The sequence below is a fragment of the Xylocopa sonorina genome, unplaced genomic scaffold, assembly GCF_050948175.1.
Source record: "Xylocopa sonorina isolate GNS202 unplaced genomic scaffold, iyXylSono1_principal scaffold0014, whole genome shotgun sequence".
In the NCBI taxonomy this organism is placed as follows: Eukaryota; Metazoa; Arthropoda; class Insecta; order Hymenoptera; family Apidae; genus Xylocopa; species Xylocopa sonorina.
The window spans coordinates 5177424-5249512 of NW_027490090.1; the positions used below are offsets into that span (position 1 = coordinate 5177424).

At 42.9% G+C, this 72089-nt stretch overlaps 1 protein-coding gene across 1 annotated transcript; it reads left to right on the plus strand.

The window, feature by feature from the left end:
• Window positions 1-24515: 24515 nt before the first annotated feature.
• On the plus strand, window positions 24516-28441 carry LOC143431789 (uncharacterized). The gene is made up of 6 exons (XM_076908725.1): window positions 24516-24955; window positions 25134-25264; window positions 25316-25812; window positions 26364-26743; window positions 26990-27248; window positions 27587-28441. The coding sequence occupies exons 1-6, from the start codon at window positions 24516-24518 to the stop codon at window positions 28439-28441; spliced, it is 2562 nt and encodes an 853-aa protein (XP_076764840.1).
• Window positions 28442-72089: the final 43648 nt, after the last annotated feature.

The window sequence follows — 72089 nt, forward strand, 5'->3', positions numbered from 1 at the left end:
CCTCGGCGCTGCCGGGAGGGGAAGGGGAACTCTCCCGCGCTCCCTTCCAGTCACCACGGATGACCCCCTTTCCGGAGGGGAGTGCAGTCGACGAGACACACTCCCCCGTCCAAGGAACGAGCGATGGCTAGGTCACTCAGCCACCGCTCTCGTCTCGGGGGACATGTGCAATGGTCGGCACATTTCCCCAAATGTACCGACCGCACCTCCCGGACGACACTCCTGCAAAGACGTGGGGCACGACCACGTAAGTGGTTCACCCCGCACGAGCGTCGTCGACGCCTCGGGCCAGGCTTTCCCGGACTGACTGGGTGCCCCGAGTGCGTCGGACCCGATACCACGACCCGACAAATGCCGAGTCGTGGCCCCTGAGGCGTAGTGATCACCATCGTAACCTGCAGGCGGGCGTTCCCCGTTAGGCGGAACAGGGCAAACGTCTACGACGTCGATCCCGCAGGCGACGTCGAGCGGGCAGGGATTGCTCCCTAACCCGCTCGGCGGCCTCCTTCGCGACTGGCATTAACACCTGCCATGCGAAATCCCGACTGGGACTTAGATGTCGGGGAACTAGCGGCGGTCTGTCGCCGGCCGGCCTTTTCGCTCTTCAGGGTATATGCGTATTTATGACCTGGTTCCTACTTCGCTAAGGGTTTCGATAAAGGGGTTTCGAACGAGTCAAACGGCCGTGAAATAAATCTTCCAGGCGGTTAACCTCGCAGTTGACCGTCGCAAGGGCTATAATAGACCCATCAAATATTTTTAAATATTTTCAATATTCTAACGGACGACAAGTGAACATCCGAGTGTTCGAATACGAGACCCCGATTTCTATCCATGGACGACCAGCTTTTAAAACTTTCGATAACTTGTTCCGAGATACTATCGAAAGGAGGAATCAACCACGTGTACCCTCTGCTGTGTTCACAATAGGAACGAGGACCATGAAACACACATTTACACACGAACGCAAACATATACGTAAAGAGACCCCTGCGTGTGTCCTGACTCATACAGGACCGCGGCCTCAATCGGTGACTTCTGCAGGCGTCTTGACATGGACTAAACCGCGGCTTTCCGCGGAGGCGCGGACTTATGCATGACCGTACCGTGTCGTTTCGGAGGTAACTTCTGCACGAGTCTTCGAATCACGGCAGGAAAGGGATCACGATTCTCTCGGAAGGGCCCTGGCGTGAGTCCTGTTATGTGTTGGTCTACGGCTGCCAAAGAATGTTCCTGCGAATGTCAAGACAAAACTTCCGCGGGATCACAAAGGACCGCAGTCTCAGACGAGGCTCTCGCGTGAGTTCTGCCAAACAGAACCACAGTCTCAAAAATAGAAATATACCAGTCCCAAAGATTTAAAGTAAAACGTAAACATTCAGGCGAATGGCACAAAGCTAATCACCGCAAGGGCTCCAGCTACCTACCGAAGGCCATAAAAGGCGCCGAGTAAGGAATACCTTAGTTCGGCGTTGGGATTCGAAAATCCTCGGCGTGCGATCCTTAATATACACTAATATATTGCACACGTATATCTTCTGCAGCGCCCTCTGCAGAAAAGATATACATCATGCACACAAATAGAAAAACAAAAGTAGTAGCGGCTCTAGCGTGCGTCCCTTTGCGTTAGTAACTGGAGATCATGGCACGGGCAGGGCAGAGCCGGTGCGCGCTGATGGGAAACGGCGACCCCACCCCCCAGAAACGTAAGAAAGCACCAAGAAACAGAGCAGTATCCCATGCGCGCCGATGGAAATCGATGACACCACCTTTTCTCACAGTACAAAGCATTAACACCCTTTTTTTGAAAAATATCATGATGGTCAATCAATTAAGTATTCTGAATGCTTCATCTGACGACCATTCCAACAAACAATACGAAGCCGAGAACACGCCTGCAACGACTAAGTTGCTTTTTAGACTATATAAATTCAAAATTCTTGGATTATTTTATACCGGGCGAACAAATATGTGTGGACGAGTCTACTGTGAAATTCAAGGGTCGAATTTCATTTATTACTTATAATCTCAAAAAACCGATAAAATGGGGTATCAGAATTTATACTCTAGCTGATTCAAATACTGGCTATGTTTGTTGCATTCTACCATATTGTGGATCACTCACAACCGAGGTGCTGGTCAAACCTGATTTACCTGTTTCCTCAAGAATTCCGATACATCTATTTAAAATGTTATTGGACAAAATTCCTGGTGCTCAGGGGCACCATATGTACACCGACCACTACAACATTAGTTATGTCTTGGCTCAAGAACTAGCCAGACTGAAATTTCATGTTACCGGACCGATTCTAACAAACAGAAAATAATTGCCCAATGGAATAATAAAGCCAGTTTGGAAAAAAATCCACGGTATCTTACCGACGAAAGAACACCTTACTTTTAGCGTGAAAGGACAAAAGGCCCGTCATTTGTTTAACTACTAGAGGTGATACAGGAATGGAGACCGTCAGAAGGATTATACGGGGTGGTGTGGAAATGGTGATCAAGACACCAAATATTATATCAAACTATATAAAATATATGGGTGGCGTTGATCGGGCAGACCAATATGCATCGACATATTTTTTCCGAAAATCGGTAAAATGGTAGCGGAACCTTTTTTTCTAGTGCATGGAAATTTGCCTAATTAATTCCTAAATACTGTATAAGTTAAAAAAGAAGAAAATCATTTGCATCTTCTAAAAACGCTTGTGGGGCAATTGAGAGAAACGTATCGCCAGCACCGTAAGCAAGCATCGACGTCGGCGTCGATCGATGAACCCTGGCTAAACGGAAAGCTCCATATTGCGTTAAAAGGAGTAAAAAGGGACTGCAAGGTTCTCTCTGACCGTAACAAGCCTGGCGGTAGACGAGAAACCTCGTATTAATGTGATACGTGTCCTTACAAACCAAGGATACATTTTGGGGATTGTTTTACTAAATATCACACAAAAACTAATTACAGAGTGTAATATTTAACAGATTTTGTTGTATTCAATGTAAAAATAACAAAATTGTCAAAATTTTATTATTTGTACACGTTTGTTTGAGTATAAAATGATTTCAAAGTGCCTGCAAGACGCTTCTCTAATATAGCCGAAATCGTTTCGAGTTGCTGGTTCGCCCGAGCGAAAAAGACCTGGAGGGCAATAGTTTAAATATTAGCTTCACGAAATGTAACCGCGACCCAACACAACCCCATTGCAACTGTATCGATGTCGACGCCGACGTCCGCGTCCGCAATTGCATCCACGCGAATTAGGATCTTACAGCAGAATATGCAATATTCAGCTGCGGTATCAGAAGAGGGGCACCAGCTTGTAGCACAAAAGCGATTAGACATCCTGTTAATGCAGGAACCATACGTTAGAACGCCGGGCCCGAGCCACACCGTGAACGGTTTAGGAATCGGAACGGGGATGACAGCTGTCGGCTCACAATTCCCGTGGGCGGCGGTTATCCTTTGTAACCTTCGATTCGAAATGGCCTTTCTCCCGCAGCTTAGCACTCCGCATTGTGTTTGTGCGGAGGAACTGGCGACCGGCTTCTCGGTATATATCGTGCCGAGCTACTTCCAGTACAGCGACGATATCGAGGGACACCTCAGGCACCTCGAAATGGTGTTTCGTTCCCTTAGGAGAAAGAAGCTCTTAGTTTCGTTGAATGCGAACGATCGGTCCTCACTCTGGGAATCACAAAGCATAGACGAAAAAGGAGCTTAATTCGAGGAGCTGATACAGATGTTTGGCATGGAGGTTGTGAATGATATTAGTCAGCCACCTACCTACTGATCAACCAGAGGCTCGTCTTACGTAGACGTTACTCTGGCATTGCCAACCATGCTCCCATTCATCGGGGACTGGAGGGTAAGGAGTGACTGGGTGACCAGTGATCATAACACCATAGACATCCGGCTGAGGGTCCCGAGAACCAAAACGACGGAGCAGGGAGGATCGAGCACTCAGTTTAACACCAATCGAGCCGATTGGGAGCCTTTCACTGAAACTCTTGCCGATCAATCTAGGTCGACACCACTGACTCATGTGCCCCGTCGATACCGTATAAAAGGAAACTTAGAATGTCCAATCCGTGGTGGACAAAAGAACTTTCAAAGATGAAGAGGGCCGTGCACTATCAACGACGTGCCGCTTAGATGGAAAGAGATGAAACCGCTCGTCTAGAAAAATGGTTAAAGTACCGCTCCTCTTTGCGGGAATACCACAAAAAGGTAAAGCGTACAAAACTCGAAAGCTGGCAACGGTTTGTAACGTCGGACGGGAATTCGGGGCCGTGGAGTCTCGTTTATCCTCCAGGCGCATGAACTCCAGGCGAATAAACTCCAAGAGAAACCTTAGTACTCTCCGGCGTGGTAGCGAAGACATGTATGAAACATATGCCGCGAAACCGCCAGCTTAATCCTGGGGACGCATGTTTCTGATGACCGGGACGGTGGACACACGCCGGACCAGCGTGAGATTAGTGAAAACGCACATTTCGCGCCTGTTTGTTACCTAAGAGAGAGAAAATTGCTCTTACTCAGGAGATATTATGATAAAATTTGTAATAGTACAACCATGTGCCATCAGTAGCCGCCATCTTGTCAGACATGAATTATGACTAGATAGATAGCAAACAACGGATATAAGAACACAAGACATAAACTACATAAAATATAGACGGGTAACCAATTAATACTTTGGTACATGCAGGAAATTATCACGTAAAGTCAATTAAATTAGGAATATTTGTTAATAAACTTAAAATAGGAACAAAAAATAAAAATTTTTTCCACTCTTATTAGTGTTCTTTTGTTTTCTTTTTATTTCTAAATATAGAGTTAGTTATTTGGAAGCGCATAAAAGTATCTGTCAGGAAATAGGGGGACAAGGCTATAAATGAGCATATAAATAATTGAATAATGTAAATAATTAAGCAAATACAAAATAATGTAGATAATAAGATACACAGAAAGTTTAAATTAAAGCAAGACATAATTAGGAAGTGTTTAAAGTCAAAACACATATGAAAAGCGAGAAAAAGAATATATATATGCAGAAGTATATAAATTGAAGTAATCATAAAAGAGGAATTGGTATGCAGTGACGGTAAGCATAAGATTCCATTTTTTCACCCTCCACTATCCTCGCAACGGGGGGCTGAAACCAGCAATTACCATAACGTCAGCACTCCCGCCCTGGTTTCTCATCCCCAGGGAAACTACGCAAGCGCTCCTTTAAGTTAGATTGGATGTTATTACGATTTAATCCTTTCAAATAGATGAAAAAAAGGTTAAGTTAGGCTGGGGCAGTGAAGATCTATAATCAGAATTCACCACTCTGTGAAGAAAGCGTCAAAGGATTTTTCCAAGCGGGTTTTTAGCGTTCATCACATATTGAGACACATTCATTGGTACTTGACTTCTGCAAGCCTAGTGGAAAGATAGTACTGTTGAGTAGTAGGCTATTGGCGTCGAAGAGCACTCCGGAGCGCAGGCGTTCAGTTAAGGAGTGAGATTAACTAGCATTCTTTAGTCTATTGTATGCATCTTATTTACACCAAATCAGAGATGACCCTGATAGGATGATGGACGTTCTAGAGACCGGGGGGCTTAACAGGAAGTGAGCGGCCGCTGTGGCCCAAGCCCTCAAGAAGCGGGGGATAGGAGAGAAAACCGGGAGGGGATGGGAGGCCCAGTCACACGGGATAGATAGGTTGACCCCTAAAGAAGAAGCGTCCGTAGTTCGCAATTGCATCGATCTATGGGTCAACAATAATTCTTTACCTTTGGCTGAAGAGGAATTAAACGATCTTGAGAAGCGAATAGAGCAGGGAGCTAAACGGGATGGCAACCAAGATCCCGTCTTGTTAGCACAAAAAGAAGCCACTGTAAAGATGACCAAATTATCACCTAAGGACGAAGAACGTGCAGCGTACGCGTTTCCATACATCGTGTCTATGCGCGGAGGGGGCGGGTCTATCCGGGGGAAGAGAGTGTGCCCCCTCTGTGTTTTCTTTGATTTATTAGGCATCCCGTGACGTGATGTACCTCCACGCGGTCTAGCATGGAAGAACGGGCGCATTCGGAGCATGAGTCTACTAGAAATGGGTCGAGCTGAGTTAATGCAGCAACAGCAGCACACAACGCGGATATGCACGCAATAAACGGCAACATAGATTGTGTTTAGGGAAACAACAGTGAGATGGGGCCCAAAGTCGCGAGTAACAGAACCGTGTCCTGGGACGTAACGACCGTCCAAACGATATGTGACGAGAGAACCCGGAGGGCAGCACATCACGCTTTGTTGCACAACTCCGTCGTGTATTGGGCTCGGGACCCTGACATATCCCACCAAACGTATACAACGCCGTTAGCAGCTGTAATTGAACCAGCAGTAACAGGCGGTGGCGTCGACTATAGGAGAGTGGCGATGAAAGTGGACTTATATGATGATCTACGCGAGAGTCGCATCACTCTGCCTGCTGGCGTTGATTGCGCGTGGGCGGAGCCGGAGCTGTCAGGCAGACGTGTAGTCTCCAGCAGAGTGTCGGGTGACTGGCACTATACGAACATTTTTGTGACAGCCGACGTATCCCCCTCGCAGATAACAATTGTCCTGATAAAGTAGGCCATGACACGTGGGTGGGACATCTCACGGACCCTTTGTCCCACGTAGTGGAAACATTTAAGAGGAACATTGTAGGCAGGGGGAATGGCGGGCTGATGTTGGAAGGCGAGAAGTGTTTGTCAGGAATCAAGGACTTCAGGAGATCGTCAAGACCTCAAGCCTAGTCGACATCAGTGACACCATAAACGCCATAGTTTTCGTGCTACCATTGAAAACCACAGGCACGGTAGACATGGGGCGTTTCGAATGATATGGTTATTCTGGAACATAATTTCGATCCTGAGATAGATACGGTCGTCGCCAACTCCTCGTTCCTTAGACGAGGCACTCAGTGAGTACACAAATCAATACTTCCCGAAAGGGATCAATTGGCTTGAAATTAACTCCGTTACCACGGCGTTGACTGTGAGATGGCACCAGAAGATCGAGGGGTTCATGGTAGGTACAAACGAGGGGTAAGGGCGAATTGAGTATTATGGTGCTCCTGCGTCCGTCCTGGATGAAATGGATCTTACCCTAGGACCTGGCATTAATGATAACAGCTACTCATCATCTGGGGGCAGTAAGGCGCACAGGTACACCATAATACGCGTGGAGGAATGGAGTAATCTGACGTCGCTGGCCGTGGCGAGAAGGTTTGCCTATTTCGACACCTTCAACGTAAAGATTACTTTCAAGTAATGGCTCGATGTCGAGCGAGCGGATTGAACAGATTGGAGCGTGGGCGCCACTTAAGACGTGGTTTCGAGAATTGGAAACGGCTGACTGCGCAACAGGACCGCATAGCATCTCCAAAAGAAGATCCAGTCACCCTGAAATACTGGGCCTATCTTATAGTAGACAGTGTGGTCGGTGAGGGCACATCGACGACGTGGTTCGCGGGAATGTTTATCACGAAACAGGTCAACTGGTTGTGGTCGATCAACACCCACGCAGGGAGCAGCGGCGGCACCTTTACCAGAATAAAAACACCTAGTTCATTCTGGAAGACGTCCATAAATACCGAATGGAGGTCCGTCTACATCCAGGGCAGTGGGAGACCGGGGGCAGAGCCTCATGTATATGATATAATACAGGCTAGTTGAGCGAACCGCTACTACGCACAATTTGGTCAGGGCGAGGACGATTCCACCCTCGATATGGCAGTAATGCGAATAGATATGACGGTAGACGAGGATCACAACTGGAGACTTCGCAACAAGAGCCACCCCCACAACACATGTATTGACAGAGTGAGTTGGGTAGTCAACTACTCCTACGGAAAAAGATTAGCGCGAGCCAGAGGATATGACGACCATGGCAGTACTGAACCCCCACCTGACAAATGGGGGTGGAGAGTTGCCATCCGTGTTAAGGATTATCGAACGGAAAGTTTTAAAACGCTGGCTATACCTGGCGGAACTGCGAAAGTGGTCACTAGTAGTCAATTCTCAAATGGAACTGTACTACTGAGGAGCGACAGATATAAGAAGGCTACCGGTCTTTAGCTATACTACATTAACCGATCAGTCGGGCTTAACCCGTCACTCTTCAGGGAACGCGGGAAGAAAGGAAACGAAAACGTGGGTCGGCTAGCGCCCGGCGCGGTCTTCCAGGCCGAGATTGCCATATTAAGCTGGGAAATAGAGGAGTTGAAGGCTGCACGTACAGCGGACTTCAGGTTCACCAGGAACTACGAGGACGCCGGGCCCTTAGGATGGGAGATGGAACCACCTTCGGCAGAGGGTAACAACAGAAACGGGACCCGTTTCATTTGGAGAGGAAAGAAGAGGCTCGCGCTGTCACAGCGATAGTGGAGATCACGCAGGTGCCAACCCGACCAGAAGTACTAAAGGAGCATGGCGTGAGGAACTTAGGAGATGCACTTGCGGCATTTCAGCACTAGAGGCGATAGATCCTAAAGAGTGGAGTGGAACGGGGCGGATAGTACCAGAAGGACAATGGTCTTCCGCCTTGTTCGAGTTGATGAGGGAGGAAGCGAAAGAAAAATTACGGGAGGAATTCGGACCAGAGTTAGATTGTGGATGTGGTCTTCAAGAGTGGGGCCTGGAGTATAATGAGTTTCTCCTCCAGCTGCGAAAGTCAACCATCACTTACAATGCCTCGGGTGCTCGTTAGGCCCAGGGGTGACAGAAGACCACATTCACCTCATATACGGCGCTTTCCCATGAGTGGGAGAAGCGATTTTGGACAGAATCAGACGTACGAAGTGAGAAATTCCGAACCCATGCCGCCACAGGGTTCAAGTCCTTCTGAAGAAAGAAACAGGATTGTACAAGATAGAGGGGACTGAACATCAGCCCCTATTGGCGTAAATTCTATTATTGGGGACTGGGGTACGGCTTCCCACCGTATGAGGATTCTGATGACATGTTTTCCAAAGCGTACACCTAGCTCGGAGAAGAGCTTATACTTGGAGGGCTCCAGGAAGAACAAGAATACATGTCCCTGTTGGCGGAGGAAGGTCAAAGATTCATGGACAAAGAATGGAAAATACCGAAGCGGATTCCGTCTATACATGAATGGGTGAAAACCTGCAAATGGAGAGCAAGTCCGGGACGGGTCAAACCTTAAAGGTAGAAGTAGAAGGAAGGAAGATAGCGAGTTAGAGGTAAATGAGTTGACAGCTACTATAAGACAGATGATCAAATAGAAATCGAGCTTATCACACCTTGCCCGGAGTCCTTCTACGTCATGTGGAAGAGTGAGGGTTGTAAAATTCAGCTCATAGTTAAGACTGGAAACGAAGTAAATTGAAAGATAAATTACCTCTCCAGTTATCTAGATGTAGGTCTATAGGGATCGGGTTCCAAAGTTGTTGCAGTTTGCGACAACATGTGCCATCCCCACCTCCTCGTGGTGGAACCTGGTAACATCGGAATTTTCCGGTGGCTAACGGGGCTCTGGCTTTTCGGGGACCGTGGATACTTAGTAGCCTCGGTGATGCTCTGGGGCGATGCCGGTGGGATCTTCAGATCCTGGCAGGGCCTCCCTTGCCGGTAAGGCCCAGAATTGAGGGGTGAAACCGATTGAAGCGGTCCCCTCCCAGGGGCCACGGCTAGTTCTGGTCGTGGTACGGGGGGTTGCGTCCCCGGGATCTCATAGTTCGGCAGGGGTGGTGTTGCCCCTATCGTAATACCATAAACCGGTGGTCATGTCTCTCCGGAGCGGGGGGCTTGCCTTCATTGGCCGGCCCGCGAGGGGATAAACCTCTATAACAAGTCCCTAGCCTCAAGCTGGGGTACGGGGCGATGGGGCACGCTTAGTCCTCGCGGCTGGCCGTGGCCGGTGGGTGCATCGGTCTCTAGCGACCAACTCCGGGAATACTGGCGCCCCCCGGTGTATTAGTTTTTCCCTGGCATGGCGGCTCTGCCAGGGGTGACATCCCTTCCGACCAAACTAGTGGGATTAATATGGATCATTGTTCTTTTTTCAAAAAACCGGGGATTAGGGGGGGATAACGAGGTGAAGACGGGATCCAGTAGGGTCCGACGGGTCTCTGGTCCGGGACAAGTTGTCTCGAGCAACGTTCTCACTGCACGTGGGAGTGGAGTCAATGAGGAGTCAGGAGACGCCTCATATGACTGGCACACGTCCGTTGGGTCGGTACGATCTACTGTACCGTTCCAGCGGCCGTGTCCCAAATCGAAGAAGAGAGGGAGACCCCCAATAACTGAGGACTATGTGGGCTTAGCCGAGGCCAAGAGAGCCTATGTGGAGGCCCAAAAAGAGGCCAAGCTAGTGGATCTCGAGCTCGAGATCCACAGCAGCACAGGGATCCCACCGACACCACGGAAGTCGGTGAACCCTGTGCCGGAAAAGGATGAATTCGTCCAGCTGGCAAAGAATAAGCCACTGGCGGATTTGGGAGCTGGGTACTCGAGGAGGCCGACAGGATTGAGCTGGCTCCAGCGAAGTCCAAGAATTTAAAGGGCACCATCCAGCGTGACCTGAGGATGGGTGCTAGAAGCCTCAGGGCGGCGACGCTTGAGCTAGCACAACGAGTGGAACGTCTGACAAGACCATCGCCGGACAGTGAAATGTTGGCGCTAAAGGCGCAACTGGAGGCTGTGCAGGCCGAGAACAAACGCCTGCAAGACAGGTTAATTCCGTTGGAGAGGAAATCTCCAGCTCCGCCAGCAATAGCAACTGCTGACGAGGAGATTGGAAGCCGCGCGAGGCCAGCACCGACCTCGCACATGAAGAACGTGGAGAACTTATCTCCACAGAAAGGTGCCCCGGCACCTATGGACGAGTTTGGGTCTACCACATTACAGAAGATGGCAGAAATTATTAATAAGAAGATGGAGGAACTCCGTTTGGAGCTCCAGCCAGAATTAAGGAAGCAGAGTTTGCCCCCGAATGGCCCCACTACCAAGGCCATCGGGGGAAAGAAGGAGATGAAGAAGAAGAAGGGGGAAGGTAATGGCCCGGTGACGGTCAAGGTCACCAAACCAAATCCTCCATCATCGTCAATGGCCAAAAAGGCCTCAACTGGGTCGGTCAGGAGGAACCAATTGGCGCGTCAGGAGGTGCAAAAGTGCGCAGCAGCGGCACCAGTGCCATGAACCTCAGCGTCGGGTTCCGCAAAAGAGGATACCTGGGCCCAGGTGGTGGGCAGGAAGGCGGCTAGGGCAGCCAAAAAGGAGGACAGGCAGAAGCTAGGGCGGCTACCACGCACGGCGGCAGTCGCATTGACCCTTCTACCTGGCAGCAAAGCCACCTATCGAGATATTATGGTAGCTGCCAGCCAGAGGGTAAAGTTGGCGGATGTCGGGGTGGAATCTGTCCGTCCCAAGAAGTCCAGGACTGGCGGTCTCCTGTTGGAGATTGCCGGTCCTGAGAAGGAAGCCAAGGCTGCAGCCTTGGCTAAAAAATTGAAGGTGGCGTTAGCCGGCGACGGTGTAACGGTGGCCAGGCCGGTCAAGAAGCAAGACCTGCAGGTAATCGGCCTGGACGACTCGGTCACCTCATCCGAGGTTATAGCCGGCACCGGAGGGTGTCGGGTAGAAGAGGTGAAGACCGGGCTGATCTGGTCTTCACCAGGAGGGCTCGGCACCTTTTGGGTGCAGTGCCCCTTGGCAGCGGCCACAAAAGTGGTCGCTGTCGGCCGTATGCGGGTGGGGTGGGCTGATGCCCGAGTTATGGTGTTGAAACCCCGCCCGGAGTAGTGCTACCGCTGTTGGGAGCTGGAACATGTCTAGTAGCGGTGCACTGCGAAGGAGGACCGGTCGCACCTGTGTTACAGTTGCGGCGAGATCGACCACCTGGCGAGTCTGTGTACCGCGGCCGCCCCTGTTTGGCTCCTTTGCAAAGAAGCAGGGCGGCCCGCGAACCATAGAACGGGGAGTAAGGCTTGCTCCCCACCTAAGGGCCGCCGAAGCGGCAAGGGGGCACAGCCGTTATCGGCTGCGCAGAAGGGGGCAAGAATCTGGAGTTGAAGAAGAAGATCCCCAGTGTCCATAAAGGGGGTGGTGAGGCTGTACCACCTTGCAACGTGGGATGTTTCGGAATGGGTGGTGCGTCCGCATCACCCTCCAACGTGGGAGGATCCAGCGGGGGTGGTGCGTCCGCATCACACTCCAACGGGGGAGGTTCCAGTATAATGGACACTGGGGATGAGGTTGAGTGGGTCGATAAACTCGCTCACACGGATGATGTTAGCCGCGGGGAGGACAGGAACACGGCCTAGCGTTCACGCCTCCTCACGGTCATATCATCCAGATCAACCTCAACTATGCCATCGCAGCTCAAGACCTAATGGTTCAGGGTCTCTGCGGAGCCATGGTTGAGCTGGTCGTCGCCGCGGAGCCGTATCGGGTTCTCTAGGGCCCGTTCTGGGCTGGGAACCTGGACGACTCCATGATGGTTGCCCATTCGGTCCCGTCACGGATCCGGCCGATAGCGCTGGTTGCGCGCGGCCACGCGATCGTGGCGGTCGACTGGGTCGATTTTCTGGTGGTGGGCGTGTACGCGCCACCGAGATGACCCCTCAGTCGTTTCGACATCTTTTTGGACAAGCTGCAGAGCTTAATCTCTTCGCACACAGCTCGTCCAGTGTTCGTCCTCGGGGACTTTAATGCTCACGCATCTGCCTGGCACTCCCCGAGGACGGACCAGACGGGTCATTCGGTGTTGGACTGGGCGGCTGGCCTGGGTCTCCGGTTATTAAACCGGGGCTCGGCCAGCACGTGCTTGCGGTTCCAGGGCGAAAGCATCGTCGATCTTTCTTTCGACAATGTCCTGGCCGCGAGTCGTGTGTCGGGGTAGAGGGTCGACGACGTGGAGACTCTCTCTGATCACAAGTACATACGCATAGAGGTCTCCACGCTTCCCTCGACCCGCCCGTCAGCCCACCACCAGAAGAGGTGGGACCTGAGGGGCATGGATGAGGACGCCCTGATGGTGGTCGTTCTCGCAGTGGCCTGGCCGGGCGTTCCGGCTGGGCCAGTGGATGTAAACGCGGAGGCGGATTGGTTCGCGGACATCATGTCATCTGTTTGCGACGTGGCGATGCCACGTGTCCGCGCCAATCCGCGTCGCCATCCGGTGTACTGGCGAAGTGACGCAATACAGCGTCTCCGCACTGATTGCGGGGTCTCTCGCCGCCAGCACACCCGGGCGAGGCGTCGATGCACAACTGACGCGGCGAGAAGGGCACAGCTGTACGCTGACTATCGTACGCTTACGAAACAGCTGCAGCTGGCCATCAGGACGGACTCCTCTCGAAGCTCCGTGAAGATCCATGGGGGCGCCCGTATAAACTTGTGATGGACAAGTTACGTCCATGGGCGCCTCCACTCACGGAGACGATGGACCTTCCGCTCCTGGAGCGGGTGGTCGGCACCCTGTTCCCTTCTGGGGAGGTGTCGGCCCCCGCTCACACCAGAGACCATGCCTTATGGTCACAGGAACTGGAGGTGTCCGGGAAGGAGTTGGCCTGTGCCGTCAGACGCATAGTGGAGCGTAACATCGCCCCCGGCCCTGACGGCATACCTAGCCGCACCTGTGTCATGGCACTCAGCCTCCTCGGTCCCCGTCTGTGCAGGTTGTTTAACGCCTGCCTCCAGACGGGTACGATTCCGCTTCGGCGGAAGTGTGGACGGATGGTTCTCCTCAAGAAGGACAACAGGCCCGCGGAGTGGCCCTCCGCCTACAGGCCCATCGTGTTGCTGGACGAGGTCGGTAAGCTCTTTGAGCGTATCGTTCAGCGTCGCCTCGTTCGGTACCTGTCTCGTGTAGGACCCTACCTGGCCAAGTGCCAGTTCAGCTTCCGGGAGGGTCGGTCGACCATAGAGGCGATCACACGCGTCAAGTCCCTCTCGGACTCGGCTACGTCCAGCGGGGGAGTTGCTTTGACAGTATCATTAGATATCAAGAATGCTTTTAACTCCCTCTCGTGGGCGTCCATCCGCGGGGCCCTCGAACGCCACGAGGTGCCCCTTTACCTGCGGATGGTGGTCGCTGATTACCTTCAGGACAGGGCCATCGTTTACGGTGGCCGCGATGGGTTTGTCAGGCGTGAGATAAGCCGTAGAGTACCCCAGGGATCCGTCTTGGGTCCGTCATTGTTGAATCTGGGGTAGGACGTGGCTCTGCGGGTCTCCCTGCCGGCCGGCGTACACTTGACGTGTTACGCCGACAACACGATGGTCTTTGCCACCGGCAGGGACTTGGGGAGGACCATCCGTCGAGCGGAGGTCGCTGTTGCGGCCATCGCCTCGCGGATTCGGGGCATGGGGTTGGAGTTGTTCCCTCAGAAGACGGAAATAGTCTGTCTCCGTCGTCGTAAGAGGGGCACTCCGGCTCTATGTCTGGTGAGGATCGGGTCGTCCGACGTCCAGGCGGCCCAGGATATTAACTATCTTGGTGTCTACCTGGACGGCTCCTGGAGTTTCGTCCCGCACTTCGCTCGTCTGGCCGTCAGGTTGGGCAAACTCATGACTCATTTGAGTCGCATCATGCCCAACCTTGGCGGTCCGGACGAGCGGGTACGCCGCATCTATTGTGGTGTTTTGAAGAGCGTAGTACTGTACGGTACCCCTGTATGTGCCGACGCATTGTTTGCGAGACGGAGGAGTCGCACTCTCCTCCGACGGATGTGGATACGCGTCGTAAGGGGGTGCCGTACAGTGTCCTATGAGGCGGCCACCACTCTAGCAGGTTTACCATCCTTGGAGTACCTGGCGCTCTAAGACGCCTACGTTTACGGGCGTCTTCGCATCGAGCGTAAGGTCTCCAGCCCGCCAGGGGAGACGTTAAGTCGGGACGAGCTTAAACTCCAGGCCCGGCGGTCCATCATTTTAAAGTAGCGAGACGATTTGTCTAGTCACAGCGACCATTGGACCGTCGGGGAGGTCCTGCCCATCCTAGATAGATGGGTAGGCCGTAGCAACGGACGGCTGACTTTCCGAGCCACACAGGTGCAGTCCGGCCATGGTTGTTTTGGTCAGTACCTGTGCCGAATCTGACGCGAGGCGACCGCGCGGTGCCACCATTGTGACGCCGGGGAGGACTCGGCGCGGCACACTCTTCAGGAGTGTCCAACCTGGGAGGTGCCGCGTCGGGTGTTAGATGCGGAGGTGTGTCCGGATCTCTCGTTGCCGAGCATCCTTTCGAGGATGCTTGGCCGCGGGAGCGTCTGGCAGGCCATGATCTCCTATTGCGAGGAGGTTATGGTCGCGAAGGAGGCCGCCGAGCGGGTTAGGGAGCAATCCCTGCCAGCTCGACGTCACCTGCGGGGTCGGCGTCGTAGACGTTTGCCCCGTTCCGCCTCACGGGGGGTGGGCTTTCACCTTCGGGTGCAAGTCACTCCTAAGAACCCTTCGGGGGACGGGACTTCACCACCTTCGCCGCGCCTGCGGGCCACAATGGTGGCTGTTACGCCTCAGGGGCCACGACTCGGCATTTGTCGGGTCGTGCTATCGGGTCTGACGCACCCGGGGCACCCAGTCACTCCGGGCCAAGCCTGGCCCGAGGCGTCGACGACGCCCGTGTGAGGTTGACCATTTGGTCGTGCCCCACGTCTTTGCATGTGCGTCGCTTGGGGGGCGCGGTCGGTACGATTGGGAGATCATACCGATCATTGCACGCGTTCCCCGGGGCGGGAGCGGTGGCTGCGTGACCCAGCCATCGCTCAGTACCTCGGACAGGGCAGTGCGTCTCGTCGATCACACTCCCCTCCGGGAAGGGGGTCCTCCCAGTCACCATGGAGGACCCCGGCGCGGGAGGGGACCGGACGTGTTCAACCAAAGTTCCCGGTTCCCTCCCAGCAGCGCCGAGGAAGGTCACCGTGGGGTTTTAGCCGGTAAGAGTCCAGCATGCCCCTGGAGTTCCACAGCTCAGAGGGATCCATGAGGATTTCCCACGTTTAAAAAAAAAAAAAGAAAGGACTTCTGCTAGCTGCCTGCCCTTCTTTAAAAGGCACAGCAGCGGCAAGAACACCCCCCCCCCCCCCTGACGTGTATGGGGAGGAGAAGACCACGGAGGGTCTATCGACGCGTATCTCCGCCTTAAAAGGCGGAGAATAACGCGCTAACAGCGCGCATCTCAGAATTGGAAAGGATGCCAATTCCGGTACTGGGTATGCCTCCATCACGATTAGTGGTGATGCGCGGGGACCCGGGAGCCCCAACATGGAGAGAATATGCTCCATGTTGGAGGGGTTGATCGAGGTAAAGGTAATGACATTGCGTCAGGAGTTACAGCCCCTTGGGGGGTCTGCTCCTCATCCACCTCCTCCCTACTCACAAGACCCTTCGGTGACAGAGCGGGTGGGAAAAAGAGGAAGAAGAAAGATTAAACTGACAAGGAGGGGAGTTGCCTCCTCCCCCTCCGAAGCAGTCACTTCCTCCTACGAGAAGTCGTCCCCGGCCGATAAAGGCCGAGCGGTCGTACGAGGCGCACTATTCCCGCGGTGTGATCCTCTCGCGAAGGTAGGAGCGAAGGAGGGGCCGTGGGCCCAGGTGGTCAAGCGTAAGGCCTGCCAGGTGGCTAAACAGCCGCAACCTACGACCCGGACAATTTTGCCCCCTACCCAGGCGGCTCGAGGCCCTGGTAACAAGGTCCTCGGCCGTCCGTGAGACAGCAACTGGGGCGTGCTCCCCGTGCTGCAGCGGTGGTGCTGACACTGCTTCCTAGTAGTGTCAGCATGTATCAAGAGGTACTGCGCGCTGCTAGGCAACGCATTAACCTACAGGAATTGGGGATAGCCTCGGTGAGGTCAAGACGCGCCGAAACCGGAAGACTCCTATTGCAAATCTTCGGGGCGGATAAGGTTGGTAAGGCCGAATTATTGGCGGGCAAGCTGGCAGGGGCCTTGACAGACTTTTCTGTCAAGGCCACCTGCCCGCAGAAGCGAGCTGACCGTAGGGTCAGTGGACTGGATGAGTCGGTCACCACTTTGGAGATGGTTGAAGCTTAGGCGGTGGCAGGAAGGTGTCGGGTCGGCGTGGTGAGAACGGGTGTTATACGTTCTTCACCGTTTGGACTCGGCACCCTGTGGGTGCAATGCCCTGTCACCGCCGCACGCAAAGTTGCGGCGGCAGGGCGATTGGGGGTCAGGTGGTCCGAAGTGAGGATTATGACCCTCTCGGCCCGTCCAGAGCAGACCTATCGCTGCCTCAAAAGAGGGCATGTACGGCAGCGATGCACTGCTGCGGTGTACCAGGGGGACCGCTGCTATAAATGCGGTGCCTTCCACCACCAGGCGTGACAATGTTCGGTGACCGCACCTCACTGCATCGTATGCCAGATGCGGGGAAGCCGGCCAACCATCGGTTGGGACGGTCGCAGTGAAGGCCGCCCACCCAGAGGACAAGACAGGTCGCCGTCAAATCTCCTTCAAGCAGGGAAACCACCACCTCAAAGGAGGTGACTGTGGTGGAAATGGAGAAGGAGGGACATCAGCCCCCCCCCCTAGGCATATAGAAGGAAGCTCCGCGTTGTTTGCGACGGCGCTGATGGGAAGGGGGGGGGGCGAGCCAGGGAGAGGCTACGGTGATGGACTTGCCCTCACCCGTGCTCGAGTCCTATAATCGAACATCAATCACGACCGCCGTGCCCACAACCTATTAGTCGAGGCACTGACGGCGGGCGTGGTTGATGTAGCCGTGGTTGCCGAGCCATATGTTGTGCCCTACCACCCGCCCTGGGTCGGAAACAACAGTGATGCCCTCTACCCCAGTAGCTTCGGGGTCGGGATACGTGGCCGTCAGCTGGGCAGAGTTTTTGTTAGTGGAGGTATATGCACCGCCTCGTTGGCCCCTCGCGGCCTTTGAGTAGGTTCTGGACGGGCTGCAGACCATCTAGGCCTCCGCCTTGGCGGCCTGCGTACTGGTGGTAGGCTGCAATCGCAGAATTGCGGAAAAACGGCGCTGCAAACCGACGCCAGTACGTGAGGTCTCGTCGGCACTGCAGTGTGCTGAATATTGCCATTTGACGGGTTCAACTGCAGCAGGCCATCAGGAGAGCCAAAGCTGACGCTTGGGACGAACTTCTCCGTTCCCTGCATCGGGATCCCGGCCACCTTTCCAGGGTAGGTGGACCAGCGTGACTGGTCCACCGAGCTGGAGGTGTCCGAGGAGGAGTTGGCCGGGGCAGTGCAACACCTCAGAGCCTGGAATACGGCACCGGGCCTTGATGGCGAATTTTTACAGCCGTCTTGAGGACGGAAGCTTCCCGCTTCGGTGGCGTGTTGGACGCCTGGTCCTCCTTAGGAAGGAGGGCCGGGACGCAGAGTCTCCCTCCGCATACCGGCCTATTGTGCTCCTGAATGAGGTGGGGAAACTCTTCGAGCGCATCGTAGCTTCCCGCCTCTCCAGGCATCTATCGCATGATTGGCCCCGATCTGGTCGAGTGCCAATTCGGCTTCAAGGGGGGGAGGCGGTCCACGATCGGCGCAATCGATCGTGTCCGCTCCATCGCGGACTCGGCCACTTCCAGGAGAGCGTTAGCATTAGCTATTTCCTTGGCTATTAATAATGCTTTTAATACCCTCTCCTGGGAGGCCATCCGCGGTGGACTCGAATCTTATCGAGTCCCCATGTACCTGCGGGTGGCGATTGGGTCGTACTTGCGTGGCAGGTGTGTTGAGTACATGGATCGGTATGTTGTTTACCATCGGAGGAATATTAGTCGCGGCATACCTCATGAGTCCGTTTTAGGAACATGGTTATGGAACCTGGGATATGACGAGGCTCTGCGTATACTCCTTCTGACAGGTGTCAGCATCGTCTGTTACGCGGACGATCGATGCTCATAGCCTGTAGGAACACACCGGGGAGTATCGTCCGATGCGTCGAGGTGGGATTGGCCCTCGTGGCCTCCAGGGTCCGGAGTCTGGGCCTAGAATTGGCCCCTCGTAAGACGGAGGCTATGTGGTTCCTCGATCACAGCCACCGCCTCCGTTCTTGTGAGGGACAACTACTGGCCCGAACTCTGGTCCGGATAGGTAATGTCGGCATCCAAGTGGCAGACGGGATCTCGGTCTCCACTTGGACGACTCTCGGAGTTTTGAGCGCTATTTCTCGCTTCTGGGCCCCCAGTTGGAACGTATGGCGGCCAATCTTGGACGTCTTTTGTCCAACTTAGGGGGTCCAGACGGGAGGGTTCGCCGCCTCTACGCGGGCATCCTACGGAGTATGGCCATGACCAACTACCACCGTTAGAGCTCCTGGCGACTGCTGATGCCTATGTTTATAGGCAGTTACGCGGTTGCAAGGATGACTCTGACTCGCCAGAGTTGCTGAGAGAGGCGCTCAGGTTTCAACTTCGGCGTTCTGTTTTCAATACGTGGCGGGAACTATTCAACTCCCACCACGGAAGTCATAGGACCGTCAGGGCGGCTTTGACTGTCTTGTCAAGATGGGTAGACCGTAACCATGGCCGACTTACCTTCCGGACCACGCAGGTGCTCACCGGGCATGGATGTTTCGGTGAGTACCTGCATCGAATCAGCAGGGAGGTCACGGGGATTTGTCACCATTATGACGGTCTCGGAGACATGGCGCAGCACACGCCGGAATGGTGTCCAGCGTGAGAAATGTTGTGTCGTGATTTTCAGGCAGTTATATGCGATGATCTGCCACTGCCATCCGTCATTAGGCGGATGGCAGAGGATCAGAGATCCAGGCGGCCAATGACGGCCTATTGTGAGGCCGTCATCAAGATTAAGGAGAACGCCGAGAGGGTACGCGAACGTCTCAACCCCTCTCGGCGTCGACAGCACAATCCCCGTCCACCTTAATGGTCGGAGGGGCCACCATAAGCCCCTCCAACACGCTTTGTCACCTTGTGACAAGGGGTGATGAATGATCTACCATCACGATGTTGCGATGGTAGTAGTATGGAGGATATTGCAGACCATGACCCATCATGGTCTTGCACGCAACTTCCTTCGTGGTGGCAGCGACTCTGGTGTGGCCCTGGAGTCGCCGCGGAGATAATACTCCATGGGAAGGAGACTCTCATACTGCACTTGGCATTGTACAAGTGCAGCATGGGAGTCTTGGTGCTGGGAGGGAAACGGTAGCGTTCATTTTGAGATCCCGGTTCCCTCCCAAACGCGCCGATGGTGGCCACCGTGGGATTTTAGCCGCTAGAAATCCGGCAGAACTCCGGAGTCCCCTCAGGGCTCCGGGGTATCCATGATGGATTTCCTCACATAAAAAAAGAAAAAAGGTTAGGTTAGGTTAGGTTCGTTATCAACGATCATACCACATAACTCACCTATTCTCGTTCGATCACCGAAGTTAAGTTGCGTTGGGCGTGAATAGTACTTAAATGGGTGAATGCTTCGGAACTCCACATGTTGTTGGCTTACACCATTTTTTTCTTGCCCCTTCTTATTTCTTTACCCGTTCTGTGTTCTACTTTCTCTCCGATTTGCTCTGTTTTATCAATCGAAGGGCAAAAGGGGGTTAAAAGCATACGCTGCGTCCACAACAAAAAGGGACGCCAGTGAGTGTGCACTAATTTTATTTCTTCGCGTTGTCTTGTACCTGATTAAAAAGCATTGGCGTCCTGCCGTGATCCACTCGAAACCAGGAGAACATTACAAGTGCGCACAAGGAGAAAACGCACGACAAACAACTGGTTGACAGCTTTAGACCACAAGGGCGGCATCTGTTGCTTCACTTTAAAATGTGAAACAATAAATGTGAAGTTTTAAAAACTGACACGTCGGAAACTTCCATCGAAGTGAATGAAGCACAGTCAACGTATAGCACGTGGCATGATGAAGACTTAAAGGAATTCAAAGAGTTCCGTGATGATACAGAGGCAAAAAGAAGGAAAGAAAATTATTAAAAAGGAAAAAGGACGCAATAGCAGTGATGCCGAAATTAAACAAAATGGAACGAACCAACCAGAAGCCAACCTCGGATTCAAAAACAACAGTGAATCAAAAATTGCGATCGATGATTCGAGAATTGCAAAAGGAAAACAAAGAATTGCGGGAGCAATTAAAGAAATTGACAGAACTGGACAGAAATCCCAAGAAAAATGCAAATGAGGCAGCAGAGGACAAAACGCAAGCAGCGTGCAGCGACAGCATGCAGATGGAAGCATCGATGGAAGAACTCCAAATGGACCACCAAGATGACTTCATACAAGTGCTAAAAAGAAGAAATGAACTAAGGAAGACGTCAAGTAACAGCCACAATGGTAAGCAGCATCAGAACAATGGGAATCCCAAGAAACAGCTAACAGCAGAACCTGCAACGACTACAGAAGGAAACAACAAAGCCAGAGAATAAGGTAAATCAGAATTCAAACCAACATCCTCCGTTAATTATCCTAAACCACCACCTATTATCATTATGTACCAAGACCCAAAGGAAACGATACAATTAATAAATAGTACGAATAGTCATGTAGGATTTCACATAAAAAGAGTAAGTAAGATAAAACATGTTTTGCAACTCAATAATCTGGATGATCATCAAAAAACCAAAGATATCTTATCGGAAGCTAGTATTTATACTAGTAGCTAGTATTTATACCTATACTCCAAAGGGATTGAAAAACAATAATTTCCTGCTCAAAGAGCTCTCAGAGTCCTTCACTGAACAAGAAATTATGGATGAACTGCAAAGCATGGCAAATAACGACCTATCTTTTGAAAAAATATCTAGATTTAAGACACCAAAATCAATTAAGGAAGAGCGTGTATTACCAATATACCTTTTACAGAAATCGCCAAACAACGATCTGACAAAACTAAGTAATATTGGGTACGTAGGGCACCACATAATTAGATGGGAGAAATTAAACAAGAAGGGCGATGCTCAAGGCAGGTGTCAAAAATTCGAACACTCGGCAATCAACTGCAACTTAACGTTCAGATGCGTCAAATGCAGCGATCAGCATGAACCAGGACAATGCAAAAAAAGTAAAAATGAAACAAATAAATCTACCATTAAGCCGTTTTGCGTAAACTGTAGAAATGAAGGCCATCCTGCCTCGTATAGAGGGTGCCCAAAGTTCAAAGAATACAAATTGAACCTTGAATTGCAAAGGAAGAAAAATAAAAATAGCTCACCAACAATAATTACTAATCCAGCCTCTATAATACCAGGATTATCTTACGCAAACACTCTGAGGGAAGCGAAAAAGGGTAAGCAACAAACTTTGCAAGCATATAGCATAGATACAGTTACACGAATCATTCTACGCAAACAGAAATATCAGCAGGACGTACATAACCTTCAGGTCAGAACGGGAACAATAGAGATAACCATAGGCAAGCTAGTAGCCAAATTCAAGCTAGTAGCCGCAGATCAATCAGATAGCAAACATGCTATATTCAGGATATCAAATTCAATAACTCACATACACCTACACAAACACTCAGGTTGATTTCGGCGAACATCAACTCATTAGTAAGTAACAGCAAACGAATAGCCCTCACGATGTTAATGGAAAAGGAAAACCCGGACATTGTGACACTAAACGAAACTAAATTAAACGAAAAACATACAATATACTTCAAAAATTATAAAATTATTAGGAATGATAGGCCAAAAACTCTGAAAGGAGGTGGTGCAGCAAAAATAATAAAAAGAGATTTAAAATATGAAACGGTTCAAATAAATACAAAGACAGAGTTGCTGGAAACAACAGAAGTACGTATAAACACGTCAGGAAATAACAAACTTGTCATAGTAGCACTTTATGCGAAAAAAGGACCAAACACGAAATTCAGAGAAGAGCTGGAAAATTTATTCGAAGAATTACACATGACAAACCAATGCAACCACTATATTATAGCCGGTGACTTTAACGCAATGCATGAAGCATGGGCAAATAAAATCAATGACGAGCGAGGCATAGCGATGAAGGATTGGATTGACAATAATGATATTAAATTTAGAATAGATCTATTCCACACTGCGGTGCCCTCCTTCCCCCGCACTGGATCCTATATAGGTCTAATACTAGCGGACGCAAGATTAGAATTCACAGATGCATAGAGAAATAAATTAAATACATTGCAAGCAGCAAGCGACCACGAAGCTATCACGGCGCGAATCAGAATCCCAAATCAAGACACGACCAGGGCCCAAAGCAGGGAGTGCGCAGGTTATAATTTCGCAAAAGCTGACTGTCACAAACTTCGAAATATACTACAGTCGTACAAGCGAAACATAGAGATAGAGAGAAACCTAACAATAGAAGAAATAGACAAATACACACAGGATACTGAACATAGAATAGTAGAAGCAATGGAAATAGCAATACTTAAATCACAACCACAGAACTCTATAGAGAAATACGTAACAAAAAGATCAGGCAATTAATGAAAGAGGAGAAGGACACGATAACCTTGTAGAGAAGAATCCAAAGATCAGGTACGATAAGCGCACAAACGGACCACGTTATGGAAATATTAAAAAATAGGATCAAAACAATAAAAAACAAAATCAGGGAAGAAACATAGGACAAGGTTAGCAATTATTGGCACAAAAGAATCAAACAGGTAAACCCAAGAAAACCGGACCAGATGTTCAAGGAAATAAATTATATGTTCAGGAAAAAGTCAATACTACAACTACCATCGCTAAAAATACAAGCAAAAAAGTCGAATAAGCAGAAATCGGGCATCGCAGAAATAGACACGACCACATTTACCAAAGATGACGTGGACACTTATGAAATAGACAACATGAAGGACAAACTAAATATACTAGGTGCCCAGTATGCCAAAGAAAACAGGGCAAGTGATAGATTGAACGGCCAGGCATTTGTAGCGGCTAGCAGTAAGGTACAATAGAAGACCTTTCGCTACAAACGACTAGCACGGTTTATGGTATGCGCAGCAATCAAGTCATTTTTGAGGAACCGTTTTAAGCTTTTAACATTTTCCAGGCGTGCGATAATTAACTTTCTCTAACGGCCTCGATGGCACATGCGGAAGCAATAAATCGGGGATTTCCGAAGGATCCACTGCCCGTGACCAAACTACCCTTGGTCACCCGGCGCAGGTATTAGGCCCAGCGGAAATCTCGCTACATGACGAAATATGGTAACAACAAAGTCAGCCCTCACCAGAAGCACCACCATCCTTCTGTAAGAAGGCGGTGGCCTAAAGTAGGAAATATTCGGTGATTGGCAAAAGCAGCCAAAACTGAATATCCAATCAAAAGGCGCGAGAAATGTAACGCGCCAACGAGGAAAACAAAAAGACGACAGTCTCCGCTGAGAATTCCTCAGAAAAACATATAATAAAAATGCTCTCCAAATGATTCTTGACTTACACCCTGTTTAGAACATCCTGAACACGCATTATCAGTATAAGACAATCCCTTCATTGGTGACCCCCACGTGATAGTTCAAACAGTGTAAAGTCTTCAGCAAGTGTCCAGTGCATAAATTATAATATCGTCAACGATGGCTACAAGAAAGAACGCAGTCGCTGCAGTTAACACGGGTCTGGGTACGGAACACGCGAATGTAGTAGAATCGAATCGCTTTGCCATTCGCGTGCCGCCATTTTATCCGGAGCATCCTATCCTATGGTTCAATCAGCTAGAGGCTCAGTTTGCCCTAAATGGCGTGGTTGCAGACCACACCAAATTTTATTACGTCGCAGCGCAGCTCGAGACGAAATATGCGATGGAGGTTCAAGATATCATTTCCAACCTCCCAGAGTCGGAGAAGTATGAGACGCTAAAGGCCATGCTAACCCAGCGTCTATCACCAACGCAGAACCAGAGGATCCAGCAGATCTTAGGAAAAGAAGAGATGGGCGACCGGACGCCGTCGCAATTTCTCAGACACATGAGAAATTTAGCAGGTACGACGGTTACTGATGACTTCCTGCGCACATTGTGAGCTGGTCGTCTTTCGGCCATTACCCGAGCCATCGTGAATGCCCAAACGGACCTGCCTCTGACGAAAATAGCCGAGATCGCAGATCAAATATATGAGGGCACACCTAAAAGCGAAACTACTGTAGCCAGCGTTGCCTCGGACACAGCTATCAGCTAGCTGATGCAAAAACTGCAGAGTCTGGAGACCCGAATCGAGGAACTATCGAGAACGCGACCTCGAGATAGGCGGAGCGGCTATTACCGGCACCGGTCGGGATCAGGAAGCGCACGGCGAGGCAGACCTCCATCTGCAAACAAGATCTGCTGGTACCATAAACGATTCGGAAACGGATCGACGAAATGCGTGCCGTCTTGCAGCTTTAATCAGGCGGAAACGAGCAGGGATACCACTGAGTGCGGCTATCAGTGAGGGTCCACAAACCAGCCGTTTCTACGTAGCTGAGGTCAGCAAGGAAGAATTCCTTATTGACACCGGCTCGGATCTATGCGCGTACCCACGTGCACGAGTTAAAGACCGAGTCGAGAAGACATCCGCGGCAAACAGCTCGGTCATCTCAACCTACGGAGTGAGGACATTCAATCTGGACCTCGGACTTCGCCGCGCCTCCGCCTGGAAGTTCATCGTCGCGGACGTCACGAGGCAAATCATCGGTGCTGACTTCCTCACTCACTATGGGCTGCTGGTCGATTTGCGAAACAGACGGCTATTGGACCAGACGACATCGCTGAGCGCGGGAGGACGAGTCATAGTAGACAACACGCAGTCCGTGAAGACAATTATAGAGAGTTCTCCCTACGACCTCCTCCTAGCAGAGTATGCCACGATCACGCGACCCACAGCAGTGACACCTCAGGTAAAGCTCGACATAGTGCTCTATATTAACACGACCGCTGGACAACCCGTATTCTGTAAACCGCGCCGCTTAGCACCGCAACTATTTAAAATCGCGCGAGCGGAGTTCGAAGATCTCCTGCGCCAAGGTCACATCCGTCCGTCGAAAAGCCAGTGGGCTTCAGCCTTACACATGGTTCCTAAAAAAGACAACGGATGGAGACCTTGTGGAGACTATCGGGCTCTAAACGCTAGCACCTTACCAGATAGGTATCCGATTCCGCATATTGAGGATTTTACGCGTACGCTGTCGGGAAACGCGATCTTCTCAACGTTAGATTTAGTCCGCGCATACCACCAAATACCCGTAAATCCGCCTGATATCGAAAAAACCACGATAACCACGGCTTATACGAATACGCCTGAATGCCGTTTGGATTAAGAAACGCGGAACAAACGTTCCAACGTTTTATAGACACAGTCCCGAGAGGGCTCGATTTTTGCTACGCGTATCTGGACGACATATTAATAGCGTCGAAAAATGAGTCCGAACACGGAGAGCACGTCCGACAGGTCTTCGCCCCATTACAACAATACGGTGTCGTGATAAACCCGACAAAATGTGTTTTCGCCGCGACCGAAGTGGAATTCCTGGGCTACATGGTTAATAGTCAGGGAACAAAACCGCTACCCGACAAGGTCGAAGCAATAATAAAATTCCTAAAACCTACTATCGTGAAACAATTACGTGGTTTCCTGGGAATGGTAAATTTTTATCGTAGGTTCATTCCAAACGCGGCGGTACTACAGGCTGCGTTAAACAAATTATTAACGGGCAAGAAATTAAAAAGCACAACACCGATCACGTGGACTAAGGAGACCGAATCGGCTCTCGAAAATTTAAAAACCGCGCTCGCGAAGGCAACGCTTTTGGCACATCCAGCCAACAACGCGTAACTCGCGATAATGGTCGACGCGTCTAATTTCGCGTTAGGTGCTACGCTACAGCAGAGGCAAGGAAATTCGTGGCAACCACTTGCCTTCTATACGAAATCTTTGTTGTCAGTACAAAGAAAATATAGCGCGTACGACCGCGAACTTCTCGCGATCTATTCCGCCGTCAAACAGTTCCGGCACGCAATAGAAGGTGGTGTATTTACCATATACACAAACCATAAGCCAATTACATTCGCGTTTAGGCAAAAACCGGAAAAATCAACACCGAGGCAATTTCGTTACTTAGATTATATAACCCAATTTTCTACAGACATCTGCCACATTAGCGGCAAAGATAACGAAGTAGCTGACGTGTTGTCGCGAATAGAAGCCATTTCCACTCCGATAGATTTTGATAAACTCGCGGAATCACAGAACACCGACCAGGAATTGAAAGATCTAATAGCATCAGGCACGTCATTAAAATTAAAGCGTATAAAACTTACATCAAGCGATGCGCATGTATATTGCGACGTAGCAACCGACATTGTCCGCCCATTTGTCACACAACCATATCAACGTCAGGCCTTTGCACTAATTCACGGGCTCTCGCACCCGGGAGTAAAAACTATAGTAAAATTAATAAAAGAACGTTTTGTGTGGCCGTCGATGGAACGCGATTGCCGATAATGGGCGCCTAGTTGTTTAGACTGCCAACGCGCAAAAATTAGGAGACATAATAAAGCTCCGGTCGGTACATACACTCTACCGTCGGCTAGGTTTGACCATGCCAACATCGATTTAGTAGATCCGTTACCGATTTCATGCGGATATAGGTATTGCCTAACTTCCGTGGATAGGTATACGCGATAGCCAGAGGTTTCCCCATCGAGAATATCGAGGCGGAGACCGTTGCGAGAACGTTCATTGCTGGCTGGGTCGCTCGTTTCGGTACGCCCTTACGTATCACGACTGATCAGGGCAGACAGTTCGAAAGCGAACTGTTCAAGCGCTTAAATGCTTTTCTCGGATCGACGCATTTAAGAATCACAGCATATCACCCAGCAGCGACCGGCCTCGTACAACGCCTGCACAGACAATTAAAGGCAGCAATCAGATGTCACAACGATGAACGTTGGACTGATTCGCTGCCCATAGTCTTATTAGGTATAAGATCAGCATATCGCGACGATCTGAAGGTGTCTACGGCCGAACTAGTATACGGGCAAAATCTAAGATTACTGGGCGAATTCTTTAATAATATAAAAACTGATAACCGCGAACCGCCCGATACAATCAAAGAACTTCGCGCATACTTCAGAGATATAAGACCGATTCCCGGAACTCGACACGGACAGCAAAAAATGTTTATTCATAAAGACCTGGAGACGTCTTCTCACGTCTTCGTCCGCGTCGATGCGGTCAAACGACCGTTACAACATCCTTACGAAGGACCATTTCCGGTCGTGTCACGTTCAAACAAAACTTATATAATACGGTTGAGAGGAAAGGATACTACGGTATCTGTTGATCACCTCAAACCGGCTTATTCAATCAGGATAGAGACAGAAAGAAATGTTACGGAGCAAACTAGCGAGCTATGCATTAAAATAGAAGACAAAGAAAGCTTGCAACCAACTTGCACGCAGGAACCTCTGGGAACGCGCTCAGGGAGACGGGTGAGATTCCCAGATCGCCTGCAGGTTGGTCGTTAGTGGCAATAGAGATAAGTAGTTAGTAAGTTTGTACATAGCAGGTAAGAATAATTTTAAGTTATCTTTTAAGTATAGCCACTAGCAAATAGTATGTAAATATTATAAGATAACGTTTGCACTGGTAAGGGGGTGATGTAGCGGCTAGCAGTAAAGTACAATAGAAGACCTTTCGCTACAAACGACTAGCACGGTGAACACCAGCAAATGCGAAACAATACTATTTAAACCTTCCTGCAGAAGAGCATCGCCCGCTATTGTAAGGCAATATAAACATTTTTCCATATCAGAGGATTCGAAAAGTGGGATCAAAATTAAGCACAAAAACGAAGTAAAATATTTAGGTATACTATTAGATAAGAGATGCCTTATGAACAAACATGTAGAGCTCCAATTGCAAAAAGCTAAAAACAAGTTCCTGGCGAATTCAAAATTATTCTTTTCCCAAAATCTGAACAAGAAAGTTAAACTAATATGCTACCAATTACTAATAAGACCAGTAATCACCTATGGGTGCGAGATATGGTATCGGAGTTTCAATAATGGAAAAACTCAGAATATTTGAAAGAAGATGTTTAAGAGCATGTCTAAGTCTGTACAGGTCAGCCAGCTCGAATTATCAAAAATATATAAGTAATGCAAAAATATACAACGCAGCAGAAATAAATCGTATCGACAATTTTAGCATAAAAATTATTAAAAATTATTTTGCAACAGCAGCCACAATCAAAGACAATAGTTAGATTTTTCCAATGCCGCACCCTGACGGTAATTATATCAGAAAAACGATTAACACAGGTTATATGCCGCCGGAATTATAAATATTCCTAGAGAGAAAAGGCTACGTACAAAACGAAGAAGCAATACCGATATTGTACCATATCCCGCACCATAAGAGCAATAAAGCTATAAAACTAGCTCTAGAGTCGATTGAAGACGAAACGTACAAAGCGTTACTCAAATATAATACAGCAATCCCGCGAAGAGACTATATAGAATGTAAGAAACGGGACCACAAAAAGTTTTGGTGGCTAGAGACCACTTAGATCAAGTAAAATTCTTAGTATTACAATCAAAACAAGGTGCCTCCAAATGTGCATTATTAGGATAAAAATATGAACCGCAATATAGGACAATAAGATTTAAAAGACAGAGTTACATTTATCATTGGATTTGTTTATATTTATACCTATATAATATATTTTTAAAATTTTTGTACTAGATACACACCGTGTCGCAGAAAAATATGAAAAAAGACGTTAGATTATATAAAAAATAAGTATAAAAAGATAGAAGAATAAGAAAGAAAAGAAAGGATGAACTAGTATTAGCATTAGCAGTAATATTAAATCATAAAGTTCCTACGTCGTCCACATCTTCTTCACTCACTGTTGTAAATACTTTCTTCACTCATCCATTCATTCATTTATATATCTATCATCATTAGCTCTTACTTAGTTATAAGCGTATAATTGTGATGCTAGCTCCAATTTTTGTTTGCTATTTATAGGGAGCAATACCTATAATAAGATACTCATATTAAATACAGTAAAATTAAATATATTATATTTAAATATATTAAAATATATTGATCGTGATAACAAATGTAACGGTAAAAGACTGAAAGTAGTACAAATAAGTCGAAAGCGCAAATAAAGAGAACAAATACTTTTTGTTTATTCAGAGTAAGTACCATTCTAAAACATTTTATTAGCCGTAAATAAACGTATTAAAAACAAACACAAACGCATAACACACCGGTTCCCGTCCGATCACCGAAGTTAAGATGCGTGGGCCACAGATAGTACTTAGATGGGTGACCGCTTGGGAACTCCACGTTCCCAACACGTTGTTGGCTTACACCTTTTTTTCTAGCCTCTTATTACCTTTTTGTCCTTTCTGCGTTTCATTTTCTCTGCGATTTCCTCTGTTTTCGGTAACGAAGGGCGAAAAGGGGTTAGAAGCGTTCGCTGCGTCCACGACAAAGAGGCACGCCAACATTGGCCCACTAATTTTATTTCATCCCTTCGTCTTGTACCTGACTGAAAAGGATTCGCGTCCTGCCGTGATCCACATTACTTCAAAAAAAATTAATTCAACCTGAAAAAAATATATTATTGCTTAAAAAGGGACAACATTACTTGAGAAAAATTGAGTTGGGTTAAAAAGTAATATTATAAATAAAGAAAAAATCTTATTGCGGCAAAGAGAATATCATTTCACAGAAAACAAATATTATTACTTAAAAAGAAATTAACATAGCCCCAAAAATACATATTATTGCTTAAAAAGGGATGACATTGCTTATGAAAAATTGTGTTAGACTAAAAAGTAATATTATAAATAAAGAAAAAATGTTATTGCAGCAAAGAGAATATCATTTCACAGAAAACAAATATTATTACATCAAAAAAAATTAATTCAACCTAAGAAAAATATATTATTACTTAAAAAGGGATAACATTACTTAAGAAATATTGAGTTGGGTTAAAAAGTAATATTACAACCAGAGAAAAAACGTTATTGCGGCAAAGAAAATATCATTTCACAGAAACCAATTATTATTACTTCAAAAAAAATTAATTCAACCTAAGAAAAATATATTATTACTTAAAAAGGGATAACATTACTTAAGAAATATTGAGTTGGGTTAAAAAGTAATATTATAAATAAAGAAAAAATATTATTGCGGCAAAGAGAATATCATTTCACAGAAAACAAATATTATTACTTCAAAAAAAATTAATTCAACCTAAAAAAAATATATTATTGCTTAAAAAGGGCAACGTTACTTGATAAAAATTGAGTTAGATTAAAAAGCATTATTACAACTAAAGAGAAAATGTTATTGCGGCAAAGAGAATATCATTTCACAGAAAACAAATATTATTACTTAAAAAAAATTAATTCACCCTAAAAAAAATATATTATTGCTTAAAAAGGGACAACATTACTTAAGAAATATTGAGTTAGGTTAAAAAGTAATATTACAACTAAAGAGAAAATCTTATTGCGGGAAAGAGAATATCACTACACAGAAAACAAATATTATTACTTAAAAAGAAATTAATATAGCCCCAAAAATATATATTATTGCTTAAAAAGGGATGACATTGCTTATGAAAAATTGAGTTAGACTAAAAAGTAATATTATAAATAAAGAAAAAATGTTATTGCAGCAAAGAGAATATCATTTCACAGAAAACAAATATTATTACTTCAAAAAAAATTAATTCTACGTAAGAAAAATATATTTTTGCTTAAAAAGGGATAACATTACTTAAGAAATATTGAGCTAGGTTAACAAGTAATATTACAACTAAAGAGAAAATCTTATTGCGGCAAAGAGAATATCATTTCACAGAAAAAAATTATTATTACTCCAAAAAAAATTAATTCAACCTAAGAAAAATATATTATTGCTTAAAAAGGGATAACATTACTTAAGAAATATTGAGTTAGGTTAAAAAGTAATATTACAACCAAAGAGAAAATCTTATTGCGGCAAAGAGAATATCATTTCACAGAAAACAATTATTATTACTTCAAAAAAAATTAATTCAGCCTAAGAAAAATATATTATTGCTTAAAAAGGGATAACATTACTTAAGAAATATTGAGTTAGGTTAAAAAGCAATATTACAACTAAAGAGAAAATCTTATTGCGGGGAAGAGAATATCACTACACAGAAAACAATTATTATTACATCAAAAAAAATTAATTCAACCTATGAAAAATATATTATTACTTAGAAAGGGATAACATTACTTAAGAAATATTGAGTTAGGTTAAAAAGTAATATTACAACTAAAGAGAAAATCTTATTGCGGGAAAGAGAATATCACTACACAGAAAACACATATTATTACTTAAAAAGAAATTAATATAGCCCCAAATATATATATTATTGCTTAAAAAGGGATGACATTGCTTATGAAAAATTGAGTTAGATTAAAAAGTAATATTATAAATAAAGAGAAAATCTTATTGCGGGGAAGAGAATATCACTACACAGAAAACAATTATTATTACATCAAAAAAAATTAATTCAACCTATGAAAAATATATTATTAGTTAGAAAGGGATAACATTACTTAAGAAATATTGAGTTAGGTTAAAAAGTAATATTACAACTAAAGAGAAAATCTTATTGCGGGAAAGAGAATATCACTACACAGAAAACACATATTATTACTTAAAAAGAAATTAATATAGCCCCAAATATATATATTATTGCTTAAAAAGGGATGACATTGCTTATGAAAAATTGAGTTAGATTAAAAAGTAATATTATAAATAAAGAGAAAATCTTATTGCGGGGAAGAGAATATCACTACACAGAAAACAATTATTATTACATCAAAAAAAATTAATTCAACCTATGAAAAATATATTATTACTTAGAAAGGGATAACATTACTTAAGAAATATTGAGTTAGGTTAAAAAGTAATATTACAACCAGAGAAAAAATGTTATTGCGGCAAAGAGAATATCATTTCACAGAAACCAATTATTATTACTTCAAAAAAAAATAATTCAACCTATGAAAAATATATTATTGCACAAAAAGGGACAACATTACTTGAGAAAAATTGAGTTGGGTTAAAAAGTAATATTACAACTAAAGAAAAAATGTTATTGCGGCAAAGAGAATATCATTTCACAGAAAACAAATATTATTACTTCAAAAAAAAATTAATTCAACCTGAAAAAAATATATTATTGCTTAAAAAGGGACAACATTACTTGAGAAAAATTGAGTTGGGTTAAAAAGTAATATTACAACTAAAGAAAAAATGTTATTGCGGCAAAGAGAATATCATTTCACAGAAAACAAATATTATTACTTCAAAAAAAATTAATTCAACCTGAAAAAAATATATTATTGCTTAAAAAGGGACAACATTACTTGAGAAAAATTGAGTTGGATTAAAAAGTATTATTACAAATAAAGAAAAAATGTTATTGCGGCAAAGAGAATATCATTTTACAGAAAACAAATATTATTACTTCAAAAAAAATTAATTCAAACTGAAAAAAATATATTATTGCTTAAAAAGGGACAACATTACTTGAGAAAAATTGAGTTAGGTGAAAAAGTAATATTACAACTAAAGAAAAAATGTTATTGCAGCGAAGAGAATATCATTTCACAGAGAACAAATATTACTACATCAAAAAAAATTAATTCAACCTGAAAAAAATATATTATTGCTTAAAAAGGGACAACATTACTTGAGAAAAATTGAGTTGGGTTAAAAAGTAATATTATAAATAAAGAAAAAATATTATTGCGGCATTGATGATATCATTTCACAGAAAAGAAATATTATTACTTCAAAAAAAATTAATTCAACCTAAGAAAAATATATTATTGCTTAAAAAGGGACAACATTACTTAAGAAATATTGAGTTAGGTTAAAAAGTAATATTACAACTAAAGAGAAAATCTTATTGCGGGAAAGAGAATATCACTAAACAGAAAACAAATATTATTACTTCAAAAAAAATTAATTCAACCTAAGAAAAATATGTTATTGCTTAAATAGGGATAACATTACTTAAGAAATATTGAGTTAGGTTAAAAAGTAATATTACAACTAAAGAGAAAATCTTATTGCGGCAAAGAGAATATCATTTCACAGAAACCAATTATTATTAATTCAAAAAAAATTAATTCAACCTATGAAAAATATATTATTGCATAAAAAGGGACAACATTACTTGAGAAAAATTGAGTTGGGTTAAAAAGTAATATTATAAATAACGAAAAAATATTATTGCGGCAAAGGGAATATCATTTCACAGAAAACAAATATTATTACTTCAAAAAAAATTAATTCAACCTATGAAAAATATATAATCGCTTAAAAAGGGACAGCATTACTTAGGAAAAATTTAGTTAGGTTAAAAAGTAATATTATAAATAAAGAAAAAATATTATTGCGGCAAAGAGAATATCATTTCACAGAGAACAAATATTATTACTTCAAAAAAAATTAATTCAACCTAAGAAAATATATTATTGCTTAAAAAGGGCAACATTACTTGAGAAAAATTGAGTTCGGTTAAAAGTAATACTACAACTAAAGAGAAAATCTTATTGCGACAAAGAGAGTATCATTTCACAGAAAACAAATATTATTACTTCAAAAAAAATTAATTCAACCTGAAAAAAATATATTATTGCTTAAAAAGGGACAACATTACTTGAGAAAAATTGAGTTGGATTAAAAAGTATTATTACAAATAAAGAAAAAATGTTATTGCGGCAAAGAGAATATCATTTCACAGAAAACAAATATTATTACTTCAAAAAAAATTAATTCAACCTGAAAAAAATATATTATTGCTTAAAAAGGGACAACATTACTTGAGAAAAATTGAGTTGCATTAAAAAGTATTATTACAAATAAAGAAAAAATGTTATTGCGGCAATGAGAATATCATTTCACAGAAAACAAATATTATTACTTCAAAAAAAATTAATTCAAACTGAAAAAAATATATTATTGCTTAAAAAGGGACAACATTACTTGAGAAAAATTCAGTTAGGTGAAAAAGTAATATTACAACTAAAGAAAAAATGTTATTGCAGCGAAGAGAATATCATTTCACAGAGAACAAATATTACTACATCAAAAAAAATTAATTCAACCTGAAAAAAATATATTATTGCTTAAAAAGGGACAACATTACTTGAGAAAAATTGAGTTGGGTTAAAAAGTAATATTATAAATAAAGAAAAAATATTATTGCGGCATTGATGATATCATTTCACAGAAAAGAAATATTATTACTTCAAAAAAAATTAATTCAACCTAAGAAAAATATATTATTGGTTAAAAAGGGACAACATTACTTAAGAAATATTGAGTTCGGTTAAAAAGTAATATTACAACTAAAGAGAAAATCTTATAGCGGCAAAGAGAATATCATTTCACAGAAAACAATTATTATTACTTCAAAAAAAATTAATTCAGCCTAAAAAAAATATATTATTGCTTAAAAAGGGATAACATTACTTAAGAAATATTGAGTTAGGTTAAAAAGTAATATTACAACTAAAGAGAAAATCTTATTGCGGGGAAGAGAATATCACTACATTGAAAACAATTATTATTACATCAAAAAAAATTAATTCAACCTATGAAAAATATATTATTACTTAGAAAGGGATAACATTACTTAAGAAATATTGAGTTAGGTTAAAAAGTAATATTACAACTAAAGAGAAAATCTTATTGCGGGGAAGAGAATACCACTACACAGAAAACAATTATTATTACATCAAAAAAAATTAATTCAACCTATGAAAAATATATTATTACTTAGAAAGGGATAACATTACTTAAGAAATATTGAGTTAAGTTAAAAAGTAATATTACAACCAGAGAAAAAATGTTATTGCGGCAAAGAGAATATCATTTCACAGAAACCAATTATTATTAATTCAAAAAAAATTAATTCAACCTATGAAAAATATATTATTGCATAAAAAGGGACAACATTACTTGAGAAAAATTGAGTTGGGTTAAAAAGTAATATTATAAATAACGAAAAAATATTATTGCGGCAAAGGGAATATCATTTCACAGAAAACAAATATTATTACTTCAAAAAAAATTAATTCAACCTATGAAAAATATATAATCGCTTAAAAAGGGACAGCATTACTTAGGAAAAATTTAGTTAGGTTAAAAAGTAATATTATAAATAAAGAAAAAATATTATTGCGGCAAAGAGAATATCATTTCACAGAGAACAAATATTATTACTTCAAAAAAAATTAATTCAACCTAAGAAAATATATTATTGCTTAAAAAGGGCAACATTATTTGAGAAAAATTGAGTTCGGTTAAAAGTAATACTACAACTAAAGAGAAAATCTTATTGCGACAAAGAGAGTATCATTTCACAGAAAACAAATATTATTACTTCAAAAAAAATTAATTCAACCTGAAAAAAATATATTATTGCTTAAAAAGGGACAACATTACTTGAGAAAAATTGAGTTGGATTAAAAAGTATTATTACAAATAAAGAAAAAATGTTATTGCGGCAAAGAGAATATCATTTCACAGAAAACAAATATTATTACTTCAAAAAAAATTAATTCAACCTGAAAAAAATATATTATTGCTTAAAAAGGGACAACATTACTTGAGAAAAATTGAGTTGGATTAAAAAGTATTATTACAAATAAAGAAAAAATGTTATTGCGGCAAAGAGAATATCATTTCACAGAAAACAAATATTATTACTTCAAAAAAAATTAATTCAACCTGAAAAAAATATATTATTGCTTAAAAAGGGACAACATTACTTGAGAAAAATTGAGTTGGATTAAAAAGTATTATTACAAATAAAGAAAAAATGTTATTGCGGCAAAGAGAATATCATTTCACAGAAAACAAATATTATTACTTCAAAAAAAATTAATTCAAACTGAAAAAAATATATTATTGCTTAAAAAGGGACAACATTACTTGAGAAAAATTCAGTTAGGTGAAAAAGTAATATTACAACTAAAGAAAAAATGTTATTGCAGCGAAGAGAATATCATTTCACAGAGAACAAATATTACTACATCAAAAAAAATTAATTCAACCTGAAAAAAATATATTATTGCTTAAAAAGGGACAACATTACTTGAGAAAAATTGAGTTGGGTTAAAAAGTAATATTATAAATAAAGAAAAAATATTATTGCGGCATTGATGATATCATTTCACAGAAAAGAAATATTATTACTTCAAAAAAAATTAATTCAACCTAAGAAAAATATATTATTGGTTAAAAAGGGACAACATTACTTAAGAAATATTGAGTTCGGTTAAAAAGTAATATTACAACTAAAGAGAAAATCTTATAGCGGCAAAGAGAATATCATTTCACAGAAAACAATTATTATTACTTCAAAAAAAATTAATTCAGCCTAAAAAAAATATATTATTGCTTAAAAAGGGATAACATTACTTAAGAAATATTGAGTTAGGTTAAAAAGTAATATTACAACTAAAGAGAAAATCTTATTGCGGGGAAGAGAATATCACTACATTGAAAACAATTATTATTACATCAAAAAAAATTAATTCAACCTATGAAAAATATATTATTACTTAGAAAGGGATAACATTACTTAAGAAATATTGAGTTAGGTTAAAAAGTAATATTACAACTAAAGAGAAAATCTTATTGCGGGGAAGAGAATACCACTACACAGAAAACAATTATTATTACATCAAAAAAAATTAATTCAACCTATGAAAAATATATTATTACTTAGAAAGGGATAACATTACTTAAGAAATATTGAGTTAAGTTAAAAAGTAATATTACAACCAGAGAAAAAATGTTATTGCGGCAAAGAGAATATCATTTCACAGAAACCAATTATTATTAATTCAAAAAAAATTAATTCAACCTATGAAAAATATATTATTGCATAAAAAGGGACAACATTACTTGAGAAAAATTGAGTTGGGTTAAAAAGTAATATTATAAATAACGAAAAAATATTATTGCGGCAAAGGGAATATCATTTCACAGAAAACAAATATTATTACTTCAAAAAAAATTAATTCAACCTATGAAAAATATATAATCGCTTAAAAAGGGACAGCATTACTTAGGAAAAATTTAGTTAGGTTAAAAAGTAATATTATAAATAAAGAAAAAATATTATTGCGGCAAAGAGAATATCATTTCACAGAGAACAAATATTATTACTTCAAAAAAAATTAATTCAACCTAAGAAAATATATTATTGCTTAAAAAGGGCAACATAATTTGAGAAAAATTGAGTTCGGTTAAAAGTAATACTACAACTAAAGAGAAAATCTTATTGCGACAAAGAGAGTATCATTTCACAGAAAACAAATATTATTACTTCAAAAAAAATTAATTCAACCTGAAAAAAATATATTATTGCTTAAAAAGGGACAACATTACTTGAGAAAAATTGAGTTGGATTAAAAAGTATTATTACAAATAAAGAAAAAATGTTATTGCGGCAAAGAGAATATCATTTCACAGAAAACAAATATTATTACTTCAAAAAAAATTAATTCAACCTGAAAAAAATATATTATTGCTTAAAAAGGGACAACATTACTTGAGAAAAATTGAGTTGGATTAAAAAGTATTATTACAAATAAAGAAAAAATGTTATTGCGGCAAAGAGAATATCATTTCACAGAAAACAAATATTATTACTTCAAAAAAAATTAATTCAAACTGAAAAAAATATATTATTGCTTAAAAAGGGACAACATTACTTGAGAAAAATTCAGTTAGGTGAAAAAGTAATATTACAACTAAAGAAAAAATGTTATTGCAGCGAAGAGAATATCATTTCACAGAGAACAAATATTACTACATCAAAAAGAATTAATTCAACCTGAAAAAAATATATTATTGCTTAAAAAGGGACAACATTACTTGAGAAAAATTGAGTTGGGTTAAAAAGTAATATTATAAATAAAGAAAAAATATTATTGCGGCATTGATGATATCATTTCACAGAAAAGAAATATTATTACTTCAAAAAAAATTAATTCAACCTAAGAAAAATATATTATTGGTTAAAAAGGGACAACATTACTTAAGAAATATTGAGTTCGGTTAAAAAGTAATATTACAACTAAAGAGAAAATCTTATAGCGGCAAAGAGAATATCATTTCACAGAAAACAATTATTATTACTTCAAAAAAAATTAATTCAGCCTAAAAAAAATATATTATTGCTTAAAAAGGGATAACATTACTTAAGAAATATTGAGTTAGGTTAAAAAGTAATATTACAACTAAAGAGAAAATCTTATTGCGGGGAAGAGAATATCACTACATTGAAAACAATTATTATTACATCAAAAAAAATTAATTCAACCTATGAAAAATATATTATTACTTAGAAAGGGATAACATTACTTAAGAAATATTGAGTTAGGTTAAAAAGTAATATTACAACCAGAGAAAAAATGTTATTGCGGCAAAGAGAATATCATTTCACAGAAACCAATTATTATTAATTCAAAAAAAATTAATTCAACCTATGAAAAATATATTATTGCATAAAAAGGGACAACATTACTTGAGAAAAATTGAGTTGGGTTAAAAAGTAATATTATAAATAACGAAAAAATATTATTGCGGCAAAGGGAATATCATTTCACAGAAAACAAATATTATTACTTCAAAAAAAATTAATTCAACCTGAAAAAAATATATTATTGCTTAAAAAGGGACAACATTACTTGAGAAAAATTGAGTTGGGTTAAAAAGTAATATTACAACCAGAGAAAAAATGTTATTGCGGCAAAGAGAATATCATTTCACAGAAACCAATTATTATTACTTCAAAAAAAATTAATTCAACCTATGAAAAATATATTATTGCTTAAAAAGGGACAACATTACTTGAGAAAAATTGAGTTGGGTTAAAAAGTAATATTATAAATAAAGAAAAAATATTATTGCGGCAAAGAGAATACCATTTCACAGAAAACAAATATTATTACTTCAAAAAAAATTAATTCATCCTAAGAAAAATATATTATTACTTAAAAAGGGATAACATTACTTAAGAAATATTGAGTTGGGATAAAAAGTAATATTACAACCAGAGAAAAAACGTTATTGCGGCAAAGAAAATATCATTTCACAGAAACCAATTATTATTACTTCAAAAAAAATTAATTCAACCTAAGAAAAATATATTATTACTTAAAAAGGGATAACATTACTTAAGAAATATTGAGTTGGGTTAAAAAGTAATATTATAAATAAAGAAAAAATATTATTGCGGCAAAGAGAATATCATTTCAGAGAAAACAAATATTATTACTTCAAAACAAATTAATTCAACCTAAAAAAAATATATTATTGCCTAAAAAGGGCAACGTTACTTGATAAAAATTGAGTTAGATTAAAAAGTATTATTACAACTAAAGAAAAAATGTTATTGCGGCAAAGAGAATATCATTTCACAGAAAACAAATATTATTACTTAAAAAAAATTAATTCACCCTAAAAAAAATATATTATTGCTTAAAAAGGGACAACATTACTTGAGAAAAATTGAGTTGGGTTGAAAAGTAATATTACAAATAAAGAAAAAATGTTATTGCGGGGAAGAGAATATCATTTCTCAGAAAACAAATATTATTACTTCAAAAAAAATTAATTCAACCTATGAAAAATATATTATTGCTTAAAAAGGGACAACATTACTTGAGAAAGATTGAGTTGGGTTAAAAAGTAATATTACAACTAAAGAAAAAATGTTATTGCGGCAAAGATAATGTCATTTCATAGAAAACAAATATTATTACTTCAAAAAAAATTAATTCACCCTGAAAATAATATATTATTGCTTAAAAAGTGACAACATTACTTGAGAAAAATTGAGTTAGGTGAAAAAGTAATATTACAACTAAAGAAAAAATGTTGTTGCAGCAGAGAGAATATCATTTCACAGAGAACAAATATTATTACTTCAAAAAAAATTAATTCAACCTAAAAAAAATATATTATTACTTAAAAAGGGATAACATTACTTAAGAAATATTGAGTTGGGTTAAAAAGTAATATTACAACCAGAGAAAAAACGTTATTGCGGCAAAGAAAATATCATTTCACAGAAACCAATTATTATTACTTCAAAAAAAATTAATTCAACCTAAGAAAAATATATTATTACTTAAAAAGGGATAACATTACTTAAGAAATATTGAGTTGGGTTAAAAAGTAATATTATAAATAAAGAAAAAATATTATTGCGGCAAAGAGAATATCATTTCACAGAAAACAAATATTATTACTTCAAAAAAAATTAATTCAACCTAAAAAAAATATATTATTGCTTAAAAAGGGCAACGTTACTTGATAAAAATTGAGTTAGATTAAAAAGTATTATTACAACTAAAGAAAAAATGTTATTGCGGCAAAGAGAATATCATTTCACAGAAAACAAATATTATTACTTAAAAAAAATTAATTCACCCTAAAAAAAATATATTATTGCTTAAAAAGGGACAACATTACTTGAGAAAAATTGAGTTGGGTTGAAAAGTAATATTACAAATAAAGAAAAAATCTTATTGCGGCAAAGAGAATATCATTTCACAGAAAACAATTATTATTACTTCAAAAAAAATTAATTCAGCCTAAGAAAAATATATTATTGCTTAAAAAGGGATAACATTACTTAAGAAATATTGAGTTAGGTTAAAAAGTAATATTACAACTAAAGAGAAAATCTTATTGCGGGGAAGAGAATATCACTACACAGAAAACAATTATTATTACATCAAAAAAAATTAATTCAACCTAAGAAAAATATATTATTGCTTAAAAAGGGATAACATTACTTAAGAAATATTGAGTTAGGTTAAAAGTAATACTACAACTAAAGAGAAAATCTTATTGCGGCAAAGAGAATATCATTTCACAGAAAACAAATATTATTACTTCAAAAAAAATTAATTCAACCTATGAAAAATATATTATTGCTTAAAAAGGGACAGCATTACTTAAGACAAATTTAGTTAGGTTAAAAAGTAATATTATAAATAAAGAAAAAATCTTATTGCGGCAAAGAGAATATCATTTCATAGAAAACAAATATTATTACTTCAAAAAAAATTAATTCACCCTGAAAATAATATATTATTGCTTAAAAAGTGACAACATTACTTGAGAAAAATTGAGTTAGGTGAAAAAGTAATATTACAACTAAAGAAAAAATGTTGTTGCAGCAGAGAGAATATCATTTCACAGAGAACAAATATTATTACTTCAAAAAAAATTAATTCAACCTAAAAAAAATATATTATTACTTAAAAAGGGATAACATTACTTAAGAAATATTGAGTTGGGTTAAAAAGTAATATTACAACCAGAGAAAAAACGTTATTGCGGCAAAGAAAATATCATTTCACAGAAACCAATTATTATTACTTCAAAAAAAATTAATTCAACCTAAGAAAAATATATTATTACTTAAAAAGGGATAACATTACTTAAGAAATATTGAGTTGGGTTAAAAAGTAATATTATAAATAAAGAAAAAATATTATTGCGGCAAAGAGAATATCATTTCACAGAAAACAAATATTATTACTTCAAAAAAAATTAATTCAACCTAAAAAAAATATATTATTGCTTAAAAAGGGCAACGTTACTTGATAAAAATTGAGTTAGATTAAAAAGTATTATTACAACTAAAGAAAAAATGTTATTGCGGCAAAGAGAATATCATTTCACAGAAAACAAATATTATTACTTAAAAAAAATTAATTCACCCTAAAAAAAATATATTATTGCTTAAAAAGGGACAACATTACTTGAGAAAAATTGAGTTGGGTTGAAAAGTAATATTACAAATAAAGAAAAAATCTTATTGCGGCAAAGAGAATATCATTTCACAGAAAACAATTATTATTACTTCAAAAAAAATTAATTCAGCCTAAGAAAAATATATTATTGCTTAAAAAGGGATAACATTACTTAAGAAATATTGAGTTAGGTTAAAAAGTAATATTACAACTAAAGAGAAAATCTTATTGCGGGGAAGAGAATATCACTACACAGAAAACAATTATTATTACATCAAAAAAAATTAATTCAACCTAAGAAAAATATATTATTGCTTAAAAAGGGATAACATTACTTAAGAAATATTGAGTTAGGTTAAAAGTAATACTACAACTAAAGAGAAAATCTTATTGCGGCAAAGAGAATATCATTTCACAGAAAACAAATATTATTACTTCAAAAAAAATTAATTCAACCTATGAAAAATATATTATTGCTTAAAAAGGGACAGCATTACTTAAGACAAATTTAGTTAGGTTAAAAAGTAATATTATAAATAAAGAAAAAATCTTATTGCGGCAAAGAGAATATCATTTCATAGAAAACAAATATTATTACTTCAAAAAAAATTAATTCAACCTGAAAAAAATATATTATTGCTTAAAAAGGGACAACATTACTTGAGAAAAATTGAGTTGGATTAAAAAGTATTATTACAAATAAAGAAAAAATGTTATTGCGGCAAAGAGAATATCATTTCACAGAAAACAAATATTATTACTTCAAAAAAAATTAATTCAACCTAAGAAAAATATATTATTACTTAAAAAGGGATAACATTACTTAAGAAATATTGAGTTGGGTTAAAAAGTAATATTATAAATAAAGAAAAAATATTATTGCGGCAAAGAGAATATCATTTCACAGAAAACAAATATTATTACTTCAAAAAAAATTAATTCAACCTAAAAAAAATATATTATTGCTTAAAAAGGGCAACGTTACTTGATAAAAATTGAGTTAGATTAAAAAGTATTATTACAACTAAAGAAAAAATGTTATTGCGGCAAAGAGAATATCATTTCACAGAAAACAAATATTATTACTTAAAAAAAATTAATTCACCCTAAAAAAAATATATTATTGCTTAAAAAGGGACAACATTACTTGAGAAAAATTGAGTTGGGTTGAAAAGTAATATTACAACTAAAGAAAAAATGTTATTGCGGCAAAGAGAATATCACTACACAGAAAACAAATATTATTACTTATAAAGAAATTAATAGAACCCCCCAAAAATATATTATTGCTTAAAAAGGGATAACATTGCTTATGAAAAATTGAGTTAGGTTAAAAAGTAATGATGTGCCGCCCCCACCTTCTCGTGGTGGAACCCTTTCTTTTTTTTTTTTTTTACGTGGGGAAATCCTCATGGATCCCCGGAGCTGGGGAACTGTATGGCGGCTGGGAGGATCCCTTCCCGGAGGGGAGTGTGGTCGACGAGACACACTGCCCCGTCCGAGGTAATAATGGCTGTGTCGCGCAGCCACAGCTCCCGTCCCGGGGAACGCGTGCATTGATCGGTACGATTCCCCAATCGTACCGACCGCGCCCCCCGGACGACGGCCATGCAAAGACGTGGGGCACGACCAAATGGTCCACCCCGCACGGGCGTCGTCGACGCCTCGGGCCAGTCTTGGCCCGGTATGACTGGGTGCCCCGGGTGCCTCAGACCCGATACCACGACCCAACAAAACCCAGTCGTGGCCCCTGAGGCTGTGGTGGAACCTGGGCACCGGAATTTTCCGGTGGCTAACGGGGCTCTGGCTTTTCGGTGATCGTGGATACTTAGTAGCCTTGGTGATGCCACAGTATACAGTAGCGAAACTCTCTGTCGGCACCTTTGATGTCGGTGTACCATAAAATTGAGTGCGCATGCGCGACAGAAGCAACCTAATCGTAGTGCCACCTGGATTTCAATCTCACTTACATTTTTTTACTCTCTATCTGCCCAACTTATTTTTACGTTTAGTTAATCAAAATTTAATAAAAATAATAAATGTATTATTTCTAATACACTGAAAAACAAGGAAAGAAAGCAAAAATCGAAAAAATATAAAATACACATGTTACTATAACTATAAAAATGTAAGAACATAAATATTATACAAGATAAACAAGAAAAAATATAATGAAAAATACAAAAAATATATTATACATTGTACATTTTATTTTAAAATTTATTTTAAAGTTATTTTATATATACTTAATACCTATGTATACAAATATATCGGTAACAAACATATAATATCTTAAAAGTAAAGGTTTCATTAATGAAAAAAACGAAGATATCATATTTTTAAAATCTTCGAAATAGCTTGAACGTGCTTCAACGCTTTCAAGCAGCTTTCAACAGATATTGAATTCCCTCCAAATTCAGCTTCAGGTTTGGTTAGATATTCAATCGTCTTCTTGTTTGCTAAGAAAGAGAGAGAAAGAAAAACTAAAGAGCAAGTGAGGCAGAAGTTCAGATGGCACTGCGATTTGGTGTCCTGTTTGGCGCATGCGCATTAAATTTTGTAACACATAAAATCGGGCAAGTTGCGCTACTGTATACTGTGGTGATGCTCTGGGGCGGTGCCGGTGGGATCTTCGGATCCTGGCAGGCCCTCCCTTGCCGGTAAGGCCCAGAGTTGAGGGGTGAAATCGGTTGAAGCGGTCCCCCTCCCAGGGGCCATGGCCAGTTCTGGTCGTGGTACGGGGGCTTGCGTCCCCGGGATCCCATAGCTCGGCAGGGGTGGTGTTGCCGCGGGAGGGGACCGGATGCGTTCGTCCAGAGTTCCCGGTCTCCTCCCAGCAGCGCCGAGGAAGGTCACCGTGGGGTTTTAGCCGGTAAGAGTCCGGCATACCCCCGGAGTTCCCCAGCTCCGGGGGAACCATGAGGATTTCCCCACATTAAAAAAAAAAAAATAAAAAAAAAAGGAGTGGTGTTGCCCCTGTCGTAATACCGTAAACCGGTGGTCATGTCTCATCGGAGCGGGGGGCTTGCCTTCATTGGCCGGCCCGCGAGGGGATAAACCTCTATAAATGTCCCTGGCCTCAAGCTGCGGTACGCGGCGATGGGGCACGCCCAGTCCTGGCGGCTGGGCGTGGCAGGTGGGTGCATCGGTCTCTAGCGACCAACCCCGGGGATACTGGCGCCCCCCGGGTGTATTAGCCTTCCCCTGGCGGCTCTGCCAGAGGCGACCTATATTCCGACCCCACTCGTGGGAACAACATGAGTTCATGTCCAATTTTTAAAAAACCGGTGATTAGGGGGGTTGAGGAAGAGAAAGAGAAGGCGGGGACCGATATGGTCCAAAAGGTCGGAAAGTCGAGACCTATCATAGTCTCTGACTTTATAGTTTCTGCTTCGGGAAGCAGGATACGGGAAAGGGGCGTCGTAGCAGAGTCGGAGGACGCGTCTTACGACTCGGACACGTACCGTTGGATCGGTCCGATCCAATTTTTCCATTCAGCGGCCGTGTCCTCTATCAAAAAAACGAGGGAGACCCCCAACAACCGGGGACTATGTAGGCCTCGCGGAGGCCAAAAGGGCCTACGTTGAGGCGAAGCGTCAGGCCGAGTTGGTGGATTTGGAGATAGAAATCCACCATGGCTCTGGAGTACCACCGCCACCCGGTAAATCAACAAAGCCGGTGCCGGAAATGGAGGATTTTCTCCAAGAAGCCAAAAATAAGCCCCTAGAGGACTTAGGAGCATGGGCGTTGGAGGAGGCAGATCGTATTGAGATGGCCGCCGCCAAGTCCCGTAATCTCAAAGGGACGATCCAACGGGATTTGAGGATGGGCGCCAGGAGCCTCAGGGCTGCCACGATTGAACTGGCGCAAAGGGTGGAGCGCCCGGCTATAACACCTCCGGTCAGCGAAATATCTACGCTGAAAGCGCTAGTGGAGGAACTGCAGGCGGAAAACAAGCGCCTGCAACTCCGATTGAGTGTGTTGGAGAGACGATCTCCAAGCCCGCCAGCCGTTATGGTGGCGGACTTGGAGATCGGGAGCCGCTCGGGGCCAGCACCGGCGCCGACAAGGAACGAGGCGAGGAATACAGCCTCAGACAATGGTGCCCCGGCACATACGGATGCGACAGGGTCCGCCACACTACAGCAGGTGGCGGATCTTATTATCAAAATGATGGGGAACTTCCGCAAGGAGTTCCTCCAAACGATGAAGAATGACGTCTGGCCCTCGCACGGCGATATTACGAAGGCCGACGAGGGTAAGACGTCAAGCAAGAAAGAAAAGAAGAAGAAGGAGAAGAATGTAGCCAGTCTGACATCTTCAAACGCTACAGAAGTAAACAATCCTTCCAAGGCCAAACAACAAGCCCCAGGTGGTGGGCAGAAAGGCCGCAAGGGCGGCCAAAAAGGCCCTAGTGGCCCCTATCCCACCACCTAAGGCCCAGAAGGCGAAAAAGAATGAGGAAAGGCCAAGGTTGAGCCGAATACCGCGAACAGCGGCGGTGGCGCTAACCCTTCTGCCTGGCAGTAAGTCCACATACAGGGACGTCATGGTAGCTGCCAGGCAGAGGGTGAAGTTAGCAGATGTGGGGGTGGAGAGCGTCCACCCCAAAAAAGCTAGGACCGGTGGTTTGTTATTAGAAATCGCCGGTCCGGAGAAGGAAGCCAAGGCTACGGCCTTGGCTGAGAGGCAGAGGCAGGCGCTGGCCGACGACGGCGTTGCAATGTCCAGGCCGAGCAAGAGGGCGGATCTCCGCGTGCTCGGCCTGGACGATTCGGTCACCTCGTCTGAGGTGGCCGAGGCTATTGCCGGCACCGGAGGATGCCGGGTGGAGGAGGTGAAGACGGGCATCACACGGTCTTCACCTAGAGAGCTCGGCACCCTTTGGGTGCAGTGCCCCCTGGCAGCGGCCAAAAAAGTGGTCGCTGCCGGCCGCATCCGGGTGGGGTAGGCAGACGCACGTGTAGTCGTGCTGAAACCCCGGCCGGAGCAGTGCTACCGCTGCTGGGAGTTAGGCCACGTACAGCAGCGGTGCACTGCGAAGGTAGACCGGTCGCACCTATGTTATAGGTGCAGCGAGAACTGCCACCAGGCGGGCCTGTGTACCGCGGCCGCTCCTGGTTGCCTTGTATGCAAGGAGGCAGGGCGGTCCGCGGACCACAGAACCCCCTTGCTCCCCACCTAAGACCCGCCGAAACGGCAAGGGGGCACAGCCGTCGTCGGCGGTGCAGAAGGGAGGCAGGATCATGGAGAAGAAGGCGAAAATCCCCAGTGTCCATAAAGGGGGTGGTGAAGCTGCACCGCACTCCAACGTGGGACGTTCCAGCGGGGGTGGTGCATCCGCATCACCCTCCATCGCGGGAGGTTCCAGCCGGGGTGGTGCATCAGCATCACCTTCCATCGCGGGATGTTCTGGCGGGAGTGGTGCGACCGCATCACCCTCCAACGTGGGAGGATCCAGCGGGGGTGGTCCGGCTGCTTGATCCTCCAACGTGGGATTTTCTGTGATTATGGACACTGGGGACGAGTTTGAGCGGGCTGATGAACCCGCTTACACGGATAATGTTGGCCGGGGGGAGGCCATGGCCACGGCCTAACGTTCACGCCTCCTCACGGTCACATCATCCAGACCAATCTCAACCATGCCATCGCAGCACAGGACCTAATGGTTCAGGGTCTCGGCGGTGGCATGGTTGAGTTGGTCGTCGCTGCGGAGCCGTACCGGGTTCTCCAGCGCCCGTCCTGGGCTGGGGACCTGGACGACTCCGGTGGTCGCTCAGTCAGTTCCGTCACGGATTCGGCCGATAGCGCTCGTTGCGCGAGGCCACGGGTTCGTGGCGGTCGACTGGGCTGATTGTCTGGTGGTGGGAGTGTACACGCCACCGAGATGGCCCCTCAGTCGTTTCGACACTCTTCTGGACGAGCTGCAGAGCTTAGTCTCTTCGCACGCAGCTCGTCCAGTGTTCGTCCTCGGGGACTTTAATGCTCACGCATCTGTGTGGCACTCCCCGAGGACGGACGAGAGGGGTCACTCGGTGTTGGACTAGGCGGCTGGCCTGGGTCTCAGGTTATTAAACCGGGGCTCAGCCAGCACGTGCGTGCGGTACCAGGGCGAAAGTATCGTGGACATATCTTTCGCCAATGCCTTGGCCGCGTGTCGTGTGTCGGGGTGGAGGGTCGACGACGTAGAGACTCTCTCTGATCACGCGTGCATACGCATAGAGGTCTCCACGCCTCCCCCGACCCGCCCATCAACCCACCACCAGAAGAGGTGGGCCCTGAGGGGCATCAAAGAAGACGCCCTGATGGCGGCAGTTCTCGCAGTGGCCTGGCCGGGCGTTCCGGCTGGACCAGTGAAGGTAAACGCGGAGGCGGATTGGTTCGCGGACGTTATGTCATCTATTTACGACCTGGCGATGCCACGTGTCCGCGCCAATCCGCCCCGCCGCCCGGTGTACTGGTGGAGCGACGCAATACAGCGTCTCCGCGCTGATTGCGGGGTCGCTCGCCGCCAGTACACCCGGGCGAGGCGTCGACACTCAACCGACGCGGCGAGAACGGCACAGCTGTATGCTGATTATCGTGCACTCACGAAGCAGCTGCAGCTGGCTATCAGGAGTGCCAAGGCTCAGGCCTGGGACGGACTCCTCTCTAAGCTCCGTGAAGATCCGTGGGGGCGCCCCTACAAGCTTGTGATGGACAAGCTACATCTATGGGCGCCTCCACTCACGGAGACGATGGCCCCTCCGCTTCTGGAGCGGGTGATCGGCACCCTGTTCCCTTCGGGGGAGATGTCGGCCCCCACTCACACCACAGACCATGCCTTATGGTCACTGGAGCTGGAGGTGTCCGGGGAGGAGTTGGCCTGTGCCGTCAGACGCATGGGGGAGCGTAACACCGCCTCCGGCCCTGACAGCATAACTGGCCGCGCCTGGGTCATGGCACTCAGCGTCCTCGGTCCCCGTCTGTGCGGGCTTTTTAGGCCTGCCTCCAGACGTGGACGATTCCACTTCGGTGGAAGTGTGGATGGATGGTTCTTCTCAAGAAGGACAACAGGTTCGCGGAGTCGCCCTCCGCCTACAGGCCCAATGTGTTGCTGGACGAGATTGGTAAGCTCTTTGAGCGTATCGTTCAGCATCGCCTCGTCCGGCACCTGTCTCGTGTAGGACCCGACCTGGCCGAGTGCCAGTTCGGCTTCCGGGAGGGACGGTCGACCATAGACGCGATCACACGCGTCAAGTCCCTCTCGGACTCGACTACGTCCAGGGGGGAGTTGCTTTGGCAGTTTCATTAGATATCAAGAATGCCTTTAACTCTCTCTCGTGGGCGACCATCCGCGGGGCCCTCGAACGCCACGAGGTGCCACTCTACCTGCGGACGGTGGTCGGTGATTACCTCCGGGACAGGGCCATCGTTTACGGTGGCCGCGATGGGTTTGTCAGGCGTGAGATAAGCCGTGGAGTATCCCTGGGGTCCGTCTTGGGTCCGTTATTGTGGAACCTGGGATACGACGTGGCTCTGCGGGTCTCCCTGCCGGTCGGCGTACACTTCACGTGGTACGCCGACGACATGATGGTCTTAGCCACCGGCAGGGATTTGGAGAGGACCATCCGTCGAGCGGAGGTCGCTGTTGCGGCCGTGGCCTCGCGGATTCGGGGCATGGGGTTGGAGTTGTCCCCTCAGAAGACGAAAAAGTCTGTTTCCGTCGTCGTAATAGGGGCACTCCGGCTCCATGTCTGGTGAGGATTGGGTCGTCCGACGTCCAGGTGGCCCAGGATATTAAATATCTTGGTGTCTACCTGGACGGCTCCTGCCCAACCTGTTGGGTATGTCGGACTCCTATCGGCTAAAACCCCACGGTGACCATCCTCGTCGCTGCTGGCAGGAGACCAGGAACTCTGGACGAACATGTCCGGTGCCCCCCCCCCCCCCCTATGCCGGGGTCATCCACGGTGACTGGGAGGTCCCCCTTCCCGTTGGGGAGTGTGGTCGACGAGACTCACTCCCATCGGGGAGACGCGTGCAATGATCGGTACGATCCCCCAATCGCACCGACCGCGTCCCCCAGACGACATCCGTGCAAAGACGTGGAGTACGATCACCGAAGTGATCCACCCCGCATTCGTGTCGTCGACGACATGGGCCAGGCGTGGCTCGGACGGATTTGGTACTCCGAGTGCGTCAGACCTTATACCTCGACCCGACGAATATCGAGTCGTGGCCCCAGGCGCGGCGAAGTCCCGCCCCCCGAAGGGTTCTTAGGAGCGGCTTCCACCCTAAGGTGAAAGCACCCCCCCCCCCCCCCCCCCGTAGGGCGGAGCGGGGCAAACGTCTATGACGCCGACCCCGCAGACGACGTCGAGCGGGCAGGTATTGCTCCCTAACCCGCTCAGTGGCCTTCTTCGCGACTATGACCTCCTCACAAAAAAAGACCATGGCCTGTGTCAAACACTGGCGCGATCAAGCATCATTGACAGGATGTCCGGCAACGCGAGGTCAGGACTCACCTCCGTCGCTAATGCTCGACGCGGCATCTCCCAGGCTGGACACTCCCGAAGAGTATGCCGCGCCGAGTTCTACGCGGCGATACAATGATGGCATCGTGCGGTCATCTCGCGTCCAATCCGGTACAGGTCCCGACGGAAACAGCCATGATCGGTCCATTGGCCTCCGTGACAGGATAAGTCATCCTGCCACTTGGACGTTGTGGACTGCCGGGCCTGGAGCCTAAGCTCGTCCCGACTTGTGCTCTCCCCTGGTGGGATGGAGTCCTGACGCTCGAGACGAAGACGCTCATAAACGTAGGCGTCTTCGAGAGCCAGGTACTCCAAGAGTCGCCTCAGGGGCCACGACTCGGCATTTGTCGGGTCGTGGTATCGGGTTTGACGCACCCGGGGCACCCAGTCGCACCGGGCCAAGCCTGGCCCGAGGCGTCGACGACGCCCGTGCGGGGTGGACCGTTTGGTCGTGCCCCACGTATTTGCACGGGCGTCGTCCGGGGGGCGCGGTCGGTACATTTGGGGGAATGTACCGACCATTGCACGCGTCCCCCGGGACGGGAGCGGTGGCTGCGTGACCCAGCCATCGCTCATTCCTCGGACGGGGGAGTGTGTATCGTCGACCACACTCCCCTCCGGGAAGGGGGTCCTCCCAGTCACCATGGAGGGCCCCGGCGCGGGAGGGGACCGGACGCGTTCGTCCAGAGTTCCCGGTCCCCTCCCCGCAGCGCCGAGGACGGTCACCGTGGGGTTTTAGCCGGTACAAAGGTGGGGATGGCACATGTTGTTGCAAACTGCAACAACTTCTTCTGTCTTCATTTAGGCGGGGTTGGGGGATCTTAAGCGACGGGAGCTGAGTCGCGGTTCCTCCAATTATACCGCGGGACTGTCTTCTCTCGATCCGATACTCCTCGCGGTCGGCGCGAGGAGGACGGCCGCGAGATGGGCGTAAAACATTCGCGCCTGCTCCGTTTTCCAATTTTGTCGTGTCTGTGGGGGGTCCAAGTCGCCGTAGCCTATTCGAGCGTATAGGGCTGCCCGCTCCTCCGTTGTCTCCCCCCGTGGGGATGGAGAATTTCGGGGTCTCGGCACTCTGTAACGGCGAGATTGTGTGACTCATTTTACGAATTGATCTGGGGGGTTTGGTAGTATTAGATTCATTGGCCCTAGTGGGTTAAGGGGTGGCTGGTAGGGTAACAGGTCTTTGATATGGACTTTAGGTTGCTTTCTTCTTCCCGGATACGAATTGGATACACGACGGGAGATAATTTCGCGGTAATTTTATAAGGGCCTTTAAAACGGGCTGCTAACTTTGCCGCGAATCTCTGCGCAGCGGACGATAAAACTCGATTTCGTCTGCGCACTAAATCTCCTACCTCGTATCCCGGTGCACGCGACCTCCATTATAATAACCTACCTGTCGGCTAGCCGCTTTTGATAGGTTTTTCCTCACTCAGTCATAGATCAAGGGTAATCGCTTCATCCTATCATTCCACACCGCGGGGTCAGTCTAGTTCTCGTAAGGGGGCATCGGCAATTATTTCAGAATACTTTTCACGGGTCTCGGATGCCTACCGAAGTTAAGGAAAGCAGCGGTCATCTGGGTTGACGATTGTACCGCCGTGTTGAGCGCGAAACAAAGTTCAGGAAGGTGAATCTCCCGCGAAAGAGATAATCATCGTCTTTAGTGTTCGGTTCACGTGCTCAACGGGGTTTGCCTGGGCATGGTATGGGAGCATCGTGGTCTGCCTAATCCCGTATTGGCTCAGATATCGAGTCAAAGACTTATTCACGAACCGTTATCGGTTAATAACTACCGGGGGTACTTCCACCGGTTTAATACTAATTCTCCGAGAGCGGCGGCGATCGTCACTCCGGTCGCAGTTCGTAAAGGCCTTTTTTTTTTTTTTTTTTTTAACGTGGGGAAATCCTCATGGATCCTCCGGAGCTGGGGAACTCCGGGGGTATGCCGGACTCTTACCGGCTAAAACCCCACGGTGACCGTCCTCGGCGCTGCGGGGAGGGGACCGGGAACTCTGGACGAACGCGTCCGGTCCCCTCCCGCGCCGGGGCCCTCCATGGTGACTGGGAGGACCCCCTTCCCGGAGGGGAGTGTGGTCGACGATACACACTCCCCCATCCGAGGAATGAGCGATGGCTGGGTCACGCAGCCACCGCTCCCGTCCCGGGGGACGCGTGCAATGGCCGACACATTTCCCCAAATGTGCCGACCGCGCCCCCCGGACGACGCCCGTGCAAAGACGTGGGGCACGACCAAATGGTCCACCCCGCACGGGCGTCGTCGACACCTCGGGCCAGGCTTGGCCCGGTGTGACTGGGTGCCCCGGGTGCGTCAGACCCGATACCACGACCCGACAAATGCCGAGTCGTGGCCCCTGAGGCGTCCTGGAAGACACCTGGCCACGAGAAGTCCTGCATCAACCGTTGATACGTTTTTTCCACTCCTACGTAGCCGGCTTGAGGGCAGTCATGGGCTTCATGGAGGGCTCTGGCACGGAACTCTAAGGATAATACTAATTTCCACGCGTTAAGGTCTTCTATCGCGGGATCAATTATTGGATGTGGGCGATGGTAGAACAGCCGATCGTTTTCAACTTTCCAATCGGGGTACTTTGCGGGGAATTCGCGTACATTACGTATTTGTTCGAGGTACCATGGGTCTGAAATTTCCTCTATTGCGCCAAGCGCCTGCTCATTTCCCTCGATCATTCTCGACAACGTATCCGGAACGACATTTAATGCCCCTTTCCGGTGGACTATTTCCATATCAAGGTCTTGCATTGTAAGAGCCCACCGTGCTAATCTCCCCGAGGGGTCCCGTAAACTCTGTACCCAGCGTAAGCTGCTATGGTCGGCAACTACCCGAAAGGAAGTGACCTCTAAATATGGTCTGTTTTTTCGCAGTCCATAACACGGCAAGGCACTCCATTTCGGTAACAGTGTACTTCCGTTCCGCGCGGGATAGGACTCGACTGCAAAAAACGATAGGATGTTCTTCTCCAACATCCGATTGTTGAGTAAGGACGGCTCCGATCGCCACATCGCTGGCGTCGGTATGGACGGTAAAGGGCTTCTCGAAATCAGGGCGGGCTAATACTGGGGTTCTAGTAAGGGCCATTCTCAACGCATCAAACGCCTCTTGCTGCTCGTTTCCCCAATGCCACGTTTGGCCTTTTTCTAATAATTTAACTAATGGTATTTTATGTTCAGAAATGTCTCCCATAAAGCGGGCATACCAACCAATCATTCCGAGGAAACGGCGAAGCTGTTTGACGGTTTTCGGGGGGGGGGGGGGGGGGGGACTCAATAACGGCCCAACTTTTTCCGGATCGGTTTTTGACGCGTATTTTGAAATTACATATCCTAGGTACTTCATCTCCGAACAGAAGAAGGCCTTTTTCTCTCGATTTATCTCTAAACCTGCCTTTTTCAAGGCCATTAAAATGAGAGTCAGAAAACAGAAGTGCTCTTCCTCGGTCTCGGTCGTAATTACCACGTCATCTAGGTATGCAAAAACATGCGGCTCCCATTCAGGTTGTATTATTCGGTCCATTAATCGCGGAAAGGTCGCGGAGGTGTTGGTTAAGCCGAAGGACATCCGGGTAAAATGGAAGAGACCTCTACCAGGAATGGCGAACGCGGTAATGGGACGACTTCGGGGTTCCAGGGGAACTTGAAAGTATGCCTGACTCAAATCTAGTTTCGAAATATAGCTCGTCGCAGCCCGTCCAGGATTCGGTCTAAGTTCGGCAACGGGTAGGCGTCTTTACGCGTTACTTTATTCACATCCAGGCCGTCAATACAAAATCGATGCTACCCGTTGGGCTTGGGAACTGTCATCGGATTACTCAGCTATCCGCTATCTGACGGCTCAATTATTCCTTCCACAAGCATCCTATCGACTTCTACCTGTGCAATGCGCAGGAAATAGAAAGAGATGGTGCGGGGACGTTGTCGGATAGGCGGATGACCGCCCACATCTATTCTATGATGGATCAGGGGAGTGTAATTTAGGGTGCCAGTCGGGCGGGGGGGGGGGGTGTTCACCAGGCGATCGAGTAGCTTATTAAGTCTCTTACTTGTCTCACTGGTGACTTCTGCCAACCCTACAAATTCTGGGAAAACGGGAACCGTCTGTCGTGTCCGTCCTGTCAAACTAAAGCGTCTCGTGTGTCCATTTGACGTCTTTCACGTGTTTTGTCGATAGTCAATGGTTAATGCAAATAGTTTGCAGAAATCGATTCCTAAAATTCTATCATATCCCAGGGCAGCCACGCGCAACTTCAAAGGCTTAATCTGTCCATGAATTTCAAAATACAACGAGGTTTTCCCCGTTACGGGGATCAACCCCGTTACTTTCATATTTCATATTTCAGCTACCTGATGTAAATAACTGCAAAGTACGAATTGAAATAATGCCATTGATTTTTGTAATTCCTTGTAAGTTCGTGGGCTTGAAAGGCAAATTTTTTAGACTGTGAATCATATCTTCTGCCGCGTTTACTTTTACATTGTGCGCTTATCTGTCTAGCTATTAAAATTTTCTGGTAATAACTTATAATCTAGTTCCCCCAAATTGTTATATTCATCTTGTCTACTCGTGGTGACTGGTTTTTCTTTCTTTTCCTTCACATGCAATTGCCGAATTTGTTCATGCAGTGCTCTATTTTGCGCTGTTAATTTTTTAACATGTTCGCATAATTTTTGTATTCTGAGACTATCATCTAACATTTTCTTTGTACGAGTCGTCACCAGGCTCATGGTCTGATTCATTAAAGGATTTTTAAATATATGATATACAATTATTTAATTATAAATTAGCTGACACAAAATGAACAACAAAATAATATGAAATAAAATAAAATGCAATAAAAGTATAAACTTACGGTTTCATTACTTCTATCTCAAAATTATTGGTAGCAGAATGGCAGATTAGCAGAATTATTTTAGAGATTTCTGCATTGCTGAAAACAATTTAGGTATAATTTATAAATTTAATAATTAAGAATACAAAAATTCATTATTCCATTAATATATATTACCTACTCCCTTTTGCAACTTTCACAGCTTCTTCCACACATACATTACTACAACAAAAAATATTTATATTATAGAAAATTACAAAATAATATAAAATATAATTTTAATTATTCTATTAATATATATTACTTAGCCTCGCCTTCAACTTTTACAGCATCTTCTGCACATGTTATTTTGTCTGCTAAGAAAGAGAGAAGAAGAATAGCTAAAGAGCAAGTGAGGCAGAAGTTCAGGTGGCACTGTGATTCGGAATTTATTGACGCGCATGCGCATTAAATTCTGTGCCACATAAAATCGTGCTACCTGCGCTATTGTATACTGTGCTATTATACTGAGGGGGGTTCACGCGGAGTTATAGCAAAGGTTTCTTAGGGGTTCCATTGGGCACTAGACCACGAGGTAGTGGGAACAGGGGAGTAGTGGTCGGGCGGGGACGGCTCACGGTCCTGGCTGGTGGTGGTCTATCTCCCAACAACTCGGCTCCCGTGTTTGACGCGAACGCGACGGCCGGCCTAACACGTGCCGGGGGTACTCCCTCGTGCGGTAATAAATCATCCGGTTCGCAATTCCCGTGAGAATTATTCCGCGGCGGCGGGGATCTCAAATCTAACCGCGAAAGTTGCGCGGGCACCGTCTCACCCTCGCACGGATCGTCGACCGCCGTGGTCACCGCGAATGGCATGGCTATTTCCCTTTCGTCTCCCACCGCTGTCGCACTCCCTAACATTCTCCTTCGCAGTGAATACAATTATATTTCTGTATTACATTTTCCAACGTATTAGTAAGTCACCAGTTATACCTGCCCAAGCGTTTACATTAAACTTTCCTTGGTTATGCTGTCGACGTATTGCACGAGGACTTTTTGTAGCATAATGGTGCATATTATGTATATTCATTATTCAAATTAATAGTATTGCAAAATTCCATGCGACGATTTTGATCGCCTACTTCTAATCGCTAAATGCTTGTTAAATGATATGATGTAGGTTTTCTTTATGCAGAATACACCATACCTTTGCTTGCGACGCTCAAAATTCTGTGTAAAACTGTATATTAAAAGTTTTGTACTATTATTTTTAGCTTAACATAAATATGTATTGTGACGAGGTCCTGGCGTATCTTCGCCTGGGGAGCTCGGGGAGGGATTAACTACGCGAACACAGTATCGGTTAAAATGGATTTTAATATAACTCGATCTCTCGCTACAAGATATTCGCCTACGTATAAGTTTCGGTGTGTTCGCGGGCGCAAAATAGCTGGATCATTGGGAGGACTTGGAACCAGCTAGGTAACTCAAAACACTAGGGTGCCAGCTATAAGGGGTGTAGCACTCAAAAAGGATTAGGCGAATCTGAAAAGTACTGGAATGGACGACTCTTGTAGCTTCGAGGGGCTCCTTATCTCGACCACGGCTATCCGAGTATGCAATTACGGGCCGTGGGGTACTAATATCACGGCTTCATTATCTATTGCTTCGATGCGCACCAGCCAAAAAGGGTCACAAAACTTGTGCAAAGAACGGAATAGCGCACCGCGAACTTGGCCAAAAGGGCCACGGGGATTATGCAAAAAACGGCACGAGCGACCTTCGATCACTACACGCGTAGTAACACAAAACGTAGTACAGTTCAAACAGAGAAAAAAGAAAAATCTGGCTGATGTGGCGTCTGGTGTCGTACGCGTTCAGGATGCTGAATGCGGGTGACCCGATCGTTGCTGACATAGCCAGGTCATCCCTTCCACTCATTCACTATCGCGTCGGGATAATGTACCGAAAAGAAGGAACAACAAGATACTCCTCAATCGTATGCTCTGTAGCCTTCAGAGTGACGACCAAGCGTTGGCACCTAACGAAACTAAGAGCCTCTTCCCCCCAAGGGAATGAAACATCACTTTGAGGTGCCCCACGATATCGTCGCTGTACTGCTAGTAGCACGACACGATGTATACCGAGAAGCCGGGCGCCAGCACCTTCGCGCAAACCTCTCTTCGATCGATCCAAGATGGCGACCCTCGTAGATAGGGATAGATTGGGAATCTCGTTAATTCATTCATACGAGTCACTAATTAGATGATGAGGCATTTGTCTGTACTGACTCTCAGAAGGAAAACCAGTAGACTTTCGAGGTTTAAGACCCTCGTACGATGTATAACAAATGAAAAAGTAAGAACAAAACTATTACGCGAGCCTACTTTCTAGCGTCGCTGCCAAAGAATCTGCCCTCAAACTTGGAAAAGTTAGGAAACGGGGACCTTTTCGTGAGGCAAACTTAGCCGCACACCAAAGTGTAAGCACAGGGAAAATCTCGCGTAGGTGTCGCCCCGGGTTCTTCATGCATAGAACCAGTCCCGCGTGTTACCGCACAAAAGTACGGTAAGACTCGCTCCGCTCGGTGTAAAGGGCTGAGACCGGCTAACATTAAAATTTTCAGCTGGCAGTTGCCTCGTCCATACGATATATTTAGCCTTACGCCCGTGTCTTAAGCATGCTGTTAATATCGTAAGAAATTTTGTCTGGCCTTACTGGCCTGGTCCGTTATCAAATTTGGATATATAGACCGAAGGCAATTACAATTGTCTGTTAGTAAAATTTCTAGCACACTTGTCATTAGTTTTAAAATTTATGCCCCATAGGGTTCGTCTACTTGCTTAAAACCAAGTAAATAAATAAATAAATCAATAACCTAAAATTACTACCTTGTGTAGTAGTAGTCAAGGAATTGATTCGCCATTTCTATCGACGGCCGGAAGACTATTAGTGAGGCTGTCAAGATGTCTTTAGGCCTGAGTCCCAGGGATTTCATACTCGCCACCGTTTAATTACTTGGGACACCGTTTAATTTATTGGGACCACTTGAACTGTGAGACCGTTTAACTTTAGTTTAATATATTCGGCGGTGTCTTTGTATTTTCTTAGTTTTTCCTGGTACGCGTTGTGAAGATTTTCTTTATCTTTGTAACTGTTACGTATACCACAATGATCCTATCCTGGTCTTTGATAAACAGATCCGGTCTCCTCCACAATATTTACCTCAGGTTCTGCGCACATCGCACATCTATTTGAAACCTTATTTGCGGTCATTTTGCATATATCGTTGTATCTTTTAATCCTCATTGGTTTAATATGGAAGCAGTTACTCAATATGTGTCCTAGGATCTCGGCCTGGATGTCACATCTTCTGCACAAATAATCTCTTTCATTATCCGCTCCTCGCATTGCTACTCTCATGCAAAATGTGTGGGTTTTTATTTTTATGGCATTCAGCTATCTGGATGGTCTCAGTAAGTCAGGATTATACAGTCGCTTATTGCTAACTATTCGCTGACCATGAGAGACGAGTTGTCTCCATTTCTTCGCATCCTACTTCCGAAGGGCCTTCATCGCCTCTTGGATGTCTTCTAATCGCAGCGGCCATTGAAGCCCTAAAGACCCAGCATCTTTTTTTACTGTTACTTTATGCCCTGTGTACGCGGAGCGTATTGCTTCATCATCGGAACAACTCATCCGTAGAGCGTTTCTCAGTTTTGTGAAATTGACTATATTTGCCACTCTTTGGACACCTAGACCGCCATGACTTTTGCTAGTAGAAATTATTCTGTCCGTCGTCGACGAATGAAAGTGGTGCGTTTCTTTTATTACCTGCTTAACGCCATGTTCAATTTGATCTAAGATGTCTAGAGGTAGCAGGTTAGCCACTGGTTTGTGTATATATCTGGCTAAAACATATGTTCTAATTAAATTCATTTTCTGGTGAGGTTTGAGCCTCATCTGTTTTACACATTTCATTGCATCTATTATTTCTTTCATTGAGGCACGTTGAAGGTTCTTCTAAGGATTCATTGTGGCTCCAGATATTTAATTACTTATTCAAGATCAGCATAGGAAACCAATCATTATCCTATTTTTAATTCCAGTCTTATAAGATACCATGTCTTATTTTTGCTGACAACCTGAAATGTGTGGCACTTCACAACTGCCATTCATTTTCTGGTCTTCTTTTCTTTACTTTCGTTATTTTCCTTATCATTTTTTTGCCCTCGCTTTCTGGAACACCTACTTTTAACCTTTCTACTAACTCCTGCCATAAGGCGTTCACCTTTGCTTCATTCACAACAGACTTTTCAACCATTTTTAAATCTATTGTTCTCTTTGAGCCGGCTGACTAATGCTCGTGACGAATAACGACTTTTCCATCGTATACTTTCATGCTCTACTTGAATGTCGTCATCAGTTTCTTCTGTCACCGACTCATACACCGAACTATTAAAGGATTCCTTGTCACTGTCCTCTCTCCTGACAGGCAGGAGCTTCCCCTCATCGTATTTGTTTTGCCGTCTTATTTGGTAGGAACTGTCTTATATAAATTTAAATCGTTCACTTAATTCTATCGAGATATCCACCTCCTTCTAAAACAAGGGCTAGGCTTTATTGCCCGGTCCGATCCTACCTTGCCTGCTACTAGTCATTGTTCTCTTTTCACTTCTTACTGCGGAATATGTGAAACGTTCATATGTAAACAACCCGCTTTGCAGGTAGAAGTTTCGCAACAGGAGTCGCACTTTGCCCTCGAACTGTTCTGATGTCCTAAGCGTCCTTTACACTTTGGCAGATGACACCGACAACCATGGAGTCTTTCAAACTCCTTATGGCACATGACGCATCTCCATTTTATTGTCGCTCAGAGATATTGTCTCCTATGAGCTTCTTAAATTTTGACCCCTGTTGAAATCTAAAATCTTGACCCTTTGCCTGACATAATCTGCCTATCAAGGGAAATCCACGTACTGATCATACTAGTTGTCAGTATTCGCGCCAAATCGTCAACAATGGGTCTCCGATGCATAGCGGACAAGTCCGCCATAGATACCCGATAGCCGTGTACTCTGTGGACGAGGTATCTCCTAATCCTGCCATTTCTTAAACTAAATAAAAATACTTCATTATCACCGAAAATGCTCATTTGGCTTCACCGGACATCATATTTCGTTTGACGTGTGTCGTTGGACCTGATACTTCTCCAAAGGTAAACGGTGGTCTTCCAATTGCCGACCTTTCTTTTATTCTTTTATTCTTTCATTCGCCACACAGTTTCATTACGAGCCTTTACACTGCCTTCAAGATCCTGTTCATCATCACTTTCAAAATCCGATAAAAATTTTTATCCTCTACGGACATTCAAAACATTCTCATCTTCATCGACGAACACATCATGCTTTTTTTTCTACTCGCCACTATCCTCGCATCAGGAGTACTGGAACCAGCAATTGCCATGACGTCAGCACTCCTGTCCTAGACACTCATCTCCAGGATATAAAAATTGCGAGCGCTCCAAAAGAAAAAGAAAAAATCTAGCAGTTCTAGTTCTTATTTAAAAATTTCGAAAGAATAAGAATGTTTAGAGATTTAATTATTTCCTATGATTTCAATGAGTAACTCTTATGTTGTATAATACGATTCAAAATCAACTACTAAATATAAATTAAAATTTTATTTCCAGTTTTTATTGTGTCTGAATCTAAATCGAGTCGTCTAGATATAGATTTAATTGTTTTTCATGATTTTAATAAATAACTCTTATAGCGCATAATACGCTCCAAAATTAAAAGGAATAAAAATGAAACGAAAATGCAGATCAGTTCTGTTACTATTCCATAAGTGCTGTCCCTCGTTCCCGGCACCAAATCGGTGTATCCGGCAATTGCCGAATAAGCACGAATAGATGCTGTGTTAAACCGGGGACGTGGGCCAACTTTCCGCTCTCAGGATTGATGGGTAGTAACTTAAACACATCATGCTTACTTAATTCGAAAAATACCTTTAAAGATTATGAAAAAATGCAATCACCCTCTCGTTCTAGAACCTCTTCCGCTCTTTTGATAGAAACATTGTACCGTCACTATAAAACTTCCGTGATTTTTCGTTAAAATACTTTTTTACGTTGGTTTCTACAGACTCGACATTATCAAATTTTTTTCTGCTAAAGAATGTTGCATTGACCGAAATAGATGGTAATCAGATAGAGTGATATCCAAAGAATATAGTTGGTGTAATAAAATTTGCCAACCGAATTTATGTATTTTCTTGCACGCTCTGTGCATGCGACATGTGATATTGTATTATCGTAATGAAAAAACATCCTTTTTGAATTTGCCAGTTTAGGTCGTTTTACTCTTATCGCTTCTTTAAATTTATCTAACTGATCACAGTAAGTGTCTGAATTAAGCATCTGGTTGACTGGAAGACGCTCGAAGTACAAAATTCCTTGATAATTCCATGATACAGAGAGGGGAACTTTGCGAGTGTGCAGAATTGGTTTCGCAACTCGTTGTATTGGGTCTCCTCTTCTAACTCAAGTTCGTTTTCTTTGCAGATCGTCGTACGAAATTCACTTTTCATCACCAGTCACTAAATGTTTTAAAAACGGATCTTTATCATTGGGTGCAAGCAAAGATACGCACGCTACCACGTGTCTATGGACAGATAATTTGGGAATACTTACCCTGTGGGTACTTTGAAATGACTCTCGCTCTAAAAAGAACTTTCAGCATCTTTGACAGAGTAATGTTGGGAAAGATCGTGATACAGCGAGTATATTCGTCATGGCTCGATTCTGGCGACACAAAACGGTGCGTGCTCTCAAAGGGCGCCACAGTTAACTGGTTAAACAGGTTGATGTCCTTGACTACAGTATACAGTAGCGCAACTGGCACGATTTTATGTGTTACAAAATTTAATGCGCATGCACGAAACAAGGCTCCGAATCGCAGTGCCATCTGAACTTCTGCCTCACTTGCTTTTTAGTTTTCCTTTCTCTCTCTCTTTCTTAGCAAACAAAAAGACGATTGAATATCTAACCAAACCTGAAATTGAAGTTGGAGGGAATTCAATATCTGTTGAAAGCTGCTAGAAAGCGTTGAAGCACATTCAAGCTATTTCGAAAATTTTAGGAGAAAAAGCAATTTTATTTTTTGTTTTTTGTCTCCTTTTTTGGTTTGTTTTGAGGTGGATCGAGTAGCTGAAATGTGAAACAAGAAAGGAGTTGGAAGAAATGAAAAATAGGTTACAATATATTTGCAATATAATTGTATATATATATTGTGACGGGTTTTTCCCGTTACAATCCGCAAGAAAAGGGTATATAGAACCAATAATAACGGGGTTATACAGAAGTTTAATCCGGGGTACAGAATATCGGGGTACAAAATATCCGCGTGGTATGATTGTCGACGAATTCGCCAACGCCAAATGCAGAACCAAGAATTGCCTATCCAGCGAGTATTTTGTAACTGCGAGGCTGGGACTCTTTGGGCGCCAGCTACTCAAGAAGTAGCGAAAACTAGTAAACCACGCAGTCCGGGGAAACCCGGTGCAAGATAACCCTCGAAATTTCGAAATACTCTTTCGCTCGACTACTTCCAGCCGAGTGCGCAAATTAGGGTCGCGGAATACTGAACTCACGGCTTCTTTCTAGATTGCCTCGACGCGGTATTACAAAAGGGTATACGACACGCCGCGAATGACCGGGAATCACCACCCGTTATACGATACAAAATACAATACGCAATATCGCAAATGCGGCAGGGAACAAATGGGACGCTTTAGTGTATAAGGATTCACGTTCTCGCTTCCAACAAGTATGGATCTCGTTCAGTCCGTCTACCTCTCTCTCTCTCTCTCTCTCTCTCCTCCGAATCGCTCCGTATAATCGCTTGCTCGGTTGCTCGCTAAATAAGTCGCTAGGTCGCTGAGAAGAAGAATAGTAGTAGAGTAGGCCGTCTTCATGCTGGCTAGCTCATTATATAGGTTTGCTGGGGGTCTTCGGGTCCCCTTAGATCCTCCTTAGGGCTCCTTGGTGGGGTAGGGCTATACGCTTCGGTATTGTTCGGGGCATCGATCGGTGGATTTCGGCGATCTTCCCTGATTGCCCCCTCTGGTGTGTCCAGCGGGGGTCCTCTTTCCTCGGCTCGCCTGCAGTTCCGCTGCACATCTTGAGTTTCCCTCTCCATGGGCTCAGGGGAGGGGTGGAGGTCCTTCTCACACCCGATGTCCTACCTGTTCGTCTCCATGGACTATGGCAGCGGTCTTATCGTTGCAGGGCTCTGGATCGTATCCTTCGGGCTTCAGGGTCTCTTCTGTTTCGCTTCCCGACTCCTCTACCGTCGAGCCCGTCACGCTACCTAGGCGCACAGCCCTTCCGCGAACCTGCAGTCTTCTTATTCGCCGAAGGGGCGTCTTCTGGGTTGCTCTTCTTCAGCTCGCCAGTCTTATCCGTTGAACGGATAGAGAGAAAAAAGGGGGGGAGGGGAAAGGTTCTACCATCGCGTATTTCACGCTGTTCACAAGTACTGCTATCGCGATGGTCCGTGCCATGCTTTTCGCATGGGTGGTGATCTGGGAGCTAGTCTAACCGAAGCAGGGGGGGGGGGGGTTGAGCGAGCCTTGTGACGTCACCACGTCACAATATATATCCCTACTTTAATAAAAAGTGTATTTTTATTAAAAATATGATATCTTCGTCTTTTTCATTAATGAAACCTTTACTTTTAAGATATTATATGTTTGTTACCGATATATTTGTATACATAGGTATTAAGTATATATAAAATAACGTTAAAATAAATTTTAAAATAAAATATGCAATGTATAATATATCTTTTGTATTTTTCATTATATTTTCTCTTGTTTATCTTGTATAATATTTATGTTCTTACATTTTTATAGTCACAGTAACATGTGCATTTATATTTTTTCGATTTTTACTTTCTTTCCTTGTTTTTCAGTGTATTAGAAATAATACATTTATTATTTTTATTAAATCTTGATTAACTAAACGTAAAAATAAGTTGGGCAGATAGAGAGTAAAAAAATGCAAGTGAGATTGAAATCCAGGTGGCACTGCGATTTGGATTCTTCTGTCGCGCGTGCGCACTCAATTTTATGGTACACCGACATCAAAGGTGCCGGCAGAGAGTTTCGCTACTGTATACTGTGTTTATGACTAAGCAGTGTCAGTGATCGAAACCGTCCAGACCGTCTGTACTTTGTCCGATGTTGTAAGCATGTTTGGTTGTCACATTATTCGTCACATAAGCATGTTTATCTCTGGTATTTTGGTCGTCACACGATCGTGGACTACTCTTTCAAACAGTTTCTCGATCTCGTCGAGCAGAAAAATCGGCCAGTGAATCATTCAGTTTTCTGGATTTGCGAAGTAGAACCAGTCCGCTGATTTTCAAAATTTCTTGGCAATGTGCCCGTCCTCAAACATGTCGAGAATAATATTCGCAATCTTGAATTCACAACACTAAATGCCATCGACCAAACACGGCAAGGTATTACATAGTGTCCGGGTGCGGTGTTCTTCTCCGTCATGCTATTATTTCGTGAGCCATCTCCTCTTCGGAGACGTCGTTTGTCTGTAACCAAATAATCGGATCCGTGTCTTGAGAATTTATCGAGTTGATCATCGGCACGGACTCTTCCGGCGGAAAAAGTGTCTCATTAAAGACCGTGTCTCCATTGATTCTGTCAGTAGGGGCGTCCATGGACGTAATTTGTTATTGTTGCTCGCACAATGTTTGCTGAAGCTCGTCCCATGCTCGTGCCTTTGACTTCTTTATGGCGGCTTGTAGCTCTATTTTTGTCCCATATTTATTTACCACATAATATTATATTACCATTATACACTGTATATTTCATTTTTAAATTTATTTAACAATTATTTTATAAATACCTATACAATCTATTATAATACCTATACAATCTATTAATATCTTAAAAGTAAAGGTTTCATTAATGAAAAAACCGAAGATATCATATTTTTAATGAAAATATACTTCTTATTAGAATAGAGGTATGTATACAATTATATATTACATCCTATTTTTAATTTCTTCCAACTCCTTTCTTGTTTCATATTTCAGCTACTCGATCCATCTCGATACAAATCGCAGAAAAGGAAGTCAATGAAAGTGTAAAAAACCATTTTTATGTAATAATATAGAACATGAAGAAATGTAAAAGAAGTAACACAATATTAAACTCTATTTAAACTTCCTTTAGGCGTTTGCTGCTCTAGAAGCTTAAAAAGGGAGACAAATAAATAATAAATACAATTGGACTTAATTCAAAATTAAATATTTCGTCTAAACGCACACCCATGCTTTCATAGCGCGTCTATGTTACAGCATACGTTAATACATAACATATTACACAAACAAGACTGCTAATAAATAAAGAGAAAAGAAAATAAAGAGCAAGCGAGGCAAAAGTTCAGATGGCTTTGCTATTGAAATCTTAATGACGCGCACACGTATTAAATTTTTGACAAGACAAAATCAGGAGAGTTGCTAGAATTGTATACTGTGACCGCTGCCTCGCGCGATGAGCGTGATCGGTCGGATGTGTGTTGGCGTCGCCTGAATTACTGCGATCGTTTTCTCTTGGTTTGTTATCCACAACGACTCGTCATGGTTAACTATAGAAAACATTTCAATTGTCTAATAAAATTCGTTTCTATATCTTCTCGTGTGAAGTTCTGCAAAAATATGCGTGCATTGAACATCGTGACACGCCAGAAAAAGATCTCCGAATATGTCGACGGCCAGTTTTTCGAGCCAAGAAAGTGAATGGAATGTTATTCCTTTAAAATCTCTCTAAATACTAAAATAGTATTTCACAGATTTTAATTATCCTTTTTCATTTAATCAATCAATTTTTATTATCATCGAATCACATTGCCTATTAACTTTTTAGCCCATCATTTCCGTACAGGGTGTTAGAAAAAAATCAACATTCACATAATATATAGAACAGGCTGTACCCGGTAAAAAGAAGATAGTAAACATAGTTGAAAGGGTTAAAACTTCTTGAGATATAAACGTTTTTGTCTTTAGCGTTATAATCAATTTATTTGCTTCCACCGTACGCGATGTTTACTTCAGTGTTCATAAACTGTATTCTGAATGTAACCCATTTAAATGCCAACAGTAGATTTCATCAAGAGTCAGCCTGATTTTATTATACGTAATTTGAGAGTGAGCATTTAAACACGTTGTTCGGTCAAAGATGGATTGGATATAATGCACCGTTTTTACCCAATACAATGTGTTCTATATATAATATATATCTTAGATAAGATATTTGTGTTTTACTAACGCATGATTCATTTGCAACTGTATTCTTTAATCTGCGAGTTGTTATGTTTTAGATATTATTATTTAAGGAGAGGGATTACAAAAATGGCTGTCAATGTCTATGCAACAAATGTGACCACTGAAAATCTGAGCCGGCACGATTGACTGTAGACGTCATTTACCAAGATTGAGGAGTTATGCACTGGTGCTGTCTACTATCAGTTCATGGACATGCTTTTCCCTATAATCGTACCATTGGAGAGAGTCAAGTTCAAGACTAATCTTGTATACAAAATCTTAAAATTTTACACTGGTAATTAATTTTCTAATTATATAAACTGAGAAATGGGAAAACTCAAAAATTACATATTACTTGAAAGGAGTCATATTTAATAAGTACAGGGTAAATCAAGAAATGAGGGATGTACAGTAAAGTTTCTACAGTATAGTAGAAAGCACCACTTGCTTTGGCAATTTTAATCACATAAAAATGTACAGTTACACAAGTTGACATTAGTCTATAACACGCAATCTTTTTGTATGTATCATATACAGTGCTGGACAAAAGTATTGGCACAGCATGATTGTTATGATAAAAATGCTTATAACTATGAAACAAATTGTTAAAAAGGAAAAATTTGTTTACACGTTTATTTATTTATTATTCTAGATTATTATTTAACAGAAACAGTAATATAAATAAAGTGATATGCGAAATAATAACAAAAACATATTTATTGAGCGTTTTAAGCATGGACAAAAGTATTGGCACATTATACAAAATTTAGTGTAGTTGTATCTCTCCGAAAAAAATCCGATTGTCACTTGATGGTATAGGTAGGGGATTCCCTGATAGTCATTTTTTCTAACAGTCATCCTTAAGTTCAGTCGATTAGCAACATAGGAAATATAACAAGCAACAATGTCAAGAAGAGGGAAAGAAACTACAAGTGAAGAGAGAAAAATAATATTAAATTTGCACAAAATGCGAAAATCTTATAGTGAAATAGCAAAAAGTGTTAATAGAAGTCGATTCACTATTAGAAGTGTCGTAAAACGATTTGAGAATCAATCAGATTTCAAAAGTAGGAATCGAAGTGGACGTCCCTCAAAGTTAACAGTTAGAGAAAAACGGAAAATTGTAAAGGAAGTGAAAATAAATTGTAAATTAAACTCATCACAACTTAGAGCAAAGTTAAATGAAGAAAATAAAAAAGAAGTAAGTTCGAAAACTATACGGAGAGTGTTAAAAGATGCGGGATATTCTGCGTGTGTCGCAAGAAGGAAACCATACATATCCAAGAAGAATCGGAAGATGAGAAAAGAATTTGCAAAAGAATTTATAAAAAAGGATCCCACATTCTGGAATAACGTATTATTTTCAGATGAAACTAAATTTAATATATTTAAATCAGATGGCAGAGTATTAGTTTGGAGAAAGCCAAATACGGAAATGGATCCACAACATTTACAAGCCACTGTGAAACATGGAGGAGGTGGAGTCATGGTATGGGGTTCCATTGCAGCGTCTGGGGTTGGCGAATTAGTATTCATAGATGAGATTATGGACAAATATGTATATTTAAATATATTAAAGGAAAATTTATTTAAAAGTGCTAATAAATTAAATCTCCCGCGTGATTTTTATTTTCAACAAGACCATGATCCAAAACATACTGCCTATATTGTACGACAATGGATCGTTTACAATACCGCACATACATTAAATACCCCACCCCAGAGTCCAGACATGAATCCCATCGAACATGTTTGGAATGAATTAGAAAAAAAAATTAGAAAATATAATATAACAAACAAAAACCAATTAAAAGCTATTATTTTACAAGAATGGAACAATATAGAGCCGGATTTTACAAAAAAATTGGTAACTTCAATGCCAAAACGATTGAAGGAAGTTATCATGAGGAATGGAGGGCCAACCAAATATTAATTTTTAATTTCTAAGTACTTTCAATCATTTGTGCCAATACTTTTGTCCATGCTTAAAACGCTCAATAAATATGTTTTTGTTATTATTTCGCATATCACTTTATTTATATTACTGTTTCTGTTAAATAATAATCTAGAATAATAAATAAATAAACGTGTAAACAAATTTTTCCTTTTTAACAATTTGTTTCATAGTTATAAGCATTTTTATCATAACAATCATGCTGTGCCAATACTTTTGTCCAGCACTGTATATTGTATGTATCGTATATTATCAATTTCATATACAAACTGCGACGTCGAATCAATTAAGCGAACACATTAACGGGTAATACGAACTTTAATATAAATCGTTCTCTCGCTACAAGCTATACGCTTACGTACAACTTTACGCGTGCTCGTGAATACAAACTTTGCCGGTTCAAATGGAGGAATTCGAAGACTCTTGGGCACCAGTTACACAAAGTGTACATCCATAATGTACGTCTCATATAACGCGATTTTCTGTTACGCGGAACGTTTCTCCCGCTTACAGGAGTCTACTATATACTAAAGCAAGACTGATATGTTTCATGTTTGCTGTGATACATAGATGTAAGATATGTTAGATTCTCCATTCTTTTTTGTGTGTGTGCGTTGCCTGTTCTAAAGATTTTTCAGATTTTAAAAATCTATTAGATCCCAACTTTTAAAGATCAGGGATGGGTGCTTTGGGTGCTGGGTTCTTTGAATATGGTGTAAGTCCATTTTTTATAAAAGTTAGTTAATGTAACAATGAATGCAATCTGGCATAAACTTTTTATTTATAAACAATTTTCCAATACATCATGACTATTTTCAAAAACTTTCTCATAATGACAAAAAAAAAAATGGCACATATTAATATAAAGTTGTACTTAAAGCAATTGAAATGGCATTACCTGAAGAAATCTTGAAATAAGGCCTTTCTATTTCATTTTTTTGACATATTTAGTAAGAATTTCATAAAGAAAAGATTGGTTCGATTCAACTGAAATCCCATATTTAATATTTCATAAATGTATGATTTTCATAGTTTGTTGACTTTGAAAATGATATAAGTCTATTCGAGATCATCAAAAGTGTAAATTTCTTTTAACTAATACTCTAAAAACGATTACATTGTAAACTTAAATCATTTTAATATTTAAAAAACATACCAATATATTTGGAACCATTCAAATACAAACCCTTAAATATCTCCATATGATATAAAGTGGACTTATACCACTTTAAAGAAAAAAGGTTCAAATAGTGTATAATCAGTGGAAAATAGAAAACTCAAATTTTTATTGACATCGCCTTTGACATGGTTACAGAGTGAATTTCTTCAAACTTATCTTTGCTCCATGGGAGAAGAGGATGCACTCATGTTTGTTGTAATGGACAGCTGTGCGTACCACTAAACAAAATATACATACCACTTACATCCAATATTTACACTTGTACTGACACACCACATATAACAAACATTACATAAACATTAAATATGAAAATAGTATTATAGAGTTTTCATAGAAAAATTGTATAATAGAATATAAAGAGAAAGTAGTGAATGAATGTGCAAAAAAAAGTAACAAATATGTATTCAAGGTGAAGAAATGAACGACATAAATGAAAATACTGAAAGGGCAAGTTTTACGTTGGACGAGTTAAAAACATTTATTTCCAAACGACTTTGACTGATAGCAAATAATGTAAAACCAGTAGAAATTAATAAGCATAAAACTCATGTTGAACCGTGACGGTATCATAGCGATAGTCTTCACATACAACAGTACCAAACTACAGCACCAAAATCCCTAGGGTAAATCCCTGTAAAGCAAATAACAAATCCTGTAAAGTAGGTTACACTCTAGGTTACGTGTAGTTTAAGGTGGTGTTAATAAAACCGGCAAGAACAAAAGATTCCCTCCCATTTACCGCGAAAAATTTTTGTCGGTATTAGAACGAAGATTTATCAGAACATCATTTTCAAGGTACTTCTTCCCCTTGTATTCTGCTATATCGAAGTATCTGTTACAGAGTTATCTAGAGCTGAGAGCTATCTAATACAAAACGTGTTACGTTTATGATTATTATATCGAAGCATTTGAATTGGAAACTGTCGTAGTCGTTTAAAGACGTTTAACGTAAGTTGATTGCTGTATTACTGCTGCTGGGGACACACACGAAGACATGCCGATTGTTTTAAGGTTAGTGAAATACTTTATGTAGAATTTTAGTGTTATATGCTGCACGAAAAGTGATTTAGAAAATGGTAAACGTTTCTGTACATACATATGTACATACAGTCACTCACACTAATTACAGACACTATACATTGCCTGTATTTATTGCTATATGTAAGTAAGAATAATTTAAATACCAAATTACTTATCTGATAAAAAAGTAGTAGTTTGAAATTCAGAAAAAATATTTCAAACAATAACATTTAGGGGTAGAATACATTTTAGACAAAAAGTTGTCTCAATAACCCACTAATGCAGACAGAGAAACTGACAAATGAAAATTGTGTAACTAAACACAAAATACATTTTTAACATACATGTATAAAACACTAAAGTACTTCAACTAATACAAATTGAAGTAACATACCACTTTGTTTGAATATGTAGACTAAGCGATAACAGGAAGGATTCGCAAAA

Bases quoted from the DNA above. Each gene is read 5' to 3' on its own strand.
- LOC143431789 (XM_076908725.1), top strand. From the start codon at position 24,516: ATGGCTACAAGAAAGAACGCAGTCGCTGCAGTTAACACGGGTCTGGGT. The intron at 25,265-25,315 runs GTACCATAAACG...GCCGTCTTGCAG, and splicing joins TCTGCAAACAAGATCTGCTG to CTTTAATCAGGCGGAAACGA. The intron at 27,249-27,586 runs GTATATTGCGAC...TTCCGTGGATAG, and splicing joins TTACATCAAGCGATGCGCAT to GTATACGCGATAGCCAGAGG.